The following is a 72,089-nucleotide window of genomic DNA, read 5'->3' on the forward strand; positions in this document are numbered from 1 at the left end:
TTTTTTAATATAACTGTTTATCACTATACATTTGTCTCTTAGAACTGCTTTTGCTGTGTCTCATACGTTTTGGTATGCTGTATTTTCCTGTTCATTTATCTTGAGATATAAGCAAACTGATATAGTAAGGTTTCTAAGAGCTAATGCAGTATTTTGAACTGATTCAGTTGCTTTAATTATTAATTTGTTTCATGACCTGCATAACTGCATATAACTCTCTCACTCCATTTATATACACTGTTGCTTTGGCTGATTTTGGGCCTCTTCCAAACATCAAAAACTTGGGTATATAGAAAACAACTGGAAACATCTAATGTGTCAAAAGTCTTCTCAGGGGGCTCAGTAGTAAAGAATATGCCTGCCAATGCAAGAGACACAGGTTCAATTCCAGGATCAGGAAGATCCCCTGGAGAAGGAAATGGCAACCCACTCCAGTATTCTTGCCTGGGAAATTCCGTAGACAGTGGAGCCTGGTGGGCTACAGTCCATGATGTCACAGAGTCAGACACAACTTTGCAACTAAACAGCAGCAGCAATAGCAGTATCTCTCTCTCTCTCTCTCTCTCTCTCTCTCTCTCTCTCTCTACACACACACACACACAATGTTGATCTCATATCCTAATTTTTAAAAAAATAATTAAAAAAATTTTTAATTTAAAAAATTTCATCAATGGAGAAGTAGCCTGCAGCAGATCTGAATTGTTACAAAGTGTGATTTTAGGAGCCAGGTTTTTGGCCTTACCTAGAAAGTCACCTGGAGAAGGCAATGGCACCCCACTCCAGTACCCTTGCCTAGAAAATCCCATGGATGGAGGAGCCTGGTAGGCTGCAGTCCATGGGGTCGCTAAGAGTCAGACAGGACTTCACTTTCACTTTCATTTTTCACTTTCATACATTGGAGAAGGAAATGTCAACCCACTCCAGGGTTCTTGCCTGGAGAATCCCAGGGACAGGGAAGCCTGGTGGGCTGCCATCTCTGGGGTCACACAGAGTCGGACATGACTGAAGCAACTTAGCAGCAGCAGCAGCAGCAGAAAGTCACCTTTTATATCAAATTGGCAACCTGGGAATGTAATGTTAATGAGTTTTACAGAATTAAATTGCCATTCTAGCTTTCGATAGGGAAGAAGTTCTATAATATACAAGGTTAAAACATGAATTATATGTTTAACTCTTCTTATTAAGCTCAATATACTGGCCAACATTTAAAAATAAAAGCTAAGTGAGCTTTCACTTCCAAACATGATAAAGAAGAAGGTCAGAATCTACATTCATCTGTATACAACTAGAAAGCTGGGAAAAAATATATTTAAAAGTATCAGCAGATCTTGGCCAAGAATTAGCATGGATTACTATGAGCCGTACACCCTGTTGGATGTCACATTCCAGTCCAAGGAGCAGGGGTGTGGATCCCAGACAGTCTTAAAATCCTCCTAATTTGAGGAGATCAGAATTTGGAAAGGCAAAGTGTGGTGTCTGTAAGTTGCAAAACAGAGGTCCACAGAGAAAGAAAGAATGCTGAAAACATGTGCAGGCATCCTGTTGAGTCAGTTGACTACTAAAACACACAGGCATCTTGCGGGATTACTATGGGAAGAACTCACGTGGGGCAGAGAAGTGTTCAATCAGCTGAGCAGAGGGTGCTTGTTCATCATGTGGGGCTTGGAGAGGAGATACAGAAGCCAACTGGTAAATAGTTCGGGCATGGCAGACCACATATGATATATGTTGCACGTTCTTCCTTGTTTTTGTATTGTTCTTGCAAGCCTTTAAACATATGTAAGGGCATGGCAACCCACTCCAGTATTCTTACCTGGAGAATTCCATGGACAGAGGAGCCTGGTGGGCTACAGTCCATAGGGTTGCAAAGAATCAGACATGACTGAGTGACTAACATTCTCACTTTCACTTTCATTGGTTTCTCAGGGCTGATGGTAAAAAAAAAAAAAAAAAGGCTACAGACTAGTGGCTTAAGATGATAGAAATTTATCCTCTCACAGTTCTAGAGGCTAAAAGTTATTGTGTTGACTAGCCAGGTTCCTTTTGAAGGCCCTAGGGGAGAATCGTTTCTTCCCTTTTACAGCCTTTGTGGTTAATGGCAATCATCATCAGTGTTCCTTAGCTTGTAGATGCATTACCCCATTCTCTGTTCTTTTTTCACATGACCTTGTTACCTGTGCATATCTCTGTGTGTGCTTGTGTCAGTTTTTATATGGAGACCAGCAACTGGAGTTAGGGTATACCCAATCCAACATGACCTAATCTTAACTTGATTACATCTGCAAAGATGGTCACATTAACAGGTAACAGATGGACATGTATTTGGGGGAACACTATTGTGAAAACCATTGTTAGTTCAAAGCCCTTGCAAAAGTTGGCTACCCAGTGGATTCAGCTCATATGTTGGCCACTAGTTGGCCACTAGTATAAGTCCTCTAACTTTTAAACATACTTACGTTAAACTAAAAGACTTTCTTTCCCATTATGTAACTGAACTATGAAAAGGTCAACTATTAAAAAAAATCTTTTTGGATAGTAGTATATTTTGTCAAGTGTAGCATTTCAGGAATTGCTATCCAATTAGAGAGGCTTGGATCAGGTAAGGTTGAGAGCACTCTGCTGCTGCTGATGCTGCTGCTGCTAAGTTGCCTCAGTCGTGTCCGATTCTGTGCAACACCATAGATGGCAGCCCACCAGACTCTTCTGTCCCTGGGATTCTCTATGCAAGAATACTGGAGTCGGTTGCCATTTCCTTCTCCATGAGAGCACCCTAGTAGTACATAATTAGAACAGTTCTGCCAAGATGGGCAAAAGGTGCCACAGATTGAAATGACTAGTATTCTTATTTTTAGCTCAAAAAGCAAAATAATAACTAAGGCGTTTGTAACACTGATTTAACACCTGAATTCACCACCAAAAAGTTTAGGTAAAAACAATTCTGACACCAAAGTTAAATGATGAAATTTTAGCATTGTGGTTTCACTGACAGGGTGAGAGATATATTAGATAATAATGAAAGTACAGTAAAGAAAAAGAAATGCTGCTTGCTTTCCAATAGCAGTTTCTAACTTTCCTTGTTCTCTTCTCCAATAAGGCAACTAGTTTGCTAACTGTCAGTTTAAACAGTTTCATGACTTTATCCTAATTTCATGAAGGTATACACTTGGGTTGATATTTTTTTTTTTTGGTAAATAATCTCTTTCACTTTTTTGTAAAAAAAAAAAATCTTAAGGATATTTTTATACTTATAGGGGACACATCCCTGGTGCCTCAAATGGTAAAGAATCTGCCTGCAATGCAAGAGACCCAGGTTCAATCCCTGGGTCAGGAAGATCCCATAGAGAAAGGCATGGTGACCCACTCCAGTATTCTTGCCTGGAGAATCCCATGGACAGAGGAGCCTGGCGAGCTACAGTCCATGGGGTCACAAAGAGTTGGACACGACTGAGCAACTAACACTTATGCTTACAGACAGGTTGTCTAGGATAGTTCAGAGCTTTCTGTATATCCTAAATCTTGTCTACCCTATTATTAACATTTTACATTCTTATACTACATTTGTCACACTTCTGAACCAACAGTGAAGGAGTATTCTTAACTAAACTTCATGCTTTATTTAGATTTCATTAGTTTTTAATCTGAGATCCTTTTTTTTTTTTTCCAGTTCTATCTGTAATGCTACATTCATGCAGTCATCATGTCTCCTTACAATACCTTGGGCTGTAAAAGTTTCTCAGATCTCCCTTGATGTGATGGCCTTGAGAGTTTTGAGGTATACTAGCCAGATACTGTTTAGGATGTTCCTATATTCATATTTGTCTAACATTTTTCTAATGATTAGGTCAGGGTCATGGGTCTTGAAGAAGAAAACAGCAGAGGTAAAGTGTCACTTTCTTCACATCATTCCAGTGTATACACACTATCAACGTGATTTGTCCCTAGTAAAGCTCACTTTGATCACCTGGTTGAGGCTGCGAAGTAAAGTTGCTCTTGCCCCCTCCACTTTCTATACTGTACTTTGGAAGAAAGTTACAATGCAGATCCTACACTTAAGAAGTAGGAGTTACATTCCATCTCCTTGAGGGGCAGTATCTATATAAATTGCTTGGAAGTTCTTTGTAGAGGATCTATGCATGTTCCCCTCGTTTATTTTTTCAGTCATTTGTTTATATCCATTTGGACTCTGGGTTATTTACTTTAATCCTCGGTTTATAGTACAATACTATGTTTATTTTCTTATTCAAGTTCTTCTAGCTTTGGCCCTGAGAACTCTTTTTGTTGGTTTTCCTTTGGCATATACTCATTGTTTCTTGTTTCATTTTGAGCACTTCCTTACTTTATGTCTCTGCAAGGTGCTCCAGATTCATGTAGCATATTCCCGGCCCCTGTGTTAATATCAGTCATTTCTCTACAGTGTGCTGGTTCCTTTTATGTTGTTGTTTAGTTGCTAAGTCATGTCCTACTCTTTGCAACCTATGGACTGCAGCATGCCAGATTCTCCTGTCTTCACTGTCCCCTGAAGACTGCCCCAATTCATGTCCATTGAGTCTAACCATCTCATCCTCTGCTACCCTTTTCTCCTTTTGCCTTCAATCTTTCCCAGCATCAGGGTCTTTTCCAATGAGTCAGCTCTTCACATCAGGGGTCAAAGTATTGGAGCATCAGTATCAGTCCTTCCAATGACTATTCAGGATTGACCTCCTTTAGGATTGACTGGTTTGTTCTCCTTGCAGTCCAAAAGACTCTCAACAGTTTTCTCTGGCACCACAGTTTGAAAGCATCAGTTCTTTCGAACTCGGCCTTCATTATGGTTCAGCTCTCACATCCTTACATGACTACTGGAAAAAAACAGATTTGACTACACAGACTTTCGTTGGCAAAGTTATGTCTCTGCTTTTTAATACACTAAGTTTTTCATAGCTTTCCTTCCAAGGGACAAGTGTCTTTAAATTTCTTGACTGCAGTCAACATCCATAGATTTTTTGAGCAAAAGAAAGTAAAATTTGTCACTGTTTCCATTTTTATAGGAGATGGTGTTAGAAACCAATAGGTCAGTGCTGTGTGTATTTGCCTCAAGGACCTCACAGCTGATAGAGACAGGAAATATATTGTCATACATTTGTTAAGTAAATAAATAATAAGTATCACATGTGTACATCTACGCTGCAGACTAAATGTTTATACCCCCCTAAAATCCATATGTTGAAACCCTAATCCCTTAGTGATAATATTTGGAGCTGGCCTTTGACAGATAATTTGTTTTAGATCAGCTCAAGAAAGCAAGGCCCTTGTGGTTAGATGATGCCTCTATATGGAGATCAAGGAAACAGAACTTTTCTTCTACCAGGTGATGGATGCACTGAGCAGGTAGCTTCCATTAATCAGGAGAAGGGCCTTTACCAAGTCTCAACTATGTTGGCAGCATGATCTTGGACTTCCAGCCTCCAAAAGACTTAAGCCATTCAGCCTGTGGTATTATTTATAGCAACCCAAATTGACTAAAATAGCCTGCATTTATATTTGCATTCAACTATACATGAGTTGATAGTAGTGACTCCAACTCTAGTCTCTTTCTCGCTTATCTATAAACTACCTCTCTAATAGAGAATCCTGGCTCCCACCATATGCCGTTCATGCAAGTATCCTTTAAATCTCAGTACACATGTACAATGATTTCAGAATTCTTATACCTTACTCATGCAATAAATATTTACAAACTAGAGTTGGACCTTTCTTGGCAAAGTAATGTCTCTGCTTTCGAATATGCTATCTAGGTTTCAGTACCTACACATGTTTCCTTCTGCTTTAGTCCTACAATCTTCACTCTTTTCCTTGGCAGTTCATTGCTGCCCATCCGTTTTGTGTGATGTTTTGTTTCACATTTGTAATATAATTCGATTTTTTTGTTACATTCTGCATTCCTTCCTGGGAGCCTCATATACCACAACTGATTTTTAAATTTGCATATATAAAAGTTCACTCTGAGTACTAGAAGGATTTCTATTAGTTTTGACAAATGTATAGTTTTGTTTATTCATCACTTTTTTATCAAACAGAATAATTTCATAGCCTGATAAAATCTCCTGTGTGTCCTCTCTCTCTTCAATTGCCTTTCTCTTCACAAGCAGCTGGCTGGCAACCACTGATCTATTTTCCATCAATAGTTTTGCATTCTTCAGAATGTCATATGAGTGGGATCATATGTATGTTGCCTTTACAGACTCATGCATTTCACTAGGTAATATTCATGTAAGATTCATTTAATACTCCATTCTGTGAATGTACCACATTTCATCCATTCGCCTGTTAAAGGACATCTTTGTTTTCCGTATTTGTGATTTTAAATTTTCTATAAACATCTCTTGGAGTTTTGTGTATTCTATAAACATTTCTGTGTAACTTTTTGAATCAGTTGGGTAAATACTTGAGAATGCCATTGTTGAGTTATATGGGAAGACTATGGTTGGTTTTATATGAAACCACCAAACTGTCTTCCTTAGGACTATACTGTTTTGCATTTCCCACCAACACTGAACAAGCATCTCTATTCTTCCTAACCTTGCCAGTAACTGGTATTAACAGTTTTTGGGATTTTAGCTATTTTAGTGTTTCTGCAACTTTAATTTACATTTCCCAAGTGATTTGGCAATAAGGAGTTCATGATCTGAGTCACAGTCAGCTCCCAATCTTGTTTTTGCTGACTGTATAGAGCTTCTCCATCTAGGCTGCAAAAAATATAGTCAATCTGATTTCATTGTTGGTCATCTGGTAATGTCCATGTGTAGAGTCTTCTCTTGGGTTGTTGTAACAGGGTGTTTGCTGTGACCAGTGCATTCTTCTGGCAAAACTCTATTAGCATTTGCCCTGCTTCATTCTGTACTCCAAGACCAAATTTGCCTGTTACTCCACGTGTTTCTTGACTTCCTACTTTTGCATTTCACTCCCTTATAAGGAAAAGGGCATCTTTTGTGGGTATTAGTTCTAAAATGTCCTGTAAGTCTTCATAGAACCATTCAACTTCAGCTTCTTCAGTATTACTCTTTGGGGCATAGACTTGGATTACCGTGATATTGAATGGTTTGACTTGGAAACGAACAGAGATCATTCTGTCGTTTTTGAGACTGTATCCAGGTACTGCATTTTGGACTCTTTTGTTGACTATGATGGCTACTCCATTTTTTCTAAGGGATAATTGCCCGCAGTAATAGATATAATGGTCATCTGAGCTAAACTCACCCATTCCAGTCCATTTCAGTTCACTGATTCTTAGAATGTTGACGTTCACTCTTGCCATCTCCTGTTTGACCACTTCCAGTTTGTCTTGATTCATGGGCTTAACATTCCAGGCTCCTATGCAATATTGCTCTTTACAGCATTGGACCTTGCTTCTATCACCAGTCACATCCACAACTGGGTGGTGCTGTCGCTTTGACTCCATCCCTTCATTCTTTCTGGAGTTATTTTTCCATTGATCTCCAGTAGCATATTGGGCACTTACTGACCTGGGGAGTTCATTTTCAGTGTCCTATCTTTTTGCCTTTTCATACTGTTCATGGGATTCTCAAGGCAAGAATACTGAATTGGTTTGCCATTCCCTTCTCCAGTGAACCGCATTTTGTCTGACCTCTCCACCATGATCTGTCTGTCTCCGGTGGCCCTACATGGCGTGGCTTAGTTTCACTGAGTTAGACAAGGCTCTGGTCCATGTGACTAGATTGGTTAGTTTTCTGTGATTGTGGTTTCAGTCTGTCTGCCCTCTGATGCCCTCCCTCAGAGCTACCATCTTACTGGGGTTTCTCTTACCTTGGACGTGGGGGATCTCTTCATGGCTGCTCCAGCAAAGTGCAGCTGTTGTTCCTTACCTTGGACTTAGGGTGTCTCTTGTCTGCTGCTTGCCACTCCAGTGGCATGCAGACCATTCAGGTATGGCCTAAATCAAATCCCTTATCATTATACAGGAGAAGTAAGAAATAGACTTAAGGGACTAGATCTGATAGACAGAGTGCCTGATGAACTATGGATGGAGGTTTGTGACATGATGTAGGAGACAGAGATCAAGACCATTCCCAAGAAAAAGAAATGCAAAAAAAAAAAAAAAAAAAGGCTGTTTGAGGAGGCCTTACAAATAGCTGTGTAAAGAAGAGATGTGAAAAGCAAAGGAGAAGAGGAAAGATATACCCACTTGAATGCAGAGTTTCAAAGAATAGCAAGGAGAGATAAGAAAGCCTTCCTCAGAGATCAGTGCAAAGAAATAGAGGAAAACAACAGAATGGGAAAGACTAGTGTTCTCTTCAAGAAAATTAGAGATTCCAAGGGAACACATTTAATGTAAAGATGGGCTCAATGAAGGAGAGAAATGGTATCAACCTAACAGAAGCAGAAGATATTAAGAAGAGGTAGTAAGAATACACAGAAGAACTGTACAAAAAACATCTTTATGACCCAGATAATCATGATGGTGTGATCACTCACCTAGAGCCAGACATCCTGGAATGTGAAGTATAGTTGGCCTTAGGAAGCATCACTAAGAACAAAGGTAGTGGAGGTGATGGAATTCTGGTGAAGCTATTTCAAATCCTAAAAGATGATGCTGTGAAAGTGCTACACTCAATGTGCCAGACAGTTTGGAAAACTCAGCCCTGGCCACAGGACTGGAAAAGGTCAATTTTCATTCCAATCCCAAAGAAAGACAATGCCAAAGAATGCTCAAACTGTCGCATAATTGCACTCATCTCACATGCTAGTAAAGTAATGCTCAACATTCTCCAAGTCAAGCTTCAGCAATACATGAACGGTGAACTCCCAGATGTTCAAGCTGGATTTAGAAAAGGCAGAGGAACCAGAGATCAAATTCCCAACATTCTCTGGATCATCAAAACATCAAGTGAGTTTTAGAAAAAAACATCTATTTCTGCTTTATTGATTACTCTAAACCCTTTGACTGTGTGGATCACAACAAACTGTGGAAAATTCTGAAAGAGATGGGAATACCAGACCACCTGACCTGCCTCTTGAGAAATCTGTATGCAGGTCAGGAAGCAACAGTGAGAGCAGGACATGAACAACTGACTAGTTCCTAATAGAGTACGTCAAGGCTGTATATTGTCACCCAGATTATTTAACTTCTATACAGAGTACATCATGAGAAATGCTGGGCTGGATGAAGCACAAGCTGAAATCAAGATTGCCAGGAGAAATATCAAGAACCTCAGATATGTAGATGACACCACCCTTATGGCAGAAAGTGAAGAAGAACTAAAGAGCCTCTTGATGAAAGTGAAAGAAGAGAGTGAAAAAGTTGGCTTAAAGCTCATCATTCAGAAAACTAATATAATGTCATCTGGTCCCATCACTTCACAGCAAATAAATGGGGAAGCGGTGGATGACTTTGTTTTTTTGGTCTCCAAAATCATTATAGATAGTGATTGCAGCCATGAAATTAAAAGACGCTCACTCCTTGGAAGAAAAGTTATGACCAAAGTAGATAGCATATTAAAAAGCAAGGACATTACTTTGCCAACAAAGGTCCATCTAGTCAAGGCTATAGTTTTTCCAGTAGTCATGTATGGATGTGAGAGTTGGACTATAAAGAAAGCTTAGTGGCAAAAAAAATCATGCTTTTGAACTGTGGTGTTGGAGAAGACTCTTGAGAGTCCCTTGGACTCCAAGGAGATCCAACCAGTCCATCCTAAAGGAGATCCAACCAGTCCATCCTAAAGGAGATCAGTCCTGGGTGTTCATTGGAAGGACTGATGCTGAAGCTGAAAGTCCAATACTTTGGCCACCTGATGCGAAGAACTGACTCATTGGAAAAGACCTTGATGCTGGGAAAGATTGATGGCAGGAGGAGAAGGGGACAGCAGAGGATGAGATGGCTGAATGGCATCACTGATTCAATGGAGATGTTTGTGTAAACTCTGGGAGTTGCTGATGGACAGGGAGGCCTGGTGTGCTGCATTTCATAGGGTCACAGAATCCGATACGACTGAGTGACTGAACTGAACTCCCAAGTGACAGTGAACATTTTTTCATGTGTTTAGTAGTCTTCTATATGTCTTTTAAAATATCTTTCACAAGTTAACTTTTTCTTATTGTTGATGTTAATAGTGCTTTTTATATTCTGGTTACAAACCCTTTATCAGAATTTACAAAAATGTTCTCCCGTCCATGGCTTGTCTTTTTTATTCTCTAGACATTGTCTTTTGCTGAGCAAAAATTTTTAAGTTAAATGAAGTCCAAATTATCATATATTCCTTTACAGAATCTTGTGTTTTGGTTTTTGAATTTGAATAAAAACTGATCAACCAACCCAAGGTCATATAGACTTTCTCCTGTGTTTTCTAGATATTTTATGCTTTGTCATTTTATATTTGGGCCTTGAATTCATTTTGAGTCAATGTTTGTAAAAGTGTAAGAGTATCTGTCTATATTATTTTGTTTTCTCTTTTTTTGCATGCAGATATCCAAATATTCTAGTACCATTTGTTAGATCATTATTTTTCCTTGATGTGCCTCTGTACTGTCAAAAATCAGTTGATGATTAATGTGTAGGTCTTTCTTTGGGCTCTCTATTCTGTCCATTTATCAATGTCTGTTCTTTCACCAATGCCATATTTTCTGATGACACTATCTTTATAGTAATTCTTGAAATTATATAGTAATGCAAATATTATTTTTGCTCATGGACCAGTTTTCAAATTTCACATCTTAACCAGAAACTAAATCTTTGTTTTTCTTTTATGCACTGAATCCATATTTTAATATAGCCTCTCTGGTGTCAGACACTGGCCTGTATATTGTTTCTCTCACACAACTGAAATCTTTATTATCCCATGTTGAGTGTCTAGAGTATTATATTTGCTGACAGCTTATGTCTAATATTAATACAGTAGTAACTGACCCTGAATTTTGTTAGCATCAGGTTGCACGTGCCTATCATAATGTGTCTCTTAGAAATCTTTATTTAATATTCAAATATATTCCTTATTAGAAGAATAATTATTCTACCTCAAAAAAAAAGTGCCTTAGGGAAGTTGAAGAGAATTGCTTAGATTGATCTTAATTTGTAAAGTAAAATATTCAGTGGGCCCATTACTGTTAACCCAAATCATGCTGAGATTCAGGTAGCTAGGGAATAAGAATCCATAGGGTAAAAGTTGAATTAGTACTGAAAAAAAATGGCTTGCAGTTGTGTAGCCAGAAATAATTTCACATTCAAAAAAGCATGAATTATTTTAGAGCAAAATTCAGAAAAGATGAAAGCAAGATTCGCTCATGATTAGAGCAACTTCACCTGTATTATTTGCAAAATTATAGATCTGTTTTGTAGCAGAGGAAATAATAAAGATTTATCTTGGCCTTAGGATCTTTATTGTAAAATATTTTTACTTTACCTTTTACTTTACCTTTTTTATCTTTATTAATTAATCACTAGATTGTATGAAAAGAATGCAACTCTTACTTTGTCCATTTTGTAATTTTTGGTGATAAGTTATCAGAAAGATAACAACATCAAATGGAGGTAACTCAAGGAAACGGATAAAGGAAATGGATTTCTGCTCTCTTGCAGCTGTAAGCTATAACTGAATCTGTTTCAGGGCCTGTAAAGTAAGAGAGCTGCAGGAGGAATACAGATCATGACTTTCACAAAAGTGACAACCACTGATTGATGCATTCTATAGGGGGGAATTTGTGAGAAAGATGGTATGTGAGTGACATTAAAATCATTTTTCTTGTCAGGAATAAATGGTGCACAGTCTTATTTGCCCTTGACAACGTGTTGTAGACAGTTTTTCATTTGTCATTTATGTTGCTATATATGAGAAAAGTTTCAAAAACTTTGTAATCACCATCCACAACCAAAAAATCTAGAGGAAAAAAAAAAAAAACTGAGGTGGAGACAAGTAATTAATTGTTCCTAGAACCACTACATAAAAGACAGCCTTCATCTCAAGGTTAAACTTCAAACTTAATTTGAATTAAACCTACCAAAACTGGTTTTTCATGCTGTCTTAACTAGAGCTTAGAACACCTCCATGTCACTTAGTGGCATGGATATTGCTGAGATCAAACAGAATTTAGCAAGAGCAAAAATGTGCATCATGCTCATGACCATTTTAGCAGCTTCTTAACAAATGTTTGTTCAGTAAATATCAACACAAACCTAATTTGCCATCATATTTTGTATGCATAAAATGATCCATATATGGCAAACTTCAGTAACAGATTTGTTTTTCTGAGCTTCCCTGGTGGATCAGGTGGTAAAGAATCTGCCTGCACTGTAGGAGACCTAGGTTCTACCCCTGGCTTGGGAAGGTCTCCTGGAGAAGGAAATGGCAACTCACTCCAGTATTCTTGCCTGAGAATTCCATGGACAGAGGAGGCTGTCGGGCTACAGTCCATGAGGTCGCAAAGGGTCAGACACAACTGAGCATCTAACCGTTCACTTCACTTTAAATCATTTATTTCCCTTTATGTTTATGGAAAATTAGGTTAAAATGTCATAATTTCTTTAAACAATAGATCCCTACTATAAGTTATGAGGTAGTTTATTTATAACTTAAGTATAAGAAGAATGAGATTTATAACTGATTTATAGTGAAGTATGTGAATAAATACATTGACATTGTATCAGTTGACAAAACGGGAAGAGCAGAATATGTTATCATCAGTATCACTATAGTAGAATTTGGAAATGCTGTATTGATGCTTTCTGTTTGTTTAAGTTAGATTTTCTTTTTCTTGCTTTAGAGAGTTTTGTTGTTTTCTGTCAAACCTCAAGAAGAACCAGCCATAGGTATACATATACCCCTCCCTTTTGAATCTCTCTCCCATCTTCCTCCCCTTCCCACCCTGCTAGGTTGTTACAGAGTCCCTGTTTGAGTTTTCTGAGCCATAGAGCAAATTCTCATTGGCTATCTATTTTACATGTGGTAATGTAAGTTTCCATGTTACACTTTCCATACATCTCACCCTCTCCTCCTCTCTCCCCATATCTATAAGTGTGTTCTTTATGTCTCTTTCTTCATTGCTGCCCTGTGCAGCAATATGTGCATTGGAATACGATGTTTATTCTCTCACTTTACTCATCAGAACTGACTCAAATGTGTTCCTTTTTATGGTTGAATGTTATTCCACTGTGTATATGTACCACAACTTCTTTATCCATTCATCTGTTGATGGACATTTAGGTTGTCCACTGTTCCTAGCTTGTAACAGGGCTTCCCTTGTGGCTCAGACTGTAAAGCATCTGCCTACAATGTGGGAGACCCAGTTTTGATCCCTAGGTTGGGAAGTTCCCCTGGAGAAGGAAATGGCAACCCACTCCAGTATTCTTGCCTGGAAAATCCCATGGATGGAGGAGCCTGGTAGGCTACATTCCATGGGGTCACAAAGAGTGGGACACAACTGAGCAACTTCACTTCACTTCCATGTTCTAGCTATTGTAAATAGTGCTGCAATGAACAATGGGATACATGTGTAATTTTGGCTTCCTTAGGGTATATGCCTAGGAATGGGATTTCTGGGTTATATGGTGCTTTTATTCCTAGTTTTTTAAGGAATCTCCATACCGTCTTCCATAGTGGCTGTATCAATTTACATTCCCACCAACAGTGTGAGAGTGTTCCCTTTTCTTACACGTGCTCTCCAGCATTTGTTTGTAGACTTTTGATGATGGTCATTCTGATCGGTGTCAGGTGATATCTTATTGTAGATTTGATTTGCATTTTTCTAATAATAAGCAATGTTGAGCATCTTTTCATGTGTTTGTTAGCCATTTGTATGTCTTCTTTGGAGAAATATCTGTTAGGATTTTCCCCCCAGTTTTTGATTGGGTTGTTTGCTTTTCTGGTATTGAGCTATATGAGTTGATTTTATATTTTGGAAATTAATCATTTGTCAGTTGTTTCATTTTCTATTATTTTCTCCCATTCTGAGGGTTGTCTTTTCACCTTGCTTATAGTTTCCTTTGCTGTGCAAAAGCCTTTAAGTTTAATTAGGGCCCACTTGTTTACTTTTGCTTTTATTTCTGTTACTCTAGGATGTGGGTCATAGAGGATCTTGCTTTGATTTATGTCATTGAGTGTTCTACCTATGTTTTCCTCTAAGTTTTATAGTTTCTGGTTGTACATTTAGGACTTTAATCCATTTTGATTGTATCTTTGTGTATGGTGTTAGGAAGTGTTCTAATTTCATTCTTTGACATGTAGATATCCAGTTTTCCCAGCACCATTTATTGAAGAGGATGTCTTTGCCCCACTGTATATTCTTGCCTCCTTTGTTAAAAATAAGGTACCCATAGGTGCATGGATTTATTTCTGGGCTTTCTATCTGGTTCCATTGGTCTATATTTCTATTTTTGTGACAACACCATACTCTCTTGATGATTGTAGCTTTGCAGTAAAATCTGAAGTCAAGAAGGTTGATTCTTGCAGCTCCGTTCTTCTTTCTCAAGACTGCTTTGGCTATTTTGGGTCTTTGTTCTTCCATATGAATTGTGAAATTTTTGTCCAAGTTCTGTGAAAAATGCCATTGTTCATTTGATAGGGATCACATTGAATCTGTAGATTACATTTGGCAGTATTGTCATTTTCACAAAATTTATTCTTCCTACCCTGGAACATGGAATATCTCTACATTTGTTTATGTCATCTTTGATTTCTTTCATTAGTGCCTTATAATTTTCTTTGTACAGTTCTTTTGTCTCCTTCAGTTTAGTTCAGCTCAGTTGCTCATTCGTGTCTGACTCTTTGTGACCCCATGAATCGCAGCACACCAGGCTTCCCTGTCTGTCACCAACTCTTGGAGTTCACTCAGACTCCCGTCCATCCAGTTAGTGAGGCCATTCAGCCATCTCATCCTCTGTCCTCCCCTGCTCCTCCTGCCCCCAATCCCTCCCAGCATCAGAGTTTTTTCCAATGAGTCAACTCTTCGCATGAGGTGGCCAAAGTACTGGAGCTTCAGCTTTAGCATCATTTCTTCCAAAGAAATCCCAGGGTTGATCTCCTTCAGAATGGACTGGTTGGATCTCCTTGCAATCCAAGGGACTCTCAAGAGTCTTCTCCAACACCACTGTTCAAAAGCATCAATTCTTCGGCACTCTGCCTTCTTCACAGTTCAACTCTCACATCCATACATGACCATTGGAAAAACCATAGCCTTGACTAGACGGACCTTAGTCAGCAAAGTAATGTCTCTGCTTTTGAATATGCTATCTAGGTTGGTCATAATTTTTCTTCCAAGGAGTAACCATCTTTTAATTTCATGGCTGCAGTCACCATCTGCAGTGATTTTGGAGCCCCCCAAAATAAAGTCTGACATTCTTTCCACTGTTTCCCCATCTATTTCCCATGAAGTGATGGGACCAGATGCCATGATTTTCGTTTTCTGAATGTTCAGCTTTAAGCCAACTTTTTCACTCTCCTCTTTCACTTTCATCAAGAGGCTTTTTAGTTCATCTTCACTTTCTGCCATAAGGGTGGTGTCATCTGCATATCTGAGGTTATTGTTATTTCTCCCTGCAATCTTGATTCCACCTTGTGTTTCTTCCAGTCCAGCGTTTCTCATTATATACTCTGCATATAAGTTAAATAAGCAGGGTGACAATATACAGCCTGACACACTCCTTTTCCTATTTGGAACCAGTGTGTTGTCCATGTCCAGTTCTAAGTGTTGCTTCCTGACCTGCATACAGATTTGTCTCCTTAGGTAAGTTTATTCCTAGATATTTAATTCTTTTTTTTTTTTTTTTGCAATGGTGAATGTGATTCCTTAATTTCTCTGATTTTTAATTATTAGTATATAGAAATGCAAGTGATTTCTATGCATTGATTTTGTATCTTGCAACTTTGCTAAATTCACTGATTAGCTCTAGTAATTTTCTGATACCGTCTGTAGGGTTTTCTGTGTGCAGCAGTACGTCATCTGCAAACAGTGAAAGATTTACTCCTTTCCTGACATGGATTCCTTTTATTTCTTTTTCTTCTCGGATTGCTGTGGCTAGGACTTCCAAAACTATGCTGAATAACAGTGGTGAAAGTGTATATCCTTGCCTTGTTCCTGATCTTAGGGAGAATGCTTTCAGGTTTTCACCATTGAGAATAATGTTTGCTGTAGGCTTATCATATACAGCCTTTACTATGTTGAGGGAGGTTCCTTCTATGCCTGTTTTTTGAAGAGTTTTAATCATAAATAAGTGCTGAATTTTGTCAAAGGCTTTTCCTGCATGTATTCAGATATCATATGGTTTTTCTCTTTCAATTTGTTAATATGGTATATCACATTGATTGATTTGCATATATTGAAGAATCCTTGCATCCCTGGAATAAGCCCAACTTGAACATGTTTGTATGAGCTTTTTGATGTATTGTTGAATTCTGTTTGCTAAAATTTTGTTGAGGATTTTTGCATCTATGTTCATCAGTGATATTGGCCTGTAGTTTTCTTTTGTGTGTGTGTGTTATCTTTGTCTGGTTTTGGAATAAGGGTGATGGTGGCCTCCTAGAATGAGTATGAAAGTGTCCCTTCCTCTGCAATTTTTAAAAATTTATATATATATATATATTTAATTAATTAATTGGAGGCTAATTACTTTACAACATTTTAGTGGTTTTGTCATACCTTGACAGAAGGATAGACATTAGCTCTTCTCTAAATGTTTGATGGAATTCTCCTGGGAAGCCATCTCATCCTGGACTTTTGTTTTTTGGGAGATTTTTGATCACAGCTTCAATTTTAGTGCTTATAATTGGATTGCTCATAATTTCTATCTCTTCCTGGTTCCAAATTGAACTTTTCTAAGAGTCTGTCCGTTTCTTCCAGTTTATCCGCTTTATTGCCATATAGTTGGTCATAATAGTCTCTTAGAATCCTTTGCATTTCTTCATTGTCTGATGTAACCTCTTCATTTCTGTTGATTTGATTCTTCTCTCTTTTGTTCTTGAGGAGTCTGGCTAAATGTTTGTCAGCTTTATTTGTCTTCTCAAAGAGTCAGCTTTTAGTTTTATTAATCTATACTATTATTTCTTTCATTTCTTTTTTATTTATTTCTGCTCAGTTCTTTTATGACTTCTTTCCTTCTACTAATTTTGGCTTTTGTTTTTGTTGTTGTTGTTACTTTTTCCAGTTGGTTGAGGTGTAAAGTTTTTCTTCTTTCTTGAGGTAGGATTGTGTTGCTATAAACTTCCCTCTTAGAACTGCTTTTGCTGCTTCCCATAGGTTTTGAGTCATCGTGTTTTCACTGTCATTTGTTTCTAGAAATTTTTGATTTTACTTTCGATTTCTTCAGTAACATGTTGGTTATTTAGAAATGTGTTATTTAATTTCCATGTGTTTGTGTTCCTTACAGGTTTTTTTTTTTTTTTCTTGTAATTGATAGGTAGTCTCATAGCGTTGTGGTCAGAGAAGATACTTGAAATGTCTTCAATTTCCTTAAATTTACTGAGGTTTGATTCATGAACTAAGATGTGGTCTTTCCTGGTGAATGTTCTATGTGCCCTTGAGAAGAAGGTGTATTCTTCTGCATTTGGATGGAATGTCCCGACTATATCAGTGAGATCTATCTCATTTAATGTATCATTTAAGACTTGTGTCTCCTTATTAATTTTGTTTTGATGATCTTTCCATTGGTGTTAGTGTGGTGTTAAAGTCTCCTACTACTATTGCATTACTGTCAATTTCTCCTTTTCTGTCTGTTAGTGCTTGTCTTATGTATTGAGGTGCTCCTGTGTTGGGTGCATAGATATTTACAGTCGTTATGTCTTGCTCTTGGATTGATCCCTTGATCATTGTGTAGTGTCCTTCCTTATCTCATGTAATCTTCTTTACTATAAGTTCTATTTTGTCTGATATGAGGATTGCTATCCAGATTTCTTTTGCTTCCCATTTGCATGGAATGTATTTTTCCATCTCCTCACTTTCAGTCTATATGTGTCTTTAGGTCTGAAGTGGGTTTCTTGTAGACAGCATATATATGGGTCTTGTTTTTGTGTCCATTCAGCCAGTCTGTGTTTTTTGGTCGGAGTATTTAATCCATTTACATTTAAAGTAATTATATATATATATATATATATATATATATATATATATGTTCCTATTGCCATTTTCTTAATTGTTTGGGGTTGATTTTGTAGATCTTTTTTCTTCTCTTGTATTTTTTGACTTATAAGTCCCTTTAACATTTGTTATAATGCTGGTTTGGTGGTACTGAATTCTCTTAACTTTTGCTTGTCTGAAAAGCTTTTTATTTCTCCATCAATTCTGAATGAGATCCGTGCCATGTACAGTAATCTTGGTTGTAGATTTTCCCTTTTTAGTACTTTACATATATCCTACCGTTCCCTTCTGCCCTGCAGTTTCTGCTGAAAGATCATCTGTTAAGGGTATGGGATTTCCTTTGTAAGTTACTTGTTGCTTCTCCCTTGCTGCTTTTAATATTCTGTATTTGTGTTTAGTCTTTGTTAGTTTGATTAGTGTGTGTCTTGGCATGTTTCTCCTTGGGTTTACCCTGTGTGGGATTCTTCGTGCCTCTTGGACTTGATTGACTATTTCCTTTTCTGTGGTGGAGAAATTTTCAACTATAATCTCTTCAAAAATTTTCTCATACCCATTCTTTTTCTCTTCTTCTTCTGGGACCCCTATAATTTGAATGTTGGTGTATTTGATATTGTCCCAGACATCTCTGAGACTACCCTCAGTTCTTTTCATTCTTTTTACTTTATTCTGCTCTTCAGAACTTATTTCTACCATTTTATCTTCCAGCTCACTGATTTGTTCTTCTGCTTCAGATATTCTGTTATTAATTCCATCCAGAGTATTTTCAATGTCAGTAATTGTGTTGTCTCTGTATGTTTATGCTTTAATTCTTCTATGTCTTGTTAATTGATTCTTGCATTTTCTCCATTCTGTTTTCAAGGGTTTTGATCATCTTTACTATCATTATTCTGACTTATTTTTCAGGTAGTTTGCTTATTTTCTCTTCATTTATTTGGACATCTGTGTTTCTAGTTTTTTCCTTCATTTGTGTAGTAGTTTTCTGCCTTTTCATTATTATTTTTAACTTACTGTGTTTGAGGTCCCCTTTTCCAAGGTTCAAGGTTGAATATTTTCTTTATTTTGGTTTCTGCCCTCCTAAAGTTTGTCCAGTTGTTTGTGTAAACTTCATATAGGGTGAGATTTGTGCTGAGTTTTTGTTTGTTTTTCCTCTGATGAGCAATGCTGAGTGAGGTAGTAGTCCTGTCTGCTGATAAGTGGGTTTGTATTTTTCTTTTGTTTGTTGTTTATATGCAGTGTTCTGCACAGGATGCTACTGGGTGCTTGAATGATGCCAGGTCTTGTATTCAAGTAATTTCCTTTGTGTGAGTTCTCACTATTTGATACTCTCTAGGGCTAGTTCAGAGAAGGCAATGGCACCCCACTCCAGTACTCTTTCCTGGAAAATCCCATGGATGGAGAACCCTAGTGGGCTGCAGTCCATGGGGTCATTAAGAGTCAGACACGACTGAGCGACTTCACTTCAACTTTTCACTTTCATGCATTAAAGAAGGAAATGGCAACCCACTCCAGTGTTCTTGCCTGGAGAATCCCAGGGTTGGAGGAGCCTGGTGGGCTGTTGTTTATGGGGTCGCACAGAGTTGGACATGACTGAAGCGACTTAGCAGCAGCAGCAGCAGCAGTGTTAGTTCTCTGATCGTCTAGGACCTTGGATCTGTGTTCCCACTCCAAAGACTCAGGGCTTGATCTCTGCTCAGGAATGAAGATTCCATAAGTGGTTTGTTATGGCAATAAGTAAGATTAAAACAAATATTCAAAAGTGAGAAACCAAAGATGAATCCCAGATAAATGGCATTTACCAAATCAGGCAAGCAATAATTAAAATAATGGGATATATACATATACACCCACAAGCAAAGTCAAAAAGTAACAAAAATATAGTACAATAGGCTGACCCAGTGAACAAAGGAAATTAAAAATGATATTTACCAGTTAAGAAGAAAACTAAAGCACAAAGTGGAAAAGAAAACTACAGCAAGGAGCCATGTGGGGAATAAAGCAATGAAAACAAAACTAACAAATATGTTTAGAGGAAGGGAAAGAAAAGAAAGAAAGAATAGATATGCAAAGTTAAAGAGAGGTAGATGAAGATTTATATACATTAAAAATTAGCTGCAAGGGGAAAAGAACAGTAGGATAGGCAAAGGAATAAGTGTAGAAAAATATAATAGGTTTAAAATCAAAAATTAATATTATAAAGAAAAGAAATGGAAGAAGAGAGAAAAAAGGAAAACTCTACAGATCTGCAAAGTCCCAACATAGAGGCAGAGGTTTACAAAAACCATAAAAATTGTGACTGAATATACACATGTACATATGCACCCATAAGCAAAATCAAGAGTCCAACATAAATAGAATAGAATAGATTGACCCAGTGAACAAAGGAAACCAAAAAGTATGTCTACCAGAACAAAACTAAATGAAGCACAAACTGGAAAACAAAAGAAAATTTCCAATTGGGGAATAAAGCAATGAAAATAAAAACAGAAAATATGTTGAGAGGAAAGGAAAGAAAAGAAGAAAGATTAGATATGCAAAGTTAAATAGAGGTAGATGAAGAAGATTTATATACATTAAAGATTAACTGCAAGAGGCAAAGGACAGTAGGAAAAGCAAACAAAAAACTAAATGTAGCATAAATAATAGGTTTAAAAAATTTGAAAAAGAAAACTCCCCAGAGCTGCAAAATCCCAACCGAGGGGCAGGGGTTTACAACTATAAAAAGTGTGACTGAGGAAAAGAAAAAAAGACAAAACTCAAAAGCATAATTAGATTTCATAGTGCCAATAAAATTGACAACTACAACAGAGGAGGAAAAGAAAGGAAAAAATCAAAAAGAATCTACAGAACAAATCAAAACATAAGAATAAGGTGTTTCTTGAGTCACTGCTATCAGAGTCCTTTCCTTCGCTGGGAGTCACAGTCCACCTCACCTCCCTAGGATGCCCTCCAACACTGTGCTGATCTCCGGACCTATTGTGGGGGCAGCTCAGAGTCTAACATGGTCCCCCTCCTGTGTGTTCTTGTCTCCAATGTCCACAGTTTTCAGAACTAGTGTGTTTTCTTTTGTCAGAGCTCTCAATGAATGACCTTTTACATATTCCATAGACACAGAGTCTGGCTAGTTGATCATGTGGATTTAATCTGCAGCTTGTACAGCCGGTGGGAAGGTTTTGGGTCTTCTTCCTTAGCCACACTACCCCTGGGTTTTAATTGTTTTATTTCCACCTCTGCATGTGGGTTGTCTACTGAGATTTGACTTCTGAGGCTGCCCCCGAGGGCTTGGGTTTGTCCCTGTGAGGGCCAGGTGTGTAGGTGATGCAGCTGCTTGGGTTGCAGGGGTTCTGGCAGCACCAAGTACTCAGGGGAGTTGGCAGCTAGGGCAGCAGGAAATATAGTGCTATAGAAGGGCATGGCAAGCAGAATTGGTCAATACACTCCAGTATTCTTGCCTGCAGAATCCCACTCCCTGACAGAGAAGCCTGGCAGGCCACAGTCTACAGGACTGCAAAGAGTCAGACACTGCCAAAGTGACCCTGTGCACATAGATGCAAGATTTTTTTTTGCCTGTGGCAGCTCAATCCTAGTGAGAGCTGAGCGTGAAAGTGGCACAGGGTGCCACTTGGCTTGCAGGGATGCTGGTAGCATCAAGTGTGCAGGGACACGGACTGCCACTCCCACAAGAGTAGCTGGCGATCTCTTGTAGCTACAGCTCCCTCTTGTAGCTGGCGATCAGAACGCCTCTTGGGCCAGTCGTTCTCCATAGTTCCCTCCCTTCAGGCACTTAAAGGGCTCCCTTACCTGAGGTCTCTCTCTGTTGTTTTGAGCATCAGGCACATAGAGGGGGTCCCCTGACTGGTGTCCTACTCTGTAGATTGGCACATCAAGCACTTACGGGGCACCTTAGGTGAGGTCCTACTCTGCAGTTTGGCACATCAGTCACTGAAGGGAGCACCCAGGGTGGGGTCCTACTCAGTAGTTCAGTGTGTCAGGCATTTGATGGGCCAGCTTCTCTGTTCAGCTGCCAATGCTGGTGAGTGGAGTGAGAGAGGCTCTGGTGATAGCTCCACCCGCTATGCGTGACTCAGCGGTATCACTTTGCTTCCATGGCTGCCCAGCTTTCCTCCACAGGCATTTCCCACAACAGTTTCCTCCCTCACATCCCCTTGATTTGTCTCTCCGCAGTCAACAGCAGCCTTCACCCTGGGATTGCTCCACAATCCCTAAACGACACCTCCCAGCAGCTGCACCTTCCAAGGAATCTACCTCTCTGTCTGGGGTATGTATGGCTGCAGCAAGGACTACCTGATTCTCATCCCATTTGGGCTGCCACAGATCAGCTGTTTCACTCTCAGCCTTAATTGTTTCTCCTCTGACTCTGACAATTGCCCCGATGTGGGGAACAGACCCCTGCTTCAGTTCCTCCACCTGCCGAAGCCGGGTCCAGTCCTACTAACATTCCTAGTTTCCCCCCTAGTTCCTTCATCCTACCGAGTTTTGCTTGGGTCTGTATATTCTTTTCTACTGGTCAGATTCTCCTGTCTGCTCTCAGCTGGTGTTTTGCATGCACTTCTGTGTCTGAAGGTCTGTTCTTGATGTATTTGTGGAGAGAGATGGACTCCATGCTCACCCACTCCTCCATCTTGTTCTTCCCATGGAGTCTTTTCTTTATTCCATTAAATCTTCAATCATATTGCTTGCTGTATTTTTAAAGCCTATGTTTATTATGTCTTATCAGTTATAAAAATGACTTAAATGTAAAAAAAAAAAAACCTCCTTAATTGAATTATTTAAAACTGTTTGAATTGGTTAAACCTCAAGAGACTTTGTAATTTCATGCATAAGCTTTATCATATTATGTTTTGCTTAATGGAGCTAAGTATTTGGTGATTTCAGTCAATTATCACTGCTAATTATAAACATTGATTTAAAGTGACTTGCTTTTGATCTTTTGAAGTGGTTTTCTTTCAACACATCTTGCTTCCTCAAATGCTATTGAATTCCAGCGTGTAAATGTTGAATTTAATTACTTTAATTATCCAAATTTAAATTATTAAAAATCTGGTATGTTAGAGGTATACAGATATAATTAATTTTTCCATGTGAGATAAGAAATAATACTGAAAAGATGAGACAGTGTTCATATATAGAGTTCTTAATGTACTTGTTTAACAAAGTCATAATCAGTGTTCACTTATCTCTTGGGTGAAGTTATGTTTTAAAAAGGCATGTATTTCATTTAAAAGAGTATTTTGGCTAAAATGGTCATATAAATAATAATGTTAAGTTATAAAATACACAAATGTTATATTGTATAGATAATGGAAAATACTAATTATGTGTATTAATATATAGTATCTAAGTTATAATGGGGGTTACTATCAATTTTTTTAAATTTCTTATCACAAAATCAGTATAACATTTGAAAAGATACCTTACCCACTATGTGGCAGTCCTCTTTAAAGGACTGTTGTTTAGTAGCTAAGTCGTGTGCAACTCTTTGCAACCCTATGGACTATAGCCTGCCAGGCTCCATTGTCCATGATGATTCTCCAGGCAAGAATACTAGAATGGGTTGCCATGCCCTCCTCCAGGGCATCTTCCCAACCCAGGGATTGAACCCGGGTCTACCTCATTGCAGGTGGATTCTTTATCAGCTGCACTGATACTCATATGCTAATCCTTCCTTTCCTTTCTTGCCTCCATGAAAATTTCATTGATGAAATGAAGTTCCTTGAATTTGCATAGTATAATTAATACATTATAATTAATAGCATAATTCACTATTGTATCACAAAGACAAAGATTAACCTTAACACATTAACCTTACTTGGCTTCACGAAAGCCCTATGAATGTTTATATAGAAACATATATAGCTTGCACTATTTCCAGAGACTAGAAGCCTTGTTAATACCCCTATACCTAATGGTGGTTAGAAAACAGCAGTTATTGCTTAACTCTCTTTATCTTTTAAAATACACAAACCAATAAATATAAGCAAATAACTTGTAATATTTAGTTCATGTTTTAAAGAACAACAACAAAAAAGAAAAATCTTCCATTTCCCAGGGAGAGTGATTGGGTTTAAATAAAAGATCTAGGAACTTTCCCCAGATAGATGTCCTAATTCCATGGACCACTGACTGCTATGTACATCCCCATTTGACCACTTCCCATATTGCATTCTTCCTGTGCCTTAGGTATGTGAGACCCAGATACCTTGTTTCTTCCCAAGTATTCAAATGAAGACTAAGTGTAACAAAGGAAAGGACTTAAGGAGCCCTTCTGTGCCTGCATCTAATTTAGTTTTCAAATTCCTGGATAACAAACTTGATCCACTTGCTCTATTGGTATGAGACTTTGTTTGCATTGAAAGAAATACCCCAATGTTCATCGCAGCACTGTTTATAATAGCCAGGACATGGAAACAACCTAGATGTCCATCAGCAGATGAATGGATAAGAAAGCTGTGGTACATATACACAATGGAGTATTACTCAGCCGTTAAAAAGAATTCATTTGAATCAGTTCTGATGAGATGGATGAAACTGGAGCCGATTATACAGAGTGAAGTAAGCCAGAAAGAAAAACACCAATACAGTATACTAACACATATATATGGAATTTAGGAAGATGGCAATGACGACCCTGTATGCAAGACAGGGAAAGAGACACAGATGTGTATAACGGACTTTTGGACTCAGAGGGAGAGGGAGAGGGTGGGATGATTTGGGAGAATGACATTCTAACATGTATACTATCATGTGAATTGAATCGCCAGTCTATGTCTGACGCAGGATGCAGCATGCTTGGGGCTGGTGCATGGGGATGACCCAAAAAGATGTTGTGGGGAGGGAGGTGGGAGGGGGGTTCATGTTTGGGAATGCATGTAAGAATTAAAGATTTTAAAATTTAAAAAATAAAAAAGAAAAAAAAAAAGAAAAAAAAAAAGAAAGAAAGAAATAGTACTTATTTCATATGAGAGGAAAGAAGAATTACTATAGAAAGGAAAAAAAATGTACCTATTAAAAACCTTAGCCACACATATTCGGGTACAGCTCTTATTAAAAGATGATGTCTGTATCCCCTACCCTCGCCACAAACTACTCCACCTTGAAACTAAAAAGCTTGTAACTGCTTTGACAATGAAAGTTATATGATGTAACTTTCAATGCTGGATCATAAAAGGTCACAAAGCATCTGTAGCCTAGAAAACTGTCTTAAAGACTATAGCCACTTCTCAGTGACAATGCCAGTATCCACATGGAGAGACCACCTATAGGCATTCTGATAGAGCGCAGCTGAAACTAGTGTTTGTTTCATAAATTTTATTAGACGCTGGACAATACATTCCCTATTGTTGAGCTGTAGACTTTTCTGACACGCTTGCTGACCGCCTTTCTTTGAAAGCTTCTTGAAAACCGTGTAGGCAAGTATGAATGAGCTTTTTCCCAAGGGCAAGTTTAGCCTTCAGTCAGTTCAATTCAGTTGCTCAGTCGTGTCCAGCTCCTTGCGACCCCATGAACTGCAGCACGCCAGGCCTCCCTGTCCATCAACAATTCCCGGGGTTTGCCCAAACTCATGTCCATTAAGTCAGTGATGCCATCCAACCATCTTATCCTCTGTCATCCCCTTCTCCTCCTGCCATCAATCTTTCCCAACAACAAGGTCTTTTCAAATGAGTCAGCTTTTCACATCAGGTGGTGAAAGCATTGGAGTTTCAGCTTCAACATCAGTCCTTCCAGTGAACACCCAGGGCTGATTTCATTTAAGATGAACTGATTGGATCTCCTTGCAATCCAAGAGACTCTCAAGAGTCTTCTCCAACACCACAGTTCAAAAGCATCAATTCTTCTGTGCTCAACTTCCTTTATAGTCCAACTCTCACATCCATACCGGAGAAGGCAATGGCACCCCACTCCAGTACTCATTTGCCTGGAAAATCCCATGGATGGAGGAGCCTGGTAGGCTTCAGCCCATGGGATTGCTAAGAGTTGGACACGATTGAGCAAATTCAGTTTCACTTTTCACTTTCGTGCATTGGAGAAGGAAATGACAATCCACTCCAGTGTTCTTACCTGGAGAATCCCAGGGATGGGGGAGCCATGTCATCTACATATCTGAGGTTATTGGTATTTCTCCAGGCAATCTTGATTTCAGCTGTGCTTCCCCCAGCCCAGTGTTTCTCATGATGTACTCTGCAAAAATGTTAAATAAGCAGGGTTACAATATACAGACTTGACATACTCCTTTTCCTGTTTGGAACCAGTCTGTTGTTCCGTGTCCAGTTCTAAGTGTTGCTTCCTAACCTGCATACAGATTTCTTAGGGGGCAGGTCAGGTGGTCTGGTATTCTCATCTCTTTCAGAATTTTCCACAGTTTATTGTGATCCACAGATGTTCAAGCTGTTTTAGAAAAGGCAGAGGAACACGAGATCAAATTGCCAACATTCGCTGGATCATTGAAAAAGCAAGAGAGTTCCAGAAAAACATCTGTTTCTGCTTTATTGACTGTGCCAAAGCCTTTGATTGTGTGGATGTCAAGGCTGTATATTGTCACTCTGCTTATTTAACTTATATGCAGAGTACACCATGAGAAACGCTGGGTTGGAAGAAACACAAGCTGGAATCAAGACTGCTGGGAGAAATATCAGTAACCTTATATATGCAGATGACACCACCCTTATGGCAGAAAGCAAAGAAGAACTAAAGAGCCTCTTGATGAAAGTGAAAGAAGAGAGTGAAAAAGTTGGCTTAAAGCTCAACATTCAGAAAACTAAGATCATGGCATCTGGTCCCATCACTTCATGGAAAATAGATGGAGAAGTGTGGAAACAGTGGCTGATTTTATTTTGGGGGGCTCCAAAATCAGTGCAGATGGTGATTGCAGCCATGAAATTAAAAGACTCTTTCTCCTTGGAAGGAAAGTTATGAGGAACCTAGACAGCATATTAAAAAGCAGAGATATTACTTTGTCAACAAAGGTCCATCTACTCAAGGCTATGGTTTTTCCAGTAGTCATGTATGGATGTAAGAGTTGAACTATAAAGAAAGCTGAGTGCTGAAGAATTAATGCTTTTAAACTGTGGTGTTGGAGAAGACTCTTGAGAGTCCCTTAGACTGCAAGGAGAGATCCAACCAGTCCATCTTAAAGGAGATCAGTCTTGAGTGTTCATTGGTTGGACTGATGTTGAAGCTGAAACTCTAATACTTTGGCCACCTGATGCAAAGAGCTAATTCATTTGAACAGACCCTGATGCTGGGAAAGATTGAGGGCAGCAGGAGAAGGGGATGACAGAGGATGAGATGGTTGGATGGCATCACTGGACATGGGTTTCTGTAAATTCTGGGAGTTGGTGATGGACAGGGAAGCCTGGAGTCCTGCAGTTCTTGGGTTTGCAAAGAGTCAGACACAACTGAGTGACTGAAGTGAACTGAACTGATAGTGAATTGATAAATACAACCAAGCTAACGACTCGATGAGCATGAGTTTGAGTAAGCTCTGGGAGTTGGTGATGGACAGGGAAGCCTATCATCCTGTGATCCATGGGGTCACAAATAGTCGGACATGACTGCGCAACTGAACTGATCTGAAAACAGTCAGAGGCTTTGACATAATCAATAAAGCAGAAATAGATGTTTTTCTGGAACTCTCTTACTTTTTTTGATGATCCAGTGAATGTTGGCTATTTGATCTCTGGTTCCTCTACCTTTTCTAAAACCAGCTAGAACATCTTGAAGTTCACAATTCAGGTATTGCTGAAGCCTGGCTTGGAGAATTTTGGGCATTACTTTTGACTATGACTTTCCTTGGCCCTCTACCAAGTAGAGTCTCAAAAGTGTTCCAAGGGCATTCTGACTTTTCCAAACTTCAAAGTCTCCTGGTCCTGTCTGAATTCTTGGAAATTTTGTATTTACATTTCTTCTATTGTTTCTTGCTTGGCCTCTTGCATGTATTCTAACCTTATACATATAAGACTATATATATATAATATATGTATAATATGTAATAATGTAATAATATGTATAATATATAATGTAATATGTATAATATAATAATGTAATAATATGTATAGTATATAATATGTATAATATATATACATATAATATTAGAAGAACAGTCTAGGGAATGGGTATGCAAGTTTCAAAAGTGCTCTAATAAGCTAACTTTGTCTTCAAATTGCTCTACCCAGAAAACTTCAATGGCCTAATCCTATCTCTTCTCAGTTCCAAGGGCTCCAAGCTCCCCCTCTATCCTCCATCTTCTAGTCTCTGCACAGGGAACTGGAAAATGTGTCCAGGCAGAAAACCAGGCAAATTTTGAGGCTTTCTTCATTTCTCTCCCTCCTTTCTGTTCTCCAATAACTACAAACAATAATTTAAGGTTTATTGTATATAATTTGCTTAGTTTTTCAGTTATTTACAACAGTAGTGGAAGTTCAATCATCGTTACTCATTCATGACCAGAGAAGAAATCTCCATTTGAGTTTAATCCTTATCTGTACTACAGGCATAGGGCTGTGCATAAAATTGGAGTACCCTCCATACGTTAAATGATGTAATAATCATAGTGGTATCCACATTTAAAAAATATTGTTATATACATTTTATTTTTTGTCAAATAGTGCCAATAAAACTCCTGAAATCAAACTGCATGTTATATAATATTATTATAACAATCTTACAGATTCTAATAACTTAGAAATTTGACATTTTTATGATAATGTTAATAGGAAATATGAAACTAAAATTTAAATACTTACACTATTAATATAAATTTTAAAGTAATAATTTAGACTACTGAATATAATTTGATGACTGAAGAAGTTTCTCTACTTCAAAAATAAGGTGGGGGATGGTGAAGATGTTGTTGGTTTTTCTTTAAGAGATAATTTTAAGCTAATTGAAAATGGCCTTTTTCTCTTTTTCTTTTGTTAATAAAATACCATTCACAACTATGCATAAATATTTATTCTGTTCACTTTGATATGTTCCTTTTTTTTTGAGCCAAAATCTATCATATTTGCATAGGAAGAGTTGGAAGACCTGTCAAAAATGTCAAACAAACATAATCAGAAATCTTAGTGCAGGAATTGCACAACTATTTTTATATTTAGTATTTCACAAAACCAATGGGGGCTTCCCTGGTGGCTCAGAGGGTAAAGCGTCTGCCTGCAATGCATTAGTCATATTGCCTATGCCTATGAGAAAACTGATGAATTCCATATTTTAAATTATGCTTATTTTTAAAACATTTAAAAAATTTTGTAAAGTAAATTTGCACTTTCTTGAATAAACTCAACCATTCTCACTAGACACTGCTCTGTTCTTTGACTATCTTCTCCCTGGTCATTGCCTTCAAACTTGATTTTTTTTTTTTTCTCTCTTCTTGATGCCCTCATTTTGACTTCAAATCTTAACTCTATCAGTAATGATTATGATCTCATGCAACACAGAGGAACTAGAAAACTACTCTGCCTACAAAGACAAATTTGAAGGCTGACATGAACTTTGAATTGATGGAGATATTAACGTTTACAAAAGAAGCTTTTTCTGATCTGCGGATTTCAGCAAAATTATATACAAAAACTAATAATGAAAAGTGAATTTCTTGTCTGCTAGAAAGAGGAAATTCATTTGTGGGCTTTGCAGCCAAAATACCTTTCCATGAACTGATAGCTTTCTAACTCGCCATCTTTTCCCCATTGCCACAAATATTATTATTGCTAATCACGAAACTATTTTTGAGTGTGCTCTATTGCCCTAGCAAAATATTTCCAGGTGCGACTGAATTACAAGCTGTGTGAACTTGGACACACCACTTAACCTCTGTGCCTGTTTCTCATCTGGGAATATATATATATATATATATATATATATATATATATATATATATATGTATATAATATATAAACAGCACCTGGTGAATACTAAGCACTATTAGAGGACTTGTATAACTATTATACTGGTTTTTACATTATCACTGCTGATGAAGAACAAGCAGAATTCTGTCCTGCTTTGTTACGGTCACTAATGAAGATGCTATGGACAGATCATTTCAGAGCATCTCCGCGGCGGCCGCGGATTTCAAGAGGCGCAGATCAACGCATAAAAATCAAGGCTTGCAACCCCAGGCCTGACGCTGGGTAGGGGCGCGGTGCTCGATTTCCTTCCCTGCCTCCGCCGGCCCTAGTGCGCATGCTCAGTCCTGCTCGGCCAGCTGCCGTGATTGATTTTTTTCTGGGCGGCCGTGGCGACCCGGGACCGGCTCCGGGATGGGGAGTGAAGCCCCCGTAGCCGCCGCAGCCGCTGCTGCGGCGCCGTGAGGAGCAGCCACGGGGAGGCAGCTGCCGCTCGTCGGTGAGTAGTCGAACCGCCACCATGACGTTTCGTAAGAAGGGCTCCAAGAACCCCCCACTCCTGAGCCTGGAATTCATCCTGCAGAATCATGCGGACTTTGTCGCCTGTGTGGGGATGTTCTTCGTGCTGGGGCTCATGTTCGAGGGGACAGCAGAAGTGTCAATCGTTTTTATTACGCTCCAGCACGGGGTTACCTTCCCTGCAGTAGAAGCAGAAGCAGAAGCAGAAACAGAAGCAGAACGAGCCACAGCACCCAAGTTCCTTTATCATTATGGTGCCAAAGACTTGGCCACCGTGTTCTTCTACACGCTGGTGGCAATCATCATTCACGCCACCATTCAGGAGTATGTGTTGGATAGAATTAACAGGCGAATGCAGTTCCCCAAACAGAGGCAAGGCAAATTTTATGAATCTGGTCAGTTTAGCGTATTCTTCCTTGTCTCCTGTATCTGGGGCACATTCATTCTAGTCTCTGAAAACTGCCTGTCAGACCTGACTGTCTTATGGAAGGCTCATACCCATAACATGATGACATTTCAGATGAAGTTTTTCTACATCTCGCAGTTGGCTTACTGGTTTCACGCCTTTCCCGAACTATTATTCCAGAGAAGCAGACCTCAAGAACTCTCCCAGCAAGCTGTATATGTTGGTCTTCACCTCTTTCACATTGCGGGAGCTTATCTCTTGTACTTGAATCACCTGGGACTTCTTCTTTTGATGATGCATTATTTTGTGGAATTCCTTTCCCACTCTTGCGACCTGTTTTATTTTAGCGACGAGAAGTTCCAGAAGGAGTTTTCTCTATGGGCCATTGTGTTTATTTTGGGTCGACTTGTGACTTTAATTGTTTCTTTAATAACTGCTGGTTTTCAGCTGGCTGGGGGGCAGAATGGGAATTCGGATGACTCTGCTGAAGATGTGAACGTGCTGGCAGCTAAAATTGCTGTTCTGTCATCCAGTTGCTCTATCCAAGCATACGTAACATGGAATTTATTTAATGTCCAGCTTCAGAGGTGGATGGAAGAAGATGCTCCTCTTCAGGCCCCAAGTGTGAAGAAGAAACGGATTAAGGGCAGATTTTGTAGAAAAGGAATGGAAAACGGTGTGGCAACTTCAAATAGACTGCTAGATTCTCCCCAGATGAGGAAAGAAAAGTCTTCATAATGAATTGCAAGTAAATTGACTAATGTCTCCAAAGAAGTCTGCTCTTTACTATAACATACATTTCTTTGCTAAGAGAAGAAAATGGCAACCAGGATTCTTGCCAGGATAAACCTATGGACAGAGGGGCCTGGTGGGCTGCAGTCAATAGGGTCACAAAAGAGTCGGACACCATTGAGCAACTGAGCTCGCGGGTACACACACACACACACACACACACACACACACGCCTGTCTTCGCTAGAGAATTTTCTGTTCTTGAAAATATATTGTCTTTGATTTTTGCTACTGTACTCTGTAAGGTATTTTTTGAAGGCATTTGAGGGGAGAGTGAGTATTATGAGTGCAAAAAATTTAGACTAAGCAATTCATCATCAAAATAGTTTAAATATTTCTATGCTGTTTATTTTATTATTATATTTTTTTTTACCTTTGAACATTTTCCTAATGATTTGTAGAGATAACTCCAAAATTCCATGTGTCAGTGACACAGTTCTTACTCCTGCCAATCTTTTGTAATGTTAACAAGATGGCCTTTTATAGCAATGACATATTTTTAATGTTCTCTTCCAGGATAAAATAGAAATACTATAAATCTGGAATTCGAGTTCATTAATTTTTCTGTATTCCCTTAGTCTTAGAATTGTTTTTTAATTTACAGCTGGAGAGAAGATTTGTAAAATCACCAAAATAATGATGTGTTTTATAGGTAATGGTTGTTACATCCCACTAAAAACCCCAAGATACTAATGGTTAACATGTGGAGATTTATTGCTACATATTGAATCAAATCTTGAATTAATATAAAATTATCACTAGGAAGTAAAATCATGCTTGTTCATTTTAAACACTTATAAACTGGAAATCAGAAAATTAAAGATGGTTTAAAGAAAATCAGTCTTAAATAGCTTTTTTTGATACATGTATTAAAAATTATTCTTAATGAGGTTTTTAATAAGTTTGATAACCACAGCATCTTAAAAGAATATTGTTTAACCTGTAAATCATTTTGAAAAGTAGTGCTTATTTTATTTATATCTCTAAAAAGAATGTTATCTGATTACATGTTGAAAACATTGAATATACTAACCTTAAATGTGAATATCATATTCTTGTGAAAGTTTTTTCAAAATAATATAAATATAGCTTTGATGCCATCTTTAATTGGGAAATATTTATCTGTATGAGACATATTTTGGAGACATAAAGATCTATATGTATTATATATATATATATATATATACATACATACACATACACATATATGTGTATATATATATATATATATGTCCTATCTGTAGAGAAGTCAGTAGAAACAATGGACTGCAGTGGGTATTTACTATATTTATTTTTTTACTCTCAACATTTAGTTTGATTTTATTTCTATAATGTGAGTGCTTATATTTTTTTTCAGTAGACAGTGCTTTAAAAATATGCTAGGATAAGGTTATATACTTCCTGTTGCTCTCTGTTTTCCCCTGCTATGTCTCCCATCTCTTTACTTTTGATGACTTTCCCTTGGCTTGTAAGGAATCCAACCTTCCTGATCATGGGGGTCTTTGCAAATTAAACTTGGTACATGAGTATTGTGGACCAAAGGGAGGGCCCGCTTTTAGCAAAATATTCTTTTATGTTCTTTCTGCTTTGAGAAGTACATAACAAAGCAAGATTGATTGTGTTTTGTCTGTCAAATCCATCATCCTGCTGCTTTTCTTTGTTTTTCTCAGTTGCTTCATACTGTAGTTTTGGTAGCACAGGCTCTAGTTCCAAGGAGAAGGCAATGGCACCCCACTCCAGTACTCTTGCCTGGAAAATCCCATGGACGGTACAGCTTGGTAGGCTGCAGTCCATGGGGTCGTTGAGGGTCAGACACAACTGAGTGACTTCACTTTCACTTTTCACTTTCATGCATTGGAGAAGGAAATGGCAACCCACTCCAGTGTTCTTGCCTGGAGAATCCCAGGGATAGGGGAGCCTGGTGGGCTGCCATATATGGGGTTGCACAGAGTCAGACAGGACTGAAGTGACTTAGCAGCAGCAGTAGCCCTAGTTCCGAAGTACAAGAAACTCCGCTTTAACCAACCACCATGCAGTTAGTTGTAAAACAAAGATTTCCAACTTCTCTTAAGAAAGACTGTTCTTTCTCACTTCCCTCATTTTTAAAGAATTCCCCCCTGTTACTTATAACCTCATTCCTGGAAACAAATTTTTTATCCAGTTTATATGTAATTTATTTTCCAGTAAGTGTAGGCCTGACTCAGTCTAGAAAATGACAGCAAGAAATGTGTTTCCTTATGTGACTGGCAATGCCAAGAGTTAAACTGGGATTGATATTAAATATGATTAGGGCCCAGAACAATTTACGCAGGATTCTGGACTTCTGTCCTCCTCAGATTATCCATTTGGCAGCAAAAGACTATAATGTTCTAGGGTTCATATCTGCATACCACATACATGATAGAGAGGAAGAGAGGAAATCTGATTTCTGGAATTCACGTGTCACTGAGAGTTATCTTTACTGAACTTATTTGATATAGTGTTGTAGTGGACTGATTGGCGAAGTCAGGTTATATGCTTCACCTGTGAAAAAAGACAAAGCTTTCTTGTAAAATGTGGATCCGCAAGAAGTAGCAAGGTTGAGAAAAAAAGGGGAAGGATGCTGGGTACATCTCAACTATTCACAGGAATTCAATACAGAAAAGAAATGTATGTGAAGTAAATTATGAAAGTCACACTATAAATGAAATTCAGCACAATACAAATTGCTAAGTTCCTTTTAAAAATTCTTAAATACATGCCATTCTTAAAAAACATGTCATAATCTCAGTGTGACAATTTGATTTTTATCAAAATGGATCACATGGAAGCAAAAATTTCCATTTTAATTATTCAAGGTGTTATTAAATCAAGCATTAGTTACCCCTATGAAAATTTACATAATTAATATTTAATCACCAAGTGTTGAAAAAGTCATAAAGATGTCTGATCATTGACTTTGAAGATACCACTCTGATTAATAAATCAGTTTTAGTGCTTGCCAAGCTTTATTCTTTAGGTATATCTATAGGCATTGATTTTCTAGGATGGATGTAAAGTGAATTTTCCTTAAAAAGTTGTTCTTCCAGCATTTATTTATAAGTGTATCTCATTTTTAAAATAAGTAGAATTATGTTACCCAACCTACCTGTCTCAAAGAAATAAGCATGTTATATTCCTAGTGATCAGTATAATTCTACATTTCATTTATGTAAGAAAGCAACAACCTGTAGATACTTCTTTATTTATATCTATTCAGTATTTAATTATTAGTAGAGGAAATATGTACTGCCAATAGTGTGTTAACTTGGAATAGATTCTCAAGAATATTAATTGTAACATTAATATTTTAAAGCTTTTTGAAGACATAAAATATGCTGATATCTTTTTAATCCAGAAAAACCTGGGCAAAGTTTTAAGTTCTCACTCAACTAAATGGAATAATTTATATAGTATAATAAAATACATTACCAATGATTTACATAGGAAATGATGTATTGGAGCAGTTCCTGAGATGAAATTCTTGCGGGGGAAGTACCCTTGAGAATGTGGCATGTGGAATGGGCTAGAACTTGTGTATTTGAGTTATGGCAAAGAATACATTCCTGTTGCAAGTCATAGACAATTCACTTGCCTGGCTGAAGTGGGTATATAGTGTGAGTGAGCAAAAGGAAGTAATTGAGATTTAATAACAGATCAGATTACTAGAGAATTCACAAATACTTCTTGAATTTCTCTGGAAATAGAGGATTTTTTTAACTGCTGTGTTTGAATAAACTGTGTATCCTGTGAGTCACTTTTGTACAAAATAAGACAGTGATTAATAATACATACTAAATAAGACAGTAGTATCTGCCAAGTTCCCTCAATTATGTAGGAAGATTATCACAAATCCGTCATACAAAACCCCCTACATTTGTAAATGTAGAACTGTTCTCATGATTATACAGTCATGTGATTATCTAAATTTTGGCCTCTAGATCCTTATAAGCAAATCCTCTGTAGGTCTTGCACCACCTCTGACACTTCTAAGTATTTCAATAAATATGGAATAAGTCAAATATTAAGAAAGCTGTCTCTCAGATAATTCATGTTCTTTGGCCCTTTGTGTTTGGGGCTACTACATTGTGTCAACTGATCTTTTTTCATTTTTCAATTTCAAAATTACATTGATATATAAACTGACTATTTCAGAGGATACTTACAAAACTTAAAAAATGACAGTGGGATGTGATATGTGGTTTGCTTAATTTTGACGTGAACAGAGCTTAACAGTAATGATATGGACATCTTCTATCTGTCATAAAAGTTATTAGAGTTGCTGTTAAGGAATATGGTTCTTCGATAATTCAGACAAAATACCTGTTTTAAATAAAGGGGAAAGTGAATTCCCTAAATTAAAAGTAAAAAAAATACTCAATTTCAATATCAACAGCACTATTCTCCAAATCAAGTAATGTCAGTGCATAGAATCTCATGGCCTGATGAAAATTTGAGAAAAGAGAACATTTCCTCGTGCCCTAAGGCATGGGATTTTACCTAAGCCATTACAGACTATAAAGTACTTACATCTCAAGATAGATTTAATATTTCTTCCTCTTGCTGCTTATTTAATTTTGAAAAGCTGGCCCTCAAATACAGAATTGCCAAAATATGTATTTTTAAATTTTAATACATTAAAAAATATGTTTCCAGTTGTATTGTTATAAATTCAGCAATGGAAGGTAGTAATAAGATTATAAATGATGTTTAACAAAAGTCAGTGTTAAGCCTTTACTCTGGCCCTTAGATCTGTGTGAACTTTATAAGACCCTTAAACATTTTGTCTTGGATTGCATGTCACCAAAATGGCAAAGATATTTATATATTTTTAAAAGCTACTATAAAGGTTAAAAATGCATTCACATACAAAGTTATAGATAGTTTGTATGTGTGTATGTATATGTATGGTTTCCGTGGTGGCTCAGTATTAAAGAACCCGTTTGCCAAGGCAAGAGACATAGCTTTCGATCTCTGGGTGGGAAAGATCCCCTGGAGAAGGAAATGGCAACCCACTTTAGTATTCTTGCCCAGGAAATCCCATGGATAGAGGAGCCTGGTGAGCTATAGTCCATGGGGTCACAAAAAGAGTTGGAAGTGACTTAGCAACTAAACAACAACATGTGTATGTATAGAGCTATTGTTAACAGATGTAGCTTAACAAGATGATATTTGTTCGTGTATTGCCTCTATATACTTTCACATTGTACGAATGTATACAATCTCGTTTGAAAGTGAAAGTTGCTCAGTTGTGTCCAACTCTTTGTAACCCCATGGACTTAGCCCGCCAGGCTCCTCTGTCTTTTCCAGGGGAGCCTCCCACCCCGGGGATCAAACCTGGGTCTCCTGCATTGCAGCCAGATTCTTTACCATCTGAAACACTAGGGAAGACCCACAATCTCATTTAATACATACATGTATGTGTTAATGCATATACATATGTGTATATATGCATACACATAGATTGCTGTCATGCATTTGCATAGTTTTCAGTAAACTACTTTTTTTTTTTTTTTTTTGGAGAAGGAAATAGCAACCCACTCCAGTACTATTGCTTGGAAAATCCCATGGACGGAGGAGACTGGTAGGCTACAGTCCACAGAGTCAAAAGAGTCGGACACAACTGAGCAACTTCACTTCAAACTATTTTTTAGAACAGTTTTGGGGTTTAAGCAAAACTAAGCAGAAAGCAGAAAGTTCCCATATATCCCCAGACCTACACCACAGCCCCACCCTAATACCCACACATATATCTTTCCCTATTATCAGCATCCTACATCACTGTGGTATGTTTGTTAACAATCAGTGAATCTATAGTAATACATCATAGTTACCGAAAGTCTATAGTTTACAATCAATCTCACTCTTGGTGTTGTACCTTTTATCAGTTTTGACAACCATATAATGACATGTGTCTGCCCTAATCAAAGAAAATAACTTCATTTTCTAATAATCCTCTGTGTGCCACCAATCATACATCCCTCCTCTGTGTATTTTTATGTGCTATGCAGATGTATAGCACTGAGTTTACCATCATGTCTAGGTAGGAAGAAATAAAAGATTTAAGTATCGTCATAGTTCCATCTCTATATCTAATGATATTTAATAAGGAATTCTTTTCCCATATGTATGAATTATTGTTGGCTAATAGCATACATTGCAAATATATATCACTAAAATGTATAGAAATTGTCTTCTGAGTAAATACACACTTATGTTAAAGAGTTAATTAAATGCATAGTAACTATAGACTTTTTTTTAAATGATAGAAAATACAAATGGTATTATATGAAATATCCTGTTATATATTTTGAATATAGGTCCTTTACTTGAAACATTTGAAATGATTTGTTCAGTTGCTAAATCCTATCTGACACTTTGTGACCCAATGAACTACAGCACTCCAGGCTTCCCTGTTCTTCACCATCTCCCAGAGCTTGCTCAAAGTCATGTCCATTGAATCAGTAATGTCATCCAATCACTTCATCCTCTGTCACCCCCTTCTCCTCATACCCTCAGTCTTGCCCAGCATCATGGTCTTTTCCAGTGAGTCAGCTCTTTGAGTCAGATGGCTAAAATACTAGAGCTTCAGCATCAGTCCTTCCAATGAATATTCAGGGTTGATTTCCTTTAAGATTAACTTTAAGATTGATCTCCTTGCAGTCCAAGGGACTCTCAAGAGTCTTCTCCAGCACCACTATTTGAAAGCATCAGTTCTTCTGTGCTCAGCCTTCTTTATGGTACAATTCTCACATCTGTATATGACTGCTGGAAACAGCTTTGACTATACAGATCTTTAGCACAGTGATGTCTCTGTTTTTTAATATGCTGTCGAGGTTTGACATAACTTTACTATCTAGGAGCAAGTGTCTCTTAATTTCATGGCTGCAGTCACCATCTTCAGTGATTTTGGAGCCCAAGAATATAAAATCTCCCCTTATTTCCATTTTTTTTTCCCATCTATTTGCCATGAAGTGATGGGACCGGATGCCATGAACTTAGTTTTTTAAATGTTGAGTTTTAAGCCAGCTTTATCACTCTCCTCTTTTATCTTCATCAAGAGCCTTTTTAGTTCTTCTTTGCTTTCTGCCATAAGGGTGGTATCATCTGCGTATCTGAGGTTATTGATATTTCTCCTGGCAATCTTGATTCCAGCTTGTGCTTCATCCAGCCCAGCTTTTTGCGTGTGTACTCTGCATAGAAGTTAAATAAGCATAGTGACTATATACAGCCTTGATGTACTGCTTTTCCAATTTTGAACCAGTCTGTTGTTCCATATCCAGTTCTAACTGTTGCTTCTTGACCTGCATACAGGCTTCGCAGAAGACAGGTAAGGTGGGCTTGTATTCTCATATCTTTAAGAATTTTTCATAGTTTGCTGTGATCCACACAGTTGAAACCATTGGTCTACATAAATTATGATTAGCATAAACATTAAGTTCTTATCATATTCAAACTTAAATTTCAGACTAAATAAATGAACTAAGCATTTATTTTGGGAAATCAAATAGCACCAACAAATATTTTAGTAGTTATCCATACTAGGCAACAAGCTCACAGTATCAGATAACACACATTTTTTCATCATTGCCTTCTTATTAGCTCATATAGTGTTTCATAGTTGTAGTTATTCAAAATTTGTAGAACTCAGGTGAGGGATATTTATGATTAAAACAAATATGCAAACAAACTCAGTAGAGCTTTCCTTTGCTATCTCTTCTAATATTGACTTCCTCTCCTTTTTACACCCTTTTCCAGTTTAAAGTATTAATTACTGATGTATTGGTGTGTTTATTGCTTGTCTGCTCTACCAGTTTGAAGTCTTTAGCCATGCTTCTTTAAAACACTAAGGTGACCTTTGTGATCTAGCATAGCATACTCTTTAGTCTAGAGGAAGCATGTAATAAAAATGTGTTGAGTGACAATTATCTTGATGATTTGGGAATGGACATACATTATTTATTGTCCAACACTTACCTTAAAAAAACCCCACAAGATGTGAACTTTAATAATTTTTCCTTAAACCTCTTAAATGAAAACCCAGTCTCCAAAATGCTAGACTTCTGTTTATGTCATGTATCTTCCTAACAGTGTTGGTGATTTGCCAAAATTTTGAAAGTTGAGTTCTTTTTCTAACTTAAGAATTAAATTCAGTTCAGTTCAGTTCAGTTGCTCAGTCGTGTGCAGCTCTTTGTGACCCCATGAACTGCAGCATGCCAGGCCTCCCTATCCATCAGCAACTCCTGGAGTTCATTCAAACTCACGTTCATTGATTCAGTGATGCCATCCAGCTATCTCATCCTCTGTCATCCCTTTTTCCTCCTGCCTCTGCTCTCCCTTCCAGCATCAGGGTCTTTTCCAATGAGTCAACTCTTCGCATGAGGTGGCCAAAGTATCGGAGTTTCAGCTTCAGCATGAGTCCTTCCATGAACACCCAGGACTGATCTCCTTTAGGATGGAATGGCTGGACTTCCTTGTAGTCCAAAGGACTCTCAAGAGCCTTCTCCAACACCACAATTCAAAAGCATCAATTCTTCGGTGCTCAGCTTTCTTCACAGTCCAACTCTCACATCCATACGTGACCACAGGAAAAACCATAGCCTTGACTAGACTGACCTTAGTTGGCAAAGTAATGTCTCTGCTTTTGAATCTGCTGTCTAGGTTGGTCATAACTTTCCTTCCAAGGAGTAAGCGTCTTTTAATTTCATGGCTGCAATCACCATCTGCAGTGATTTCAGAGCCCCCCAAAATAAATTCTGACACTGTTTCCACTGTTTGCCCATCTATTTCCCATGAAGTGATGGGACCAGATGGAATGAGCTTCCTTTTCTGAATGTTGAGCTTTAAGCCAACTTTTTCATTCTCCTCTTTCACTTTCATCAAGAGGCTTTTTAGTTCCCCTTCAATTTCTGCCATAAGGGTGGTGTCATCTGCATATCTGAGGTTATTGAAATTTCTTCTGGCAATCTTGATTCCAGCTTGTGCTTCTTCCAGCCCAGAATTTCTCATGATGTACTCTGTATATAACTTAAATGAGCAGGGTGACGACATAGAGCCTTGACATACTCCTTTTTCCTATTTGGAACCAGTCTGTTGTTCCATGACTTGCAGTTCTCAATGTTGTTTCCTGACCTGCATATAGGTTTCTCAGGTCAGGTAGTCTGGTATGCCCATATCTTTCAGAATTTTCCACAGTTTATTGTGATCCACACAGTCAAAGGCTTTGGCATAGTCAATAAAGTGGAAATAGATGCTTTTCAGGAACTCTCTTGCTTTTTTGGTGATCCAGCAGATGTTGGCAATTTGATCTCTGATTCCTCTGCCTTTTATAAATCCAGCTTGAACATCAGGAAGTTCACGGTTCACATATTGCTGAAGCCTGGCTTGGAGAATTTTGAGCATTACTTTACTAGCATGTGAGATGAGTGCAATTGTGCGGTAGTTTGAACATTCTTTGGCATTGCCTTTCTTTGGGATTGGAATGAAAACTGACATTTTCCAGTCCTGTGGCCACTGCTGAGTTTTCCAAATTTGCTGGCATATTGAGTGCAGCACTTTCACAGCATCATCTTTCAGGATTTGAAATAGCTCAACTGGAATGCCATCACCTCCACCAGCTTTGTTCATAGTGATTCTTTCTAAGGCCCACTTGACTTTACATTCTAGGATGTCTGGTTCTAGGTGAATGATCACACCAACATGATTATCTGGGTCATCAATATCTTTTTTGTACGGTTCTGTGTATTCTTGCCACCTTTATTAATATCTTCTGCTTCTGTTAGGTCCATACAATTTCTTTCCTTTATTGAGCCCATCTTTGCATGAAATGTTCCCCTGGTGTCTCTAATTTTCTTGAAGAGGTCTCTAGTCTTTCCCATTCTGTTCTTTTCCTCTATTTCTTTGCATTGATTGCTGAGGAAGGCTTTCTTATCTCTCCTTGCTCTTCTTTGGAACTCTGCATTCAGATGCTTATATCTTTCCTCTTCTCCTTTGCTTTTCACTTCTCTTCTTTTCACAGCTATTTGTCAGCTCTCCTCAGACAGCCACTTTCCTTCTTTGCATTTCTTTTCCATAGGGATGGTCTTCATCCCTGTCTGCTGTACAATGTCATGAACCTCCATCCATAGTTCATCAGGCACTTTGTCTATCAGATCTAGGCCCTTAAATCTATTTCTCACTTCCACTGTATAATCATAAGGGGTTTGATTTGGTCTAGTGGTTTTCCCTACTCTCTTCAATTTAAGTCTGAATTTAGCAGTAAGAAGTTCATGATCTGAGCCACAGTCAGCTCCCGGTCTTGCTTTGCTGACTTTACAGAGCTTCTCCATCTTTGGCTGCAAAGAATATAATCAATCTGATTTCAGTGTTGACCATCTGGTGATGTCCATGTGTAGAGTCTTCTCTTGAGTTGTTGGAAGAGGGTGTTTGCTATGAACAGTGTGTTCTCTTGGCAAAACTCTATTAGCCTTTGCCATACTTCATTCTGTACTCCAAGGCCAAATTTGCCTGTTACTCCAGGTGTTACTTGACTTCCTACTTTTGCATTCCAGTCCCCTATAATGAAAAGGACATCTTTTTTCCATGTTAGTTCTAAAAGGTCTTGTAGGTCTTCATGCTGCTGCTGCTGCTAAGTCACTTCAGTCTTGTCTGACTCTGATATTGAATGGTTTTCCTTGGAAACGAACAGAGATCACTCTGTTGTTTTTTAGATTGCACACAAGTTCTGCATTTTGGACTCTTTTGTTGACCATAATGGCTACTCCATTTCTTCTAAGGAATTCCTGACCACAGTAGTAGATATAATGGTCATCTGAGTTAAATTCACCCATTCCAGTCCATTTTAGTTCACTGATTCCTAGAATGTTGATGTTCACTCTTGCCATTCCTGTTTGACCACTTCCAATTTTCCTTGATTCATGTCCAAGGAGCGGTGGCTGTGCAGGTGCAGGAGGGTTGAGAGGAGCTAATCCATATTCAAGGTCAGATGGGGCGGCCATGAGGAGATACCCCTCGTATAAGGTAAGGAGCAGTGGCTGCTATTTGCTGGAGCAGCCGTGAAGAGATACCCCTCGTCCAAGGTAAGAGAACCCCAAGTAAGATGGTAGATGTTAAGAGAGCATCAGAGGGCAGACACACTGAAACCTTAATCACAGAAAACTAACCAATCTGATCACATAGACCACAGCCTATCTAACTCAATGAAACTAAGCCATCCTGTGTGGGGCCACCCAAGATGGGCGGGTGATGGTGGAGAGGTCTGATACAATGTGGTCCACTGGAGAAGGGAACGGCAAACCACTTCACTATTCTTGCCTTGAGAACCCCATGTAAAGTATGAAAAGGCAAAATGATAGGATACTGAAAGAGAAACTCCCCAGGTCAGGCAGTGCCCAATATGCTACTGGAGATCAGTGGAGAAATAACTCCAGAAAGAATGAAGGAATGGAGCCAAAGCAAAAACATCACCCAGTTGTGGATGTGACTGGTGATAGAAGCAAGGTCAGATGCTCTAAAGAGAAATATTGCATAGGAACCTGGAATGTTAAGTCCATGAATCAAGAATTAAATTAATGTCCTCTAAATATGAAGCTACTGTTAGGATCCTCAATATATGAATCAGACTGTCATTTTGAATGTGCCCATGAAGACATGACATTTGCTCCACATATTCAGCAGCACTTTTGTAATAGTGAGGAATAAGAACAAATAAATCTTTCAACAATATTTTTGAAAACATGCAAAAGACTAAGGGAGGGAAAATGCTTTATAGTGGAAAGTGAGATCAAGATTTTATGTTGGTCAATATTATCTGACATGGTTTTAGACATCCTTAAATACTCTTGGACCTCAGACTAATGGTCAAAGCTGAAGATATCAATTTGGGAGTCATCAGCATAAAGATAATGTTTAAATAAAGATGCTGACCAAGATCATCTAAGGAGAGGGTATAAATAGGGAAGGGAAGAAGTTCCTGTACTTAGCCTTGGAGCATTCTAACAGGTGCTAATCAAGCTGTGGAATAAGAGGCAGCAAGGAAACTGTTGGCTGGTGTGGAAGGAGAAGGACCAAAAATTGGAGGATGCCCTGCATCACAGAACCTAAACCTTGAGTGCCAACTGGTGAGGTGGTCAGACAGCAAAGATAAACAGTGTGAAAGAACCCAAAAGCAAAGTGTGTGGAACGCACAAAGATATCAGTTACACCCAGTACTTTGAAAGTTCAAGATCCTTCAGATTAATGATAAATAAAGCCTGTATCTGCACAATGTAGGCCACAGGAAGCATGGGTGAGATCAGTTTCAGTGGAGTTGTGGGAAAGAAAGCCCTTGTAGAATAGATTGAGGAGAGACTGGAAGGTGAGCAGGTGTGACACAGTATTACAAATACTTTCTCAACAAATGTCTGTGTGAAGTGGAGCAGAGAAATGGAAACACATGCTGGTATGCAATAAACAAAGAGGGATACCATGTTAGAAAGAGTTGGTTTGATGTTATTGTTTCATTTAGGATGGAAGAGTTTATAGAAGAGGTGTATATTTATAGACTGAAAAGAGTTGAAATGATAAGAGGGGACAAGGATGCCAACTGCAAGAGGAGGGCCAGATGTCATGAATCCACTGAAGAAATGTATTTACCATATGGATTCCTGATTTGAAAAGAGACCTTTAAAATTAATCTGCAGCCCATATATTTTTAGGCAATATTTGGAGCAGCTGTATATGATAGATATTTTTGTATGCAGATTTTTTAAATATAAAAAATTAAATATATTTTAAATTTAAAAATCAACAATACAGTTTATCCATACATATATTTGTCTCTGCCTTTATTGTATATCACATATTACTATATTATAGTAGATTTAGATTTCTCATTATTACCATTAAAATCTGAGTGGAAGTAATAGTATCAAATATGTGAAAGGATGACATTAGTTGATCCTTGTCCTGTTTTTTTCCCCAATATGTGGTATTCTGACTTAAGACCAGCAATTTTTTTTTCTCTCAGAGAAGAAAAAATCTATACAAATGAGAAAGACATGAACTAAGCATTTGCAGTTGGCCTCTCTTTTTGGCTAACAATTGACAAACAATCCATATCATTTTGTAGAGATGATGTTAATGTTTATCTCGGTCAGTCAATTAAAGAATTTGTCCAACCAAACAGAGGGAGACTGTCCCCAAAGAATAGTAGATTACTATCAAAAAGCTTGCAAAAAAAATGTGCACATATTTATTCAACTAGTCAAACTCATCATTTCTATTAGCATGTATTCCACAGTTCTCTGATCCTAGCAGTATTTTAAATGTTCAAGAGTTCTCATATATTCTTTCTAACATGCAACACACAGCTATTACTCATTATAGTAAATATGTGCCACATTTTAAGATTTTAAAGTTTTGTTTTTTGGAAACACAATCTAGGATTCTACAGGTTCAGCCATGTTGTCATTTGGGCAGTTAGGCCATTTATTCAGTGAAATTCTAGCAGTCAGCCATCAGAAAGGTTTAAACTCTTACCAGAAAGTAGCCTAACCCCAGCAATGGTAAACTGAGAACCTGATATAATGCCTTCAACTATGGAACTGCTGTTTAAATTTTTATATATTTTACCACATATATATTATACCACATTCGAAATTGGAATTGAAATCTGTAGAGGCTTGCTGAAAATGGGTAAAATCTAATCTTTCTAATTTGTGAAATATAATCTCTTTAAATCTAATCTCTCTATTTTTACTACTAATTAAAACATATTAAAATATAAAATGTATACTTATAGAATAGCTCTTTATATCTTTAGAATACCTATAGAAAAATTTTTAAGTATTACTTTAACCTCTATATAGCAGAGTCAAAACTGCAGCCAAATTTATAACTTGTAGGGAAAAAGTCAAATCCATAATCATGAAAACACTAACAAACCAAACTAGCAAATACTGCATGCATTTAAATTTTTAGCAGATGATGAAATGATATTTGAAAGTATTATATCTCTAGCCATAAAGTGAAGTCGTTCAGTTGTGTCCTACTCTTTGCGACCCCATGGACTGTAGCCCACCAGGCTCCTCCATCCATGGGATTTTCCAGGCATGAAGACTGGAGTGGGTTGCCATTTCCTTCTCCAGGAGATCTTCCTGACCCAGGTATTGAACCCGGGTCTCCCAGATTGTAGGCAGATGCTTTACCATCTGAGCCACCAAGGAAGTCACATCTCTAGCCATAAGGCACAGATTATTTTTTGCTTCGTCTCTTAGTCCTAATTTTTTTTTTCTCTCCATCCCTACTTTCCTACAAATTCAAAATATGTAATGGATGTCAAAGTCACCAGATACTCATTAAATTCTGAGAAAACAGAAGATCTGAGTCTTTCTTTTGAATTAAGTTCCATCTTTCTACTCAATTATCATGACTAGGACTAAACAGAGATAATGACAATGTTTTTAAAAACGGGAGAAAAGAGGGCATGCTTTACTTAAAATCCATATAAGGAAGAAAAAAGCCTCCTGATATTTTTAATAAACTTAATTATCCATGCCAATAATGCTAATTCATAAAGAAACATCCGAAAATCTCTGGAATTTATTAACATCACTTAAATGTCTCATTTCATTGCATTTTGAGGCTGGATTTTTAATATTACAGAATGTTAACAAAACTGAATTATTTTGTATATGATTTCTCCCATTTAAAAATAGCATATGCCATACTTCAAATATATCAGTTCAGTTCAGTTGTGTCAAACTCTATGCAACCCCATTGACTGCAGCATGCCAGGCCTCCCTGTCCATCACCAACTCTTGGAGCTTACTCAAACTCCTGTCAGTCAAGTCGGTGATGGCATACAACCATCTCATCCTCTGTTGTCCCCTTCTCCTCCCACCTTCAATCATTGCCAGCATCAGGGTCTTTTCCAATGAGTCAGTTCATCGCATCAGGTGGCCAAAGGAATGGAGCTTCAGCATCAGTCCTACCCATGAATATTCAGGGTTGATTTCCTTTAGGATTGACTAGTTTGATCTTGCAGTCCAAGGGACTCTCTAGAGTCTTCTCCAATATCACAGTTCAAAAGCATCAGTTGTTTAGCACTCAATTTTATTTATGGTCCAACTCTCACATCCATACATGAATACTGGAAAAACCATAGCTTTGACTATATGGACTTTTGTAGGTAAAGTAACATCTCTGCTTTTTAATATGCTGTCTAGGTTGGTCATAACTTTTCTTCCAAGGAGCAAGCATCTTTTAATTTCATGCCTGCAGTCACTGTCTGCAGTGATTTTGGAGGCCACCCCCCAAATAAAGTCTGTCACTGTTTCCATTGTTTCCCCATCTATTTACTATGAAATGATACAACTGAATCCCATGATCTTACTTTTTTGAATGTTGAGCTTTAAGCCAGCTTTTTCACTCTCCTCTTTAACTTTTATCAGTTAAAGTTCTTCTTCGCATTCTGCCATAAGGTTGGTGTCATCTGCATATTTAAGGTTATTGATATCTCTCCTGACAATCTTGACTCAAGCTTGTGCTTCATCCAGCCCAGCTTTTTGCATTATGTGCTCTGGATATAAGTTAAATAAACAAGGTGACAGTATACAGCTTTGACATACTCCTTTCCCAATTTGGAACTAGTTCTTTGTTCCATGTCCAGTTCTAACTGTTGCTTCTTGAAATGAATACAGATTTTCTCAGGTCAGGTGGTCTGGTATTCTCACCTCTTTAAGAATTTTCCACAATTTGTTGTGATCCATGTAATCAAAGGCTTTGGCATAGTCATTGAAGCAGAAGTACATTTTTTTTCTGAAATTCTCTTGTTTTTTTCTATGATCCAGTAAAAATGAAAGTTGTTCAGTCATGTCCAACTCTTTACGACCCTGTGGACTACAGTCCATGGAATTCTCCAGGCCTGAATACTGGAGTGGGTAACATTTCCCTTCTCCAGGGGATTTTCCAAACCCAGAGATCAAACCCAGGTCTCCCGCATTGCAGGCAGATTCTTTACCAGCTGAGCCACCAGTGAAGCCCATGTGCTGGCAATTTGATCTCTGGTTCCTCTGCCTTTCCGAAATCCAGCTTGAACACCTGGAAGTTCTCAATTCGGGTACTATTGTATTGTAGCTTGGAGAATTTTGAGCATTACTTTTGCAAGCATGTGAAATGAGTGCGATTGTCTGATAGTTTGAATATTCTTTGGCCTTGCCTTTCTTTGCAATTGGAATGAAAATGGACCTTTTCCAGTCCTGTGGCCACTGCTGAGTTTTCCAAATTTGCTGGCATGTTGAGTGCAGCACTTTCACAGCATCATCTTTTAGGATTTGAAATAGCTCAGCTGGAATTCCATCACCTCCACTAGCTTTGTTCATAGTAGTGCTTCCTAAGGCCCACTGGACTTCACATTCCAGGACGTATGGCTCTAGGTGAATGATCACACCTTTGTGGTTATCTGGATCATGAAGATCTTTTTCATATAGTTTTTCTGTGTATTATTGCCACTTCTTCTAAATATCTTCTGCTTCTATTAGGTCCCTACCATTTCTGTCCTTTATTGAGCCCATCTTTGTATGAAATGTTCCCTTGATAGCTCTAATTTTCTTGAAGAGACCTCTAGTCTTTCCCATTCTATTGTTTTCCTCTATTTCTTTGCACTGATCACTGAGGAAGGCTTTCTTATCTCTCCTTGCTAGTCTTTGGAACTCTGCATTCAGATGGATATATCTTTCCTTTCTTCCTTTGCCTTTCTTTTCTCTTCTTTTCACAGCTATTTGTAAGGCCTTGTCAACCATTTTGCCTTTTTGCATTTCTTTTTCTTGGGTATGATTTTAATCACCGCCTGCTGTACAGTGTTATGAACCTCTGTCCATACTTCTTCAGGCACTCTGTCTATAATTCTTCAGGCACTCTCTCTATCAGATCTAATCCCTTGAAAAGGCTCCTGATATTAGGGATTATCAAATATATAGGTATTCAAATAAAACAGAAATTTTAGGAATAGTTGAGGTTCAAATTTATATAGTATGTCTAACAAAATCATGTGATTGAGGGAGGCAAGGAAGAAAGAAGTCCAAAAGATGACAAGAAAAAAGTCAGCATGGAAGGCTTAGTTTGCCTTTTTTCCTTAGTTAGCCAGTGACTGTGCATAAGTGTCACATGGAACAGTCACTGCAGGTAAAATAGCATTCCTGGTTCTTGAACTTGTTCCAACTCTGGTGATAACAAAGCTCTGCAAAATGAAAGGACTGTCCTATTTACCTCTTTAGACCTAAACATCTATTCTGTTGTTAGAATAGGCTATAGACCGAGGAAGAAAAGTAAGCGTCAGGAACCAAAATTAAACTCCACTCCTTAAAGATTTACTGGGTGCTTAGTATATTTCAGAGTTGGTGGTAAGCAGTGGGGACACAAGTCCTTCTATTAAGCCTCCAGTGGCAGTACTTGTGTGAGGCTCAGGTGCATATAACATACATCCTGATTCCTGCAGAGCCTTGAGTAGCCATTCAGAGGAATGAAGTTAGCGTTCAGCATCACTGTCCTGTGAATCCCCAGCATCACTGTGGTTAGGAGGGCAGTGGGATCACCAGAACTGCCCCTGCTGTGCAGTGGAAATCAGTGAGCTGGATGAAAGGGTAGGGGTGGAGACAGACAAATCCCCTCTGAAAAGGAACAATACTTGCTTAACTGTGGCAGAGTGGGGATGGTAGAGGAAGAAGAGCTGGAACCAGCTTGGGAGAGTGCGTGAGTCTGGACACTAGGGAGGGGATGGCAAGCTCAAAGGATTCTGTAACTCTCAAAGTCACATTTGTTGGAGTTAGAGCATTCATGAAATTAGTGTGCAAATGAGCTGGTTGCTGTTCCCTGGAGAACACAAGTTCACTAAACTATTTCATCATGAAGACAACGTGGAACCATTTTGAAAAATACGAAAAAAAAAAAAAATCCCAAAACAAGTGTAATTTACCAAAATGTAGAGGACCCTGAAGTTTAATGTATGATTGTGTGAAAATAGTTAACAACCTGATAATATTCGTAAATTAGAAATGAAGTCATGCATATCCACTTCATACTTTGGATGAAATTCTGTCACGGCTGTTTGAATTAATCTTCAGCATCCTGGTGGGAGCATCTCTTTACTGTATCACTTAATATCTTCCTGCATGATGGTCCATATGTGAGTAACTGCACCCTCAATGGTCTCCTCACTGGAGTCACTCTTTGGAATGTGACATCATTTAAAAAATATATACTTGATCCCTGCTTTAAATCCTGGAGAGGAGAAACTGTGACTGGGTCAAATGAAGATATCAAACAGGAATTAGGTCTGGCAGGGAAATCTGTAGTGAAGTGCTAGTCATTCTCCACTGGGGCAGGGCCAGTGAGATGAACTCCAGCTCATTCTGCAGCTTTGTAATGTGCAGCACTGCTGACCAGCAACACGTATCTGGTGAAGTTCGCAGAGATTGTTTGCTTCTCAGGGAGACATTATTCATTCGCATCTGTCTTCAAGGTTGTTAGGAAGAAAAACAGATGATTTTCCCGTATCTCCAGGCAGGCTTGGAGAATGACACTGCCATGCCTTTTTTTTTTTTTTTTTTAATATTGACATTTTGTGCGTGTGTGTATGTGTGAGTGTGGTGTGTGTTAGTCGCTCAGTTGTGTCTTACTCTTTGAGACCTCATGGAATTCTCCAGGCAAGAATCCTGAAGTCCATTGCCATTTCCTTCTCCAGGGTATCTTCCCAACCCAGTGATCGAACCCAGGTCTCCCGAGTGGCAGGCAGGTTCTTTACCATCTAAACCATGAGGGAAGCCTATAGTTGTCAAATAATGTTTTTTTCCAAATTATTCTTAAAAGAAAGATAGTGGGCATGTATTGGGGCAATGGTTTTACTTAGAAAGCAACTTCAGTATTGCCTCTGAAATATTTTTTTTAACTTAAAATGATTAAGAATAAGAAGGAAAAAATAGAAGAAACTTGTCTTTTTAGTTATTTCCTTGACTTTTGCTTAAGAAATACTTTTACCAAATTGGAAAAATTGTGAGAGAAAAAATGTTTCACAATATTTGCATTGGTATAACAAGATATCTATGTTTACTTTGAAAAATATTTTAGTTTCTGTACTACAGAGTTAATCTTCATGATTATGACAATAGCCTTAAATTCTTGGGTTAGTCATTATTTAATTTCTGTACACTATTTTAAAATATTGAAAGGAAAGAAAAGAACAGATAACACACCCTGACTGTCAGTGTAAGATTTTGCTGAAATTAATCTACCACTGAAATGTATGAGACAAAATTATTCACCAATAATTGACTTAAATTCTCCATTTTTACTATTTTAAAGCTACATTTTATCAATGTAAGCACATATATAAAAGAGAGAGATTAAAGTATTATATGCTTATAGATATTGACAATAGCCAACTAAATTTAGATAACACTGTTGGAATAATTGGATTTTTATGCTATTCATTGGATGGGATACATTATTCTAACATCAAATATATTAAAGCTTCATAGCTATGCAAGCTAGTGCTGACTCATACTCGTACATTCTCATTATGACTATTATTGGAATTATTGTGCTGTTTTAAATTACATATTTTGATCATTCTCACCCTTACTAAGCTGTTAGTGCTTGACAAAGGCTGGAAATCTTTGTGGAACTGAATATTTATTTTCATAGAATGCTTACTTGTATTTTTCAAATTGGATAATCCTGTTCTTATTTATCATGAAAACGGTATTGTTTACAGGCAAGAAATTGGGCTTCAGTGTTTAGCAGAAGAGAAGTGAGATAAAATTTCAAGGAATTATTAGGATAAATACTCCAAGGATCATCTATAGCAATTATTAGACAATGATAAGCAGCTTACATTTCATTATGTCGATCAACTTACATTCATAGTGGGTATAGATTATTCATAGCCAATTAAATCACACCTACTTGACTGCAGAATTCTTATGTTATATACGTTAAGTTCCCAGCATATGGTATACAAACCTGTGAAAAATCACACCTAAAATCATAAATTTTATTGATTATACTGATAAAAGGGTAATTCAACTCACTGCAGCAAGTATTGACTAATGACTTCTGTAGCCAACACCCTCTTCAGTTGTTGTTCAGTCATTCAGACAATTTTCTTTTCTATGACGTCAAATCTCCCTCTCTAAGAACATTGTACACCATCCCACTTGTTCATCTGCACTTTCAAGACTTGAACTCTTATAGTAAATTGTTGTTATTGTTTAGTTGCAAAGTTGAATCCAACTCTTTGCACCCCATGGACTGTAGCCTGCTAGGCTCCTCGGTCCTCCACTAAATATCTAAATATTCAGTCCTCTGCTTAGTTGTTGTTCAGTTGCTCCTTTATGTCCTACTCTCTGCGACCCTATGGACTGCAGCACACCAAGCCTCCCTATCCCTCACTATCTCCCGGAGCTCGCCCAAGTTCATGTTCCTTGGATCAGCGATGCTATCCAGCCATCTCATCCTCTGCACCCTCTTCAGGAATGCAGCTAAATGAAACAAATTCAGTCCCTCTTCTCACTGAAGGAGATTTAGTTATCAAGGAGTTATAATACCCTCTGTTAAGCAATGTGACTGGATGAGTTACTCACGCTGTGAGAAACTAATCTAGTTTAATTGGTTAAGGCAGGACATCAAAGAACTAACAACTGTGATCAGAACTGTAGAAAAGTAGAAATTAGACCATTTAAACAGTGGAATATACATTTTCTAGTCAGAGAAGAGTATCTGGAATGACTCAAAATTGAGAAGACAGCATTGTTAGAATATAAAGCACAAGTGAGGGGAAAAAGGGAGACCTTGAATATCATACTGAGAAATGCATATTTAAGATTGACAACTTCATGGAGATGTTTTACCAGGATAACCACATGATCAGGTTTTGTTTAAGGAAAATCTTTGATAGTGGTGTGGTGATTGAATTGGAGAGGATGAAATTGGATAGTCCATCTGAAGGATATTTCGTAGAACTGTGCAGAAGGAATTATTATTATGTTATTATTATATCCATACAAAAATGATAGTACAAATAAAGAGTGCAAGTTCCAGAGCTATGAATAGCACAGCTATTCTCAGTAAGATTTGGTGCCAGATCTAGATTCTGAGAGAAAAAGGATGTTAAGGATTTATGACCTTTCAACTCGGTAGAATGGGTAGATTAGCAAATGATGTTGCTCTTTTCTGAGACATAAAGGAGAAATGCATTTTTGGACTAAAATTAATGGAGTTTTAAGGTATTTTTAAAATTGAGTTGCTCTTGAAACAAAAAGAATACCAAAATTTATGGTATCAATAGCACCAAAAATATACTGTACTTGAGATGGGGAGAAAGATGTGTTGTAGGAGCTTCAACTTACTTTTTCAACTTAGGTAGGACATTTCCCAAGATTTATCTACTATAGGCTGGACAAAATCTCTGCTGTAACTCTTGTTGCACACCTGGACTTGAGGAGTAGCCAAATGATGGCTATTTGAAGAGATGGGGGAATTTTGAAGAGAGCATGATTACATGGACAAGGTTTCCACACTCAGGTACTCAGGAGCTCAAGATGTCAGAATTATAGTTGGGCAGGGCTAGGAGTCTCCAGGTGTACTCATGCACTAGGCTCTAAAACTATTAAATGTTGCCATATATAAAAAGATTTTCACAGGAGTTTGTTAGCAGTAGAACTTTGCTAAACAATTCAAAATGCAACACTTTATTCATAAGGCAAAATAAAAGACAACTTTAAAATATTCTACTATTCAAAAGAAAAACAGAATAGAAAAATAAAAATAAACATTACCCATAGAAAGCATAAAATAGAACTATAAATAAAAAATTTAAATAATCTAATCAGTTTAAATAGTTTAAGTCTTTCAGCATAAGAAAATCAAGAGGATGATAAAATATACTCACTTTTACAGTGTTTAAAAGAAACACATATAAAATATAAGAAATTAAAATGGTAAAATCCAAGAACACACCTACATATTCAAATGTGAGTTTATATATGTGCGATAACAATTGTAAATTAGCATGCACCTGTGAATATAGTTTTTCAATTTATCTTTGGGTCAAGGCTCTCCAGTTTCAAGCCGCAGAATGAATAACTAAGGTAGAAAAGGAAAATTGTGATACAAAATGTATTGCTTAGCTCCTAGTGTTGGGAGGGCCCAAGACAATTAGGCGATAGAATGGAATGCTAGGCTCTAAGACCTGCAACCAAGGGCATGAGGCAAGGAGCAGGCAGAGTCCATTGCCAGAGGGGATGTGGCTGCAGGGCACAGACACTGCTGTCTGACACAGCAGCTGCCACTACCGGATGCCAGCAACACTTCCTCTGGATCTGCCTCCATGAGCCAATTGTATAACCCCGTATTTACCTTTGTGCTTCTTGTTTACTATCCAAAGTTTCAGAGTAGGAACACTTCTTTGTGTCTCAACTTTTAGAGATCAGGAAAGGAGGAAACTCCCTCTGGTTTCCTTAGGGGATAATGCAGTATTGTATCCTCCTGTCTGGAGAAGGCAACGGCACCCCACTCCAGTACTCTTGCCTAGAAAATCCCATGGACGGAGGAGCCTGGTGGGCTGCAGTCCATGGGGTCGCTAAGAGTTGGGAACGACTGAGAGATTTCACTTTCACGTTTCACTTTTATGCATTGGAGAAGGAAATGATAACCGACTCCAGTATTCTTGCCTGGAGAATCCCAGGGACAGAGAAGCCTAGTGGGCTGCCATCTCTGGGGTCGCACAGAGTCAGACACGACTGAAGCGACTTAGCAGCTGCAGCATCCTCCTTTTTAATTTTTTATTTTTGCTTTGATTGTGGATAGAGTGAAGATCTTCTAACATTTAGGTAATTACCTCCATTTTCTGAGATACAATGTATTACGTAATTTCCTAAGAGAGATATGACCACCTAGAATGAGAAGTGGGTGTGGCTGTACGCGCACATGCGTGCCCCTGCTTAAGAATCAAAACCGGTGCCAAAGCGTCTTGATTACAAGTTTCTTTCTGTGTTCTGGCTATAACCTTGTACACACTCATAGCACCTACCCTGCTGCTGCTGCTGTTGCTGCTGCTAAGTCACTTCAGTCGTGTCCGACTCTGTGGGACCCCATAGATGGCAGCCCACCAGACTCCCCCCGTCCCTAGGATTCTCAAGGCAAGAACACTGGAGTGGATACCACCTACCCTACCACACACATATTCATTTAGCAGTGATATTTAGTAAAAAGAAATGAAAGGCTAAGAAAAATCGAGACAGACTACTAGCCTAACAAGAGAATAAAAATTTCCCTCAAAACTCTAAGATTCAAAAATTCATTTTTTTCATGGCAATTATCACTTAGAATGAATTCTACTTGCCTTTTCATGCCTAACTCTGAATGGGATTTTATTCATCTGAAAGAAATGTTCCTAAAATAACCTTAATAATTAAAATAATAAAATTTGATTTCCAAACAACTAGCTTGTCTCATATTCACTTCCAGCACATACTCACACACACATATAGTACTAAGACCTTTGTTTATGGAACTCTGCATACCAGAACTCACTTACCCTAAACTACTCACAGGAAGCTGCAGGCAATTTGTTAGGGGGAGGAAAGCTGACAATGTCTCATCACGTATCAAAAACACTGTCTTGTTTCTAATGTCAACCTGGATCTGAAATTTAATTTTAAAGGTATCTTAACATAGCTCTACCCACAATAAAACAGATAGCAGCTACAAAACTGATTCTGTCCTCTTTAATGATGAAAAATGCCTCATGCCCAGAAGGCAGAATTATTTTAAGAAAAGCATCACTGCTGTACCTCTGGGAATATTGGCAGTACTAAGAATAAAGCATTTTCATAAGTTCAGGATACTGGATTTAACTCAGAAAGAAAATGGTGTTAATAAGAAAATTGGATTGCTGTGAATATAAAATTTCTATTGATATGTGTATTTACTAATTTGGATTAAAGCATAGTCCACCAGCATGTATTTATATCTGTGTATGCACATGTGTGTGATCATAAATGCAAATAAATGTGTATACATAAATGATACATATATCGTATAAACTTTTGCACATTGCATCTTATAGATTGTATCTTTTTCAAAAAATTTTCAAAAAATAAGGGCTTTATCAGCTCATGACATATATTTAGAGACTAGAAATGACATTGTTTTTAAAATAATTGTATTTATTTATTTTGGGGGCTGTGCTGGGTTTTCATTTCTGCATGAACTTTCCTCTAGTTGCAGCAAGCAGGGGCTTACGCTCTAGTTGCAGTGCACAGGATTTTCACTACAGAAGGTTCTCTTGTTGCGGAGCATGGGCTTTAGGACACATGGGCTCAGTAATTTCGATTCCCAGGCTCTAGAGCACAGGCTCAGTTGCTGTGATACACAGCATTTGGTGGTCCATGGCACTTAAACTCTTCCAGGATCAGAGATCGAACCTCTGTCTCCTCCACTGGCAGGTGAATTCTTTACCACTGAGCCAACAAGGAAGCCTGAAATTATATTTTGATTTCACAGGAAAGCAAGTACATTCTTCAGATCAATCAGTCTTGTCTGACTCTTTATGACCCCATGGACTGCAGCATGCCAGGCCTCCCTGTCCATCACCAACTCCCAGAGCTTGCTCAAACTCATGTCCATCGAGTCGGTGATGCCATCCAATCATCTCATCCTCTGTCATCCCCTTCTCCTCCTGCTTTCAATATTTCCCAGCATTAGAGTCTTTTCCAATGTGTCAGCATTTCGCATGAGGTAGCCAAAGTATTGGAGCTTCAGCTTCAGCCTCAGTCCTTCCAATGAATATTCAGGACTGAGTTCCTTTAGGATTGCCTGGTTTGATCTCCTTACAGTCCAAGGGACTCTCAAGAGTCTTATCCAACACTACAGTTCATTCTTAATATAACACAAATTATTAATATAGTATTAATATAATATGATAGATTGAATATTTTTTTACCATATGATCAATTTAATAAAAATGCTTCAAATTTATTTCAATGTGATAAACTGCTTAAAAATATTTTGGTGAATAACAACAGATTTCAGTATATGATTTTCAGTGTATTAAATTGTATTAGGACATCAAAGTTTAACATATGTCATAATCCCTTGAACTTCAAATTAGATTATAAACACTCTGCTAAATTAACACAGTCAAACTTATAAGAAAATTATTTACTTATTACCATAAAGAGACTTTGAGTGGCAATGTTTTAGGGTAGCAAATATAAAGTCTGATTTTAAATGCCAGCTCCTTCCTGTGCTACTAGTAAGCTAGATATTACTATTGTGTCAGGTACATTTCTTTAAACCCCCTTCCTTCACTGGTTCCAAATTAGAATTTGCCAATGAATGGCCATCACATTTGTTATATAAAGCAGAAAAAAACTCCTTATAATCTCATAAGATGTTGTTTTTCTTCAGTCGCTAAGTGGTGTCTGATTCTTTGCAATCCCATAGACTGCAACACACCAGGTTTCCCTGTCCTTTACTATGACCTGGAATTTGCTCAAACTCATATCCATTGAGTCAATGATGCCATCCAATCATCTCACCCTCTGTTGTCCCCTTCTCACCTGCCCTCAATCTTTCTCAGCATCAGGGTCTTTTCCAGAGTCGGACTTTCACATCTGATGGTCAAAGTATTGGAGCTTCAGCTTCAGCATCAGACCTTCCAATGAATAATCAGAGTTGATTTCCTTTAGGATTGACTGGTTTGATCTCCTTGCTGTCCAAGGCATTCTCAAGAGTCTTTCCATAACCACAGTGTGAAAATATCAATTCTTCAAAGCTCAGCCTACTTTATGTTTCAACCCTCACATCCATACATGACTACTGGAAAAACTATAGCTTTGACTAGACAGACCTTTGTCAGCAAAGTGATGTCGCTGCTTTTTAATACACTGTCTAGGTGTGTCATAGCTTTTCTTCCAAGATGCAAACATCTTTTAATTTTGTGGCTGCAGTCACTGTCTACATTAATTTTGGAGCCTACAAAAATAAATCTGTTTCCATTTTTTCCCTATTTGCCATGAAGTGATGTGACTGGATGCCATGATTTGTTTCAAAAAACATTCTTAGCATTCTGAATGTTGAGTTTTAAGCCAACTTTTTCACTCTCCTTTTTCACGCTCATCAAGAGGCTCTTTAGCTCCTCTTCACTTTCTGCCTTTAGAGTGGTATCATCTGCATATCTGAGGTTGTGATATTTTCCCCAGCAATCTTGATTCCAGCTTGTGTGTCTTCCATCCCAGCATTTTGCATAATGTACTCTGCATATAAGTTAAATAAGCATGGTGATAATATACAGCCTTGTATATACAGTATCCTTTCCAAGTTTTGAACCAGTCTGTTGTTCCATGTCCAGTTGTAGATATTGCTTCTCCTGTAAGTATTGCTTCTTGTCCTGAAGAAGAACTAAAGAGCCTCTTGATGAAAGGTAAAGAGGAGAGTGGAAAAGTTGGCTTAAAGCTCAACATTCAGAAAACTAAGATCATGGCATCCGGTCCCATCACTTCATGGGAAATAGATGGGGAAACAGTGACAGGCTTTATTTTGGAGTCTCCAAAATCACTGCAGATCGTGACTGCAGCCATGAAATTAAAAGATGCTTGCTCCTTGGAAGAAAAGTTATGGCCAACCCAGACAGCATATTAAAAAGCAGAGGCATTACTTTGCCAACAGAGGTCTGTCTAGTCAAGGCTATGGTTTTTCCAGTGCCCATGTATGGATGTGAGAGTTAGACTGTGAAGAAAGCTGAGCACCGAAGAATTGATGCTCTTGAACTGTGGTGTTGGAGAAGACTCTTGAGAGTCCCTTGGACTGGAAGGAGATCCAACCAGTCCATTCTGAAGGAGATCAGCTCTGGGATTTCTTTGGAAGGAATGATGCTAAAGCTGAAGCTCCAGTACTTTGGCCACCTCATGTGAAGAGTTGACTCATTGGAAAAGACTCTGATGCTGGGAGGGATTGGGGGCAGGAGGAGAAGGGGACGACTGAGGATGAGATGGCTGGATGGCATCACTGACTCAATGGACATGAGTTTGACTGAACTCCAGGAGTTGGTGATGGACAGGGAGGCCTGGCATGCTGCGATTCATGGGGTTGCAAAGAGTCGGACACCACTGAGCAACTGAACTGAACTGAACTTGCTAGAATGTGAAAAATGAACACAGTTGTAATGTAGTTTGAACCTTCTTTGGCATTACCTTTCTTTGGGATTGGAATGAAAACTGACCTTTTCGAGTCCTATGGTCATTTTGAGTTTTCCAAATTTGCGGGCATGTTGAGTACAGCACTTTCACAGCATCATCTTTTAGGGTTTGAATTAGCTCAGCTGTAATTCTGTCACCTCCAGTAGCTTTGTTTGTAGTAGTGCTTCATAAGGCCCACTTGACTTTGCACTCCAAGATGTCTGGCTCTAGATTAGCAAGCACACCATCATGGTTATCAGGGTCATTAAGACCTTTTTTGTACAGTTCTCCTGTGTATTCTTGCCACTTCCTAATATCTTCTGCTTCTGTTAGGTCCTTGCTATTTCTGTCCTTTATTGTGGTCATCTTTACCTGAAATGTTCCCTTGGTATGTCCAATTTTCATGAAAAGATCTCTAATTGTTTTCCCATTCTATTATTTTCCTCTATTCCTCTGCATTGTTCATTTAAGTAGGCTATTTTTCTCTCCTTGCTATTCTCTGGAACTCTGCATTCAGTTGTGTATGTCTTTCCCTTTCTTCTTTGCCTTTCATTTCTCTTCTTTTCTCAGCTATTTGTAAGGCCTCCTCAGACAACCTGTTTTGTCTTCTTGGATTTCTTTTTCTTGGATATGGTTTTGGCCACCACTTCCTATACAGTGTTCCAAACCTCCATTCATAGTTCTTCAGGCACTCTCTACCAGATCTAACACTATCCTAACATACTTTTGGCCAAATATGGCTACTGCTCAGTTTTCCCTGCAATTTCCAGCTTTCCTATTGCAGTTTGAGACAGTAGATAGGATGGTATCCAGATAATTGAGAATTGTGGCGTTTTCCCTGCAATCATGTTAAAGCCATTTCATTTGGCTGGCCATGATGATAAACTTCTGTGGCTGTTTCTCTAACCTTTCAGCCTCAGCCCCCTCACCTGCACAACCCACTCTCTTTCTATGTATGCAAAAGCCCAAACCCGTTTATTAAACCCATTTGTTTCATAATAGTGTGGCTCTATTTACTTGTGAAAATCCAGAATGATGAACTTCATTAAGGACCTACAGCGACCTATAGCAATAATTCAAATAAAGCAGCTACAGAGCATTTAGGGGTTTGCTTTCTTCAAGTGCCATCACAAGGCAGGGCTGGCCTGTTATCCAAATAAACAGCAATAAAAAATTAAAAAGCAACTATCAGAAAGTAAAAAAAAAAAAAACTTTTTCATGTAGAGATTAATTACATAAATTTTATTTTTAAATATTCTTTCTAGATACATTTTATTTTCTTTTACATAGGAATACCTAAAAAGGTATTATAATAAATAGTGACATTCACGTATATCTCACTATAAATAGCATTCTGGGGTGGTATTCTCTACCAGAGCATGCCATCCTAATACTTATTATTTTACTTCTGTCTGATTTCAACAAGTCTCTTCAAGCTAAGAATGATTATCATCTTTTAGCTGAAACAAGACTTAAACATTGGAATTTAAAAAGAAGCACATTTTCCCGGTCACTCAGCAGTAAACACTCCACCTGTAATGCAGGAGATGTAGGAAATGTGGGTTCAATCCTTGAGCTGGGAAGATCTCCTGGAGGAGGAAATGGCAACACACTCCAGTATTCTTGCTGGGAAAATTCCATGGACAGAGGAGCCTGGCAGGCTACAGTCCATAGGGATGCAAAGAGTTGGACACAACTGAGCAACTAAACGTACCTCATACACACACACACACACACACACACACACACACACACACACACACACACACACAACTAAATACCAGTGTTCTCTTTTGGAGAAAAATAAAGGAAGGTCTGTCTCAAAAGAAAATATTTTTTCCTTCACATCATAATGTAAACTGCTTGTGGACAAAGACCAAGACTTCTCTGTCAACACACACACACACACACACATATACACACAGACACACACACACACACACCTTTTGTCTTCTCAATTGCAGCATACAGCACTTTTCCTATACATAAATAAGTGCTTTCTAAGTGTTTGTAATTAAAATAATGAAGTTCCAGTTCAGGTGAGTGAGAGATAGGAAGGAGAAAAACTATTGTTGGATTATATTTACTATATAGATGTGGTAGGACCAATTCATGGCATGATAAGAATAAGAACAATGATAAAGATATTCTGTCTTCATCAGAGGCTTTAACCTTCTGTTACATATACTTGTGTAATTACGTGTACACTCATCTGTGTAGGAAAAAAAGAAGCCATTATATTTTACATTCTTAAACTTGTTAAAATGATTCCGTGTGTTTTATAAAATCTGATGCTTTCAATAATCTTATATAAGAGAGATAACCACTACTTACAAAATCAAATGTGAACTTCTCATATATCATTTTCTCTGAGAAGCTTTTGTTTTTATTTCAAATTAAATTATTCACTCTCCTCTTTATGACCTCATATTATACCAACTTTTATCATAGCAATTTAAAGATTTTATTGTACTTATTTCTCTACCGAACAGCTGAATTCTTATATTGTGCCTGCCTTGGAGACAGAAAGTAAGCATTGAAAATATATACATCTACCTCAGCTAGTATAGCCCTAAGAAAACTGCTTGTTTAATGAATGAATGTTTTTGAAGGAATGCAAGGAGAAACTGTTTTTTCCCTCTAGGTTTGTACATTCAAAATTATTTTTATTTGAAGCCTTGAATAGAGTGTTCTTCATTTATAATCAGTTGATAGAGAGGTCACAGAGAAGGATAACAAAGACTATTTGACTCATTACACCCAAAATGAAAGTGTCAGTGAAAAACTGTTGCTTGCCATTTCAGTAAACAAATGTCGCAGCCATCAAGCCATCACATTAGAGCCATCCCCTGAGTGTGGCCCCTGAGGGAACTCAGGGTGGAAGCAGGATGCCTACCATCAAGCAATCTGCCATTGCTGTCATGACCCCCAAAGATGTACCTGAGGAGCCTCAGGAGAAGAAAGCACAGCATACTGGCTGCAGATAGCGGAGGTGCATATCAAATGGATGACTTCAATGAGTCTAGATTCTGCACTTTCCCATACATAGAAAAGTGCTAAATTTATTACCTTGAGATCATTAATTAACAGTAATCTTTTGATGTTCCAACAATTTAGTCTTACTGTGGCTTCTATCTTACCTCTTCTGAGTAGTCTGTCAGAGATATCTGAGAGGCTGACTCTCGGACTTCAAGTCCTCATTTTTGCCCACCAAATAAAACATAATTCTCAACATTTAGATTGTGCATTTTTTCCAGTTGCTCACACCATTAATCTAACCTGGACACTCTATCTCTGTTTGTCTTCAATTATCTTTTTGACATCCAATAGTAGAAAAGGTATTTTTGTTAGAGGAGGAGCTGGAGGGGAAAGATAGAGAGTTTAGGGTAAATGATGAGATATCTATTTCCTCTGTGGCACCAGGGGAAGAACTTGAGCAGCTAGGTGAAGAGGTGGGGACCACAAGTTCCCAGGATTCGACTGGAAAATAATGCAAGTCTCTTCCTGGGAGCCCAGCTACTTTGATGTTCAGATGATCACATGTGATCACAGGTTGAGAGGAAATGTTTTTCTGCCACAAGGATGAGCTTTGCATCATTCTAACTCTGCAAGGGAGAAAGGTACTCAGAGCATTGAGTGATAGCATTCCTGGTGGTGATGCTATGATATCAATATAGTGCGTGGCAGTGGTGAGGTTTCCACAAGCAACTGTGTGCAGAGTAGGTGTGGGCAGGTGAAAGCTGAAGTAGGAGTAGAGACCAGGGTAATGCAGTGTGGGGATCACAGTTCATAAATTCACAACTCAGTGTGTGCAAAAGACTCAGAAATAAGTATAGAATGCTGAGGAAGGGAGAGCTGGGCTCACACCATTTCACAGGTCAGAGCCATTAAGCTCAGAGTCGTTTGAGTAAATGAATTGACAGCAATTTTGAGGACCCAACTGAGATTGGAAACTATAAATCTGCCCCATCTGGCAGAATTATGTGACTTTTCTCCAGGAAAGCTCAGCAACTCAGAAGATGGAAGTATTTGTGATTAGAGAGATTGCAGGTTGCAGGTATGTTCAGAAAGAGGTAGAAGAAATACAGGAGAACAGGAGTCTGAAGATATCAAGAAGACTAATAAGAAATGGCCAAACATAATGATGAAGTTCATTAGGAAAGTAAAGCCAAGAAGCATAGTATGAAAAAAATATATTGGGAGTTTTAATATGAAAGTAAGTGAAAAAGAAAATACTTCATAGGGATAAGAATTTGCTATCAGAGAGGGATTTAGAACATAGTTCAGCTTATAGGATTATAAAACTTGCCTTTGGCCTCAGGAGTAGTTTATTGAAGAAAAATTATGGGAAATTATAGTCATTAAAATATTAAGAAATTCAGAATGTAATAATGTTATCTGGGATAATGAAAATTGTGGAAATAGAAACAAAATCAGTGAATCATTACATCCTTCTTGGAATTAATGATTATAACCTGGTATTTAGAAGATATATTTATCCCTGTAACTCAAACGGTAAAGAATTTGCCTGCAATTCAGGAGACCAAGGTTCAATCCCTGAGTCAGGAAGATCTTATGGAGAAGGGAATGGCAGTCCACTCCAGTATTCCTGCCTGGAGAATCCTATGGACAGAGGAGCCTGGCGGGCTACAGTCTGTGGGGTTGCGAAGAGTCGGACACCACTGAGTGACTAACACACATACACGTTAATTAAGAACAGTAACAATAGCTATTATTTTTTGAAATATTATTTATTTGGGTCTTGGTTACAGCACATGGGATCTTTGTCATGACATGCGGGGTTTTTCCCTCTGGTCATGGCCTCTCTATTTGTGGTGCTTGAGCTCCAGAGCATGTGGGCTTCAGTAGTTGTGGTGGGAGGGCTTAGTTCCTCTGAAGCATGCGGGATCTGAGTCCTCCCCCCCTCCCCCGCCAAGGACTGAACCCACATCCCCTGTATCAGGGATGTCCCATACCTATTCTTATTAGCTTCAAATTTCTTTCATTAAAACAGGAAAGCTCTGTGTGCAAATGAATGTGTGACAGGGTAATAGAGGTAGCCAGGATTTGTCCACGCTCTTGGGCAGCTTGGAATTTGCTTCATCTGGCTGACAGAGGAGGGAACAGAGGGAGGAAGGGAGAGTTCAAATGAGAAGTTTCACAGGCCAGTCCTGTAAATGGTACACTTCAAGTTCAGTGACTTTCCATTGCCTGCAACTCAAAAGAAAGCACAATATGATTGCAAGAGGGCTGGGGGATCAAGTATATCTCTCCGCCTTTGAAAAAGAGGAGAAATGGGAGTATTGGCCAGCATCAGCATTCTCTGCCACAGGAGGTGACAGTGAAAACCTTGCTGTGTGGTCTGAATCTCCAAGAAAATGATTTTATGTAAAGAAGAACAATAATAAGTAAGGTTGATGTCTGGAAGGATAGTGTAAATCAAGGAAAATTCTTACCTTATCCCCAGAGAAAAGTTTTGTGAGAGAAAAAAAGTAAACTTCTGAGGCTACTGCAATAAGCAAATATTGTTCAAATAAGGGTTTTAACTACCATCTGAAAAAACTATAGGAATAGATGAGAGTTTTGTAGGTCACAGTGTCAAAGGGAGGATTACTGTTAAGTAAGGATACTCAGAAGAGATGACACTATGAATAGCTGAGGACCTAGATAAATAGATGAAGGAAGGAGTCTCCCCATGAGCATCGTGGGATGATATGGAAAGGAGAAAGGACTGTCTGAGAGGGAAAGAATACAGAGGCAACATATGCCAACAATTTTAAATATAACTTCAGTGAAATCAATTTTTTAAATGGGCTATTTCTGTAACCAGGTGTCCCATGTGTCAGTGGTTATGAAGATAAGCAGATAAATCACTTCTAACAGGCATTATCAGCATTTCTGGTGGTATATTTCTGTGACAAGAGAATGAAACAAAATCTTATCTACTTATTCTCAGGAGATATTTAGATATGATACATTGAGATGTATCTTCAGGTATTATTCACTATAGTTTTACTTATCCTTTCAAACGATGCATATGTATAGCCTCTTGCTATTTGCTTCACCCTGCAGGAGAACAAAAATATGGGCCAGTCTAACCTCAGAGTACTTAAAATTGAGAAGAAATAAGCATGGGTATAAATATGAGTTCTGCACTTAAGTATGCGCATGAATATGGCTGGGATAAGAGAAACACCACTGAGGTGGATAACACATCCACACACTCACACCCGAATTACAGAACTTGTTTGGCTACTTGGGAAACACATACATATGTTACGGAGCAGGCAATAGATACAAAGTGGAAAGCATAGTGCAAAATAAGTTGCTTTCCCAACATTTCTAGGGAGATTCTAGAGTTTTGTGTTGATAAGAAAGAAGACATAGCTAAAGAATTGCCAGGAGACAAAACTATAAAAGTGGGTACCAGCCAGAGCAGGAACCATCTTTGGCTCCATGTTAAGATATTTAAGCCTGTAGTAACTCACTGAAGAACTATAAAGGGAGACGTGGCTTTGCCAATGAACGTTGTGGGAATATTGCTCTGGCTGTGGTGTGGAGAATGGACAGGAACACAAGAATGGCTGTGAAATTTATTAGGAGGTTAGTCCAGTTGTTCAGATTAAAATGAAAAATCCTAAACTAGGGTAATGACCAATGAAGATGAGAGAAGGGAATGGATATAAGAAATGTTAAGAGAGTAAATTTTATAACTCCTTGTGGCTGATTCAAAGAACAGGATGAGTGAGATCAGAAACTATTTCCTTGTGTGATACTGGCTGAGTGAGTCCATTCACTGAGACAAGGAAAACAGAAGGACAAGATCACATATTCAATATCTTGCTTTGAGATATCTATGTGGAAGTGCTTTGTATGTGAATTAAACTTTAGTGATGAGACTTAACAGAAATGATTGAGTTGGAGATCTTGCTCTGAGATAAATCAGTGAATATATGGAATGTAAATCATACTGTGTATGAGGTCACAGAGGAAGATACATATAAAAGGATTTGATAAAAGAAAATGTAAGAGATGATTGGAGGAAGAAAGCAATGTAAAAAATGAAATAAATATGGGAGGAAAATTGGACAATGTAAACAAGAAGAGAATTTCTAGAAAGAGAGAATGGGCAACAATCATAAATAATGCAGAAGTTTTTAGGAGACTTGAATGTGTTGAATCTGCCTTATGAATAGGATGATGAAACTATTATCTGAATAATAGAAATTGCAGAGGTATTGAAGAAGTCAGGGTGGTGGATTTCTTAAATAATTCTTTTTGGGTCAATGCTTTTCTGTAGTGATGTCTAAACTAGTAGTGTCCAAAGTTTACCCTTATATTTCTTTTGTAAAAGTAATTAAAACATGCTTCTTCTGAATGTGTGTTGAATGCATAAAGAGCAAAAGATACTGTTCATTCTCTTTGTTAAAAAAAAGCAAACAACAGCAACAATAAAACAAATACAATATAAAGCATGGCTGGAGCAGCAGAATATGTCAATGAGACACTCAGTTACAATTATATCTGGAAACCCAAGAGTAGAATACAATAATGTATTAGAGTTCTGTATCAGGGTAATTGACTTATATCAGCTGCCTCAATTTCTTCCCATAGTTGACTACATCAATGTTGGGGAAGATTCAAATGAAAAGATGAAAGTAAGTGATTTTATTATGGGGTTCCCTTATGGCTCAGCTGGTAAAGAATCTGCCTGCAATGCAGGAGACCTGGGTTCAATCCCTGGATTGGGAAGATCCCTTGGAGAAGGGAAAGACTACCCACTCCAGTATTCTGGCCTACAGAATTCCATGAATTATATAGGCCATGGGGTCGCAAAGAGTTGGACATGACTGAATGAATTTTATTATGGATGTAGACTTAAAACAACCAAGCTGTAAAGGGTATATGGCTAATATTTTCCCAAAACAGATTACAAAGCTGACTCCAAGGCAAGCCACTGTGAATATAAGGGAAATCTGTCCATTCAGCAATTGCTTGAGACACCTTATTTGGTAAAACAAAATAATCTAACTAATTCCTTATATTGCTGAAATTTTTATTTTTTCTGAGAATGGCAGATATGAATACAACAGCTTTCCAAATATTGAAGATTAGCACAAAGTTCTTCCAAACAGTTATGGAGGTCATGGATTTGTTTTCATTTTAACTCACTTAATGACAATTGTACACTTTCTGAGGATTAGGATAAGGTCATGCATTCTGTTAGTTTACTTTGTAGTATAAGATATTGAAACTCTTTAATTCTAATTAATAGGGAAACTGAAAATGTATTTTTTTGGTGAAAGGTTTTTCAAACAATCTCAAGGAATAAATAAGAAGGAATTACTTGGTGAAGAGGGAATTATAGTAGCCTAGGGAATAAATAATCATAATGATGGTATCTTCATGTTTATGATAGTTATGCAAATGAAGACAGGTCATAATTACTCATGGACCCTAGAGTTTAGGAAAACGGACTTCGAAAGTTCAAACACAATTTATTTCATACATCTGAAACGAAGAATATCTCAGACACTCTGGATAGCACTACAATTTTTTTGAAGTATATCTCTCTGTGCAATTATATATGATATCAGTATGGAAAAAAATGGAAGTATAGTTTAAAAGTCAGTACAGCTATATCTGAGCTCAGAAGAAATTCAAGGGTGAGATATATTTATCTAATATGAAAATAAGGAAAATAAAGCATATACATTTAAGAGTAGCACATAATTTAAGAATAATATCAGAAGGTACAACAGATCTGATTTTATAACATGAGCTTTAATTATTGCTAATTCTTGCAATGATTGCTTATTAAATATATTCCAACCAGGTGACTAAAGAGTAGTTGGATCACTGTTTAAGGCTGATGTTGTGATGTATCATATTGCAGTGGCAGAATCTGCCAACTTTTGTTTTCTTCAGTTTTCTATAGGAAAAAAAATAATTTAAAAGTATCTACAAATAATATATAATTTCATTTGTAAGAATTAATTGCAACGTAAGCACAACCCTTATGGCAGAAAGTGAAGAGGAACTAAAAAGCCTCTTGATGAAAGTGAAAGAGGAGAGTGAAAAAGTTGGCTTAAAGTTCAACATTCAGAAAATGAAGATCATGGCATCCGGTCCCATCACTTCATGGGAAATAGATGGGGAAACAGTGGAAAGAGTGGCAGACCTTATTTTTTTGGGCTCCAAAATCACTGCAGATGTTGACTGCAGCCATGAAATTAAAAGACACTTACTCCTTGGAAGAAAAGTTATGATCAACCTAGATAGCATATTCAAAAGCAGAGACATTACTTTGCCGACTAAGGTCCATCTAGTCAAGGCTATGGTTTTCCAGTGGTCATGTATGGATGTGAGAGTTGGACTGTGAAGAAGGCTGAGCGCCGAAGAATTGATGCTTTTGAACTGTGGTGTTGGGGAAGACTCTTGAGAGTCCTTTGGACTGCAAGGAGATCCAATCAGTCCATTCTGAAGGAGATCAGCCCTGGGATTTCTTTGGAAGGAATGATGCTCAAGCTGAAACTCCAGTACTTTGGCCACCTCATGCGAAGAGTTTATTCATTGGAAAAGACTCTGATGCTGAGGATGAGATTGGGGGCAGGAGTCTGAGAAGATGGTGATGACCTGGAGGATGAGATGGACTTGGCAGAGTCTGAGTATGCCACTCCTGGAGATGGTGATGGACAGGAGGCCTGGCATGCTGCGATTCATGGTGTCGCAGAGTCAGACACGACTGAGAGACTGAACTGAACAGTCCATTTTAAAGTTGATAATAAATTAAGTTTGGTCTCACTGAAAAGCTCACTATTGTTCAGTTCAGTTCAGTTCAGTCGCATCTAACAGTTAGTCCAGTTCTAACTGTTGCTTCCTGACCTGCATACAGATTTCTCAAGACACAGGTCAGGTGGCCTGGTATTCCCATCTCTTTCAGAATTTTCCACAGTTTATTTTGATCCACACGGTCAAAGGCTTTGGCATAGTCAATAAAGCAAATATAGATGATTTTCTGGAGCTCTCTTGCTTTTTTGATGATCCAGCAGATGTTGGCAATTTGATCTCTGGTTCCTCTGCTTTTTCTAAAACCAGATTAAACATCTGGAAGTTCACGCTTCATGTATTGCTTAAGCCTGGCTTGGAGAATTTTGAGCATTACTTTGAGATGAGTGCAATTGTACAGTAGTTTGAGCATTCTTTGGCATTGCCTTTCTTTTTTTTTATTTTTTTTTAATTTTTATTTTTACTTTATTTTACTTTACAATACTGTATTGGTTTTGCCATACATTGACATGAATCCACCACAGGTGTACATGCGTTCCCAAACATGAACCCCCCCCCCACCTCCCTCCCCATAACATCTCTCTGGGTCATCACTGTGCACCAGCCCCAAGCATGCTGTATCCTGCATTGCACATAGACTGGCGATTCAATTCTTGCATGATAGTATACATGTTTCAATGCCATTCTCCCAAATCATCCCACCCTCTCCCTCTCCCTCTGACTCCAAAAGTCCGCTCTACACATCTATGTCTCTTTTGCTGTCTTGCATACAAGTTCATCATTGCCATCTTTCTAAATTCCATATATATGTGTTAGTATACTGTATTGGTGTTTTTCTTTCTGGCTTACTTCACTCTGTATAATCGGCTCCAGTTTCATCCATCTCATCAGAACTGATTCAAATATATTCTTTTTAATGGCTGAGTAATACTCCATTGTGTATATATACCATAGCTTTTTATCCATTCATCTGCTGATGGACATCTAGATTTTTTCCATGTCCTGGCTATTATAAACAGTGCTGCAGTGAACATTGGGGTACATGTGTCTCTTTCAATTCTTTGAGATTGGAATGAAAACGGATCTTTTCCAGTCCTGTGGCCACTGCTGAGTTTTCCAGATTTGCTGGCATATTGAGTGCAGCACTTTCACAGCATCATCTTTCAGGATTTGAAATTGCTCAACTGGAATTCCATCACCTCCTCTAGCTTTGTTGATAGTGATGCTTTCTAAGGCACACTTGACTTCACATTCCAGGATGTCTGGCTCTAAGTGAGTGATCATACCATCATGATTTTCTGGGTCATAAAGATATTTTTTGTACAGTTCTTCTGTGTATTCTTGCCACCTCTTCTTAATATCTTCTGCTTCTGTTAGGTCCATACCATTTCTGTCCTTTATCAAACCCATCTTTGCATGAAATGTTCCCTTGGTATCTCTAGTTTTCTTGAAGAGATCTCTCGTCTTTCCCATTCTGTTGTTTTCCTCTATTTCTTTGTATTGATCACTGAAGAAGGCTTTCTTATCTCTTCTTGCTATTCTTTGGAACTCTGCATTCAGATGCTTATATCTTTCCTTTTCTCCTTTGCTTTTCAATTCTCTTCTTTTCACAGCTATTTGTAAGGCCTCCCCAGACAGCCATTTTGCTTTTTTGCATTTCTTTTCCATGGAGATGGTTTTGATCTCTGTCTCCTGTACAATGTCAGGAACCTCATTCCATAGTTCATCAGGCACTTTATCTGTCAGATCTAGACCCTTAAATCTATTTCTCACTTCCACCATATAATCATAAGGGATTTGATTTAGGTCATACCTGAATGGTTTAGTGGTTTTCCCTACTTTCTTCAATTTAAGTCTGAATTTGACAATAAAAATTTCATGATCTGAGCCACAGTCAGCTCCTGGTCTTGTTTTTGTTGACTGTATAGAGCTTCTCCATCTTTGGCTGCAAAGAATATGATCAATCTGATTTCAGTGTTGACCATCTGCTGATGTCCATTTGTAGAGTCTTCTCTTGTGTTGTTGGAAGAGGGTGTTTGCTATGACCAGTGCATTTTCTTTGCAAAACTCTATTAGTCTTTGCCCTGCTTCATTCCGCATTCCAAGGCCAAATTTTCCTGTTACTCCAGGTGTTTTTTGACTTCCTACTTTTGCATTCCAGTCCCCTGTAATGAAAAAGACATCTTTTTTAGATGTTAGTTCTAAAACATCTTGTAGGTCTTCATAGAACCATTTAACTTCAGCTTCTTCAGCGTTACTGTTTGGGGATAGACTTGGATTACTGTGATATTGAATGATTTGCCTTGGATATGCACAGAGATCATTCTGCCTTTTTTGAGATTGCATCCAAGTACTGCATTTCAGACTCTTTTGTTGACCATGATGGCTACTCCATTTCTTCTGAGGGATTCCTGCCCGCAGTAGTAGATATAATGCTCATCTGAGATAAATTCACCCATTCCAGTCCATTTTAGTTCCCTGACTCCTAGAATGTCGACATTCACTCTTGCCATCTCTTGTTTGACCACTTCCAATTTGCCTTGATTCATGGACCTGACATTCCAGGTTCCTATGCAATATTGCTCTTTATAGCATCAGATCTTGCTTCTTTTACCAGTCACATCCATAACTGGGTATTGTTTTGCTTTGGCTCCATCCCTTCATTCTTTCTGGAGTTATTTCTCCACTGATCTCCATTAGCATATTGGGCACCTACCGAGCTGGGGATTTCCCCTTTCAGTATCCTATCATTTTGCCTTTTCACACTGTTCATGGGGTTCTCAAGGCAAGAATACTGAAGTGGTTTGCCATTCCCTTCTCCAGTGGACCACATTCTGTCAGACCTCTCAACTATGACCCACCCGTCTTGGGTGGCCTCACAGGCATGGTTTAGTTTCATTGAGTTAGAGAAGGCTGTAATCCTAGTGTGATTAGACTGACTAGTTTTCTGTGATTATGGTTTCAGTGTGTCTGCCCTCTGATGCCCTCTTGCAACACCTACTGTCTTAGTTGGGTTTCTCTTACCTTGAATGTGAGGTATCTCTTCACGGCTGCTCCAGCGAAGTGCAGCCACTTCTCCTTACCTTGGATGAGAGGTATCTCCTCACCGCCACCCCTCCTGACCTTGAACATGGAATAGCTCCTCTAGGCCCTCCTGCTCTGGCATAGCCACCGCTTCTTGGACCCGGGGTTGATCTTCCCAGCTGCCGCCCCTGGCCTCGGATGCGGAGTAGCTCCTCTCGGCTGCCACCCCTGACCTCGGACTGGGATAGCTCCTCTCAGCCGTTCCTGTGCTGTCACAGCCTGGCACTCTCGACCACTGCCCCTGACCTCAGACAAGGGGTATCTCCTCTTGGCAGCCACCCCTTTGGCGTGGGGTTCTCCTGGCTTCTGCCCTGACCTCGGACGTGGGGTAGCTCCTTTCAGCCACGCTAAGTGC

At 38.3% G+C, this 72,089-nt stretch overlaps 1 protein-coding gene across 1 annotated transcript; it reads left to right on the forward strand.

Annotated features, from left to right (window-relative positions):
• Positions 1–30,293: 30,293 nt before the first annotated feature.
• TRAM1L1 (translocation associated membrane protein 1 like 1) lies at positions 30,294–35,678 on the forward strand. The gene has a single exon (XM_042251121.2). It carries the CDS (start codon positions 30,433–30,435, stop codon positions 31,573–31,575), a length of 1,143 nt encoding a protein of 380 aa, XP_042107055.1. The 5' UTR covers positions 30,294–30,432; the 3' UTR covers positions 31,576–35,678.
• The last annotated feature ends 36,411 nt before the right edge of the window (positions 35,679–72,089 follow it).

Source organism: Ovis aries, chromosome 6 (assembly GCF_016772045.2).
Source record: "Ovis aries strain OAR_USU_Benz2616 breed Rambouillet chromosome 6, ARS-UI_Ramb_v3.0, whole genome shotgun sequence".
NCBI classification, from domain to species: domain Eukaryota; kingdom Metazoa; phylum Chordata; class Mammalia; order Artiodactyla; family Bovidae; genus Ovis; species Ovis aries.

What these genes read in the sequence shown, in the direction of transcription:
- TRAM1L1 (XM_042251121.2), top strand. Translation starts at nt 30,433, where the DNA reads ATGACGTTTCGTAAGAAGGGCTCCAAGAACCCCCCACTCCTGAGCCTG.